Source organism: Aegilops tauschii, chromosome 4, assembly GCF_002575655.3.
Source record: "Aegilops tauschii subsp. strangulata cultivar AL8/78 chromosome 4, Aet v6.0, whole genome shotgun sequence".
Taxonomy (NCBI): Eukaryota; Viridiplantae; Streptophyta; class Magnoliopsida; order Poales; family Poaceae; genus Aegilops; species Aegilops tauschii.
In genome coordinates this window covers 102998405-103070493 of record NC_053038.3, presented here as the reverse complement: position 1 = coordinate 103070493, position 72089 = coordinate 102998405, and positions in this window count along the sequence as shown.

Genomic DNA, 72089 nt, shown 5'->3' with positions numbered 1-72089 from the left:
TGAAATGCTTGGTATGTGTGGGATCCGACAACCTAGTTGTCTATCCTTGGTAGCCTCTCTTATGGGGAAATGTAGTCTAGTGCTTCCACTGAGCCATGGTAGTCTGCTACAGCCCGGTTTACCGGAGTCCTGTTAGCCCAGTTGCTACTGCTCCGGAACAATTAGACTGGCCGACATGTGTCTTTCTTCGATCATGTCTCTGTCCCTTCGGGGAAATGTCACGCGGTGTCTTTCGGAGTCCTGTTAGCCTGCTACAACCCGGATTTCCCGGAGTCATGCTAGCCCAGTTGCTACAGCCCGGAGGTCGCAAAGTGATATGATGTGTTACATGCTAGATCGGTGTGACTTAGGATCGGGGTCCTGACACTTGAACTACGTTGCCGATACCCGCGGAGACTTGATCTTCGACGGATTCGAGCCCACGGCAGCCGCTCCCTGCCACCGCGATGAGCATGACCTAAATCTGTCATCGGACCATACCCAGGAGGTAGCACCTGTAAGTGCTCCGGCCCTAGATCCGGAGCAGATTGCGCCATCCGAGGACGGGAAGCTCAACCCCACCACGGGAGCCGTAGACTTAGCGGCGCTGGAGCCGCACACAGACCCAACCTCAAGCATGACCTATGTCACCGGAACCTCGGATTTGTCTCCGGCCACAGGTTCTGAACCACGTGCGTCCACGTCCATCGAGCCCGATCAGGCGCAGGGCGTCGAATTCAGTGCCGTGGACATCTTCCGGCACTCACCTTTAGGCGATGTGCTGAACTCGTTAAAAACCCTCTCCTTAGTAGGGGACTCACAGCCGAATTATATCTGGTTTGAACCGGGGGTTGATGGCGGGGAATTTCGCTTCCCACCCAGCTCCCACTTCATAGCCACTGTTGAGGACTTAACCGATATGCTCGATTACGGCTCTGAAGACATCGACGGTATGGACGACGATGCAGGAGACGAGCAGGCCCAAAACCCGCCGTTTACCGGACGCTGGTCGGCCACCTCTTCATATGATGTGTATATGGTGGATACACCCAAAGAGAATAACAACGATGACAAAGAAGACCCAGTCGAGGATAAACTTCCTGAGATACAACCAAAGCACCGGCGTCAGTGGCGCCATTCTAAATCACGCCATAGAAAAACAGCAATACCGGCACAGGAGAAAATAATACTCTAGACGATGCTGAAGACAATAAAGACCCTGTTGAGCCGACCTCCGAACTGGATGAATGGGAAGATGTGCGAGTCAGCCCTAACGAACAGACCGTAAACAAAGACTCGGAGGATAGTAATTATCTTCCACTCTCCGAGGATGAGGTGAGCCTCAGCAACGAGGATTTCATCGCGCCTGCGGAACCTCTCGAGCAGGAGCGCTTTAAGCGCCGGCTAATATCCACTGCTAGGAGCCTGAAAAAGAAGCACCAGCAGCTTCAAGCTGATCAAGATCTGCTCAACGATAGATGGACTAATGTCCTGGCAGCCGGGGAATACGGCCTCAAGCGCCCAGCCAAAAGTTATCCGAAGCGCAAATTGCTACCTCAGTTTGATAACGAGGCGCTGGAGCCCGTACCATCATCGCGCAATGCGGCTGACTACCCACCACGTGGCCGGGACAAAGCAGCAACTCAAGCCGAACACTAGCCCGTACTACATCACCGTAAAGGTAGAGATAAAATAGCTCGGGGACATACATATGACCCGCGGCAGGACTTGGACAGTAGAGCAGGTCAGCACAGGTTGATCTATGGATCGCGGGGGTGTGCCCCGACACGCGACAATGGCTACCTAGCCGGACGCAACAATCATAATCACGCCCGGGCCGAGAACCGCAGACGGACTCCATCCGAGCTACGTCTCGACGTGGCCCGATATAGAGACGCCGCACACCCCCTTTGTTTCACTGACGAGGTAATGGAGCACGAATTCCCAGAAGGGTTTAAACCCGTAAACATCGAATCATATGATGGGACAACAGACCCCGTGGTATGGATCGAGGATTTTCTTCTCCATATTCATATGGCCCGCGGTGATGATCTCCATGCCATCAAATACCTTCCACTAAAACTCAAAGGACCAGCTCGGCACTGGTTGAACAGTCTGCCTGAAAACTCCGTTGGAAGCTGGGAGGAATTGGAAGAAGCCTTCCTCGACAACTTCCAAGGCACATATGTCCGACCTCCGTATGCCGACGACATAAGTCACATAATTCAACAGCCCGGAGAGTCAGCCAGGAAATTCTGGACTAGGTTCTTAACAAAAAAGAACCAGATCATCGACTGTCCGGATGCTGAAGCCCTAGTGGCCTTTAAACATAGCATCCGGGAAGAATGGCTCACCCGACACCTCAGCCAAGAAAAGCCGAAGTCCATGGCAGCCCTCACGGCGCTTATGACCCGCCTTTGCACGGGCGAAGATAGCTGGCTAGCCCGTAGCAATAACAATGCAAGCGAACCTGGCACTTTGGAAGCCAGAAATAGCAACAGCAAGCCCCGACGCAACATAAACAAGCGTCGAAGCAATGGTGATAATACCGACGACAAGGCGGTCAACGCTGGATTCAGTGGCTCCAAGTCCGGCCAGCGGAAGAAGCCATTCCAAAGGAACAATTTAGACTCATCCAGCTTGGACCGCATACTCGATCGTCCATGCCAGATACATGGCACCCTCGATAAACCAGCCAATTACACCAACAGAAGTTGCTGGGTTTTTAAACAGGCCGGCAAGATAAATGCCGAGAACAAGGAGAAGGGGTCGCAAAGCGAGGACGATGACGAGGAGCCCCGTCCACCAAACACATGGGGACAGAAGAAGTTTTCCCTCAGGTCAAAACGGTGAACATCATATACGCTACCCATACCCCAAGAGGGAGCGCAAGCGCGCGCTCAGGGACGTCTATGCGATAGAGCTAGTCGCCCCAAAATTTAATCCACGGTCGTCATGCCCTATCACCTTCGATCGCAGGGATCATACGACCAGTATCCGTCATGGTGGTTCAGCCGCACTGGTCCTCGACCCAATAATTGATGGATTCCACCTGACGCGAGTCCTCATTGGCAGCAGCCTCAACCCGCTCTATCAGGATACAGTGCGCAAAATGGGCATCGATCCATCAAGGATCAAGCCCACCAAAACTACCTTTAAAGGAGTCATACCAGGTGTAGAGGCCTGTTGTACGGGCTCAATCACACTGGAAGTTGTCTTCAGGTCCCCGGACAACTTCAGAAGCGAAGAGCTGATCTTCGATATCGTCCCCTTCCGCAGTGGCTATCACACACTTCTTGGACGAACCGCATTCGCTCGATTTAATGCGGTTCCACACTATGCTTATCTCAAGCTCAAGATGCCCGGACCACGCGGGGTCATAACAGTCAATGGAAACACGGAACGCTCCCTCCGTACTGAAGAACACACCGAGGCCCTGGCAGGAGAAGCATAGAGTGGCCTTTTAAGGCAGAATTTTAATTCGGCGGCCAAGCTCCCGGACACTGTCAAACGAGTCCGGACTACTCCGCAGCTTGACAGTCCGGCTTGTCAGGAGTCAGACTAGCAATTCGGCCTCCATCTCAGTCCTGACCAAATGGCGACATACGTATCGCATGTACATAACTACGCACTTAAAATACCATGGGCAGAGACGGAGGCATAACCAGACTGTGGTCCACAATACGGCTTCGACCGTCGCCGGACACACATACTTTCACTTTTTCTTCTTTATCCTTTTCAGGTTCCTTTTCCACAGGCCCCTCGCGGTGGCCTGCTCAGCGGTCCTTTCGAAGACGGATACACCAAGGCGGCAAGTAGCACAACCGCATGGGGGGATCTCTAGATGTCTTTCTCGACGGTCATTCTACATGTTTTCAGGACCCACACGCAAGCTCCCCCCTTGATCTTGGAATATCAAATAGCCCGGGCGCTTATTGCACCATTTGTACAAATACACTTTGACGTATTAATCTAATTATAATGAAAATAGTTCACGGCCCAACTTACGTGGCATTGGCTTACTACTTCATTCTTTCGCTATTTTGTGCACCCGTACACCTTGGTACGTCTTAAATTGGCCAGGGGCTACACTGCGCTCCATACTACGGCAACAAAGTCCGAACACTTTTACAGTACAGTTCGGCGCCCCGAATTTTAGCATTATATGCATTGGCTCCGAATCATGTCTTTGGTCAATAGTTGGGTTGCCCGACTCCTGTGCTTACTACCTTACGTTTTGCTCTATCGGCTAGGGTAGTAAAGGGAGAACTACTGCGATTGTGTCCCGGTTTATCCAGATGAGCACCTCAGTAGAGAAAGCCGAAAACTGACTGTCATGATGCGGCGTGAGCCGGTCAGCTGTTCGGAGGTTACAAATCTTTTGCGATTTTTTCCGCATTATGCGATGGATCGGCCTCAGTCCGATGAGGTGTTTACAACACCCTAGTCCGGATTAAATGCTAACTAGGGGCTGCGCCTACATTTTTATTATCAAACTCCTATGGCTAAGTGAGGGTGATAAAGCCACATAGTCCGATTGCCTGGTTCGTTGCACTAAACACCTCCTTCAAGGACCAAATTTTTGGATCAAGAGTGTTTAGATTCCATCCCAAACACCCCCGTACTACCTACGTGGGGCTGAAGCCGACGACTGGCCAACTCTCAGATTTAACAAAACGGCCGCATAGGAGGTAAAACTTTAAATAAGAACAAGCATTATATTACATAACGACTTCGTTTAATCATACAAGGCAAAGATAACACGAATGTATTCATTCGAAGACAATGTCTTTCACACACTGTGCCGCCACAATGCGGGACCCTTCCAGGACATCTTCAAATTACCGCTCGGGTGTGCGGTGCTCCTTGCCAGCGGGCGGTCCCTCGGTCGCGAGCTTGACGGCGTTCATCTTCGCCCACTGCACCTTGACGCGAGCGAAGGCCATCTGCGCACCCTCGATGTAGACCGACCGTTGATGACGTCAAGCCGTGGGCAGGCATTGACCAGCCGCTTCATGAGCCCGAAGTAGCTGCTGGGTATAGCTTCGGCAGGCCATAGCTGGATTATCAAATCCTTCATGGCTAGTTCGGCCACCCTATGCAGTTCGACCAGCTGTTTTAGCTGATCGCTAAAGGGCACCGGATGTTCTGGCGCAAGGTATTGCGACCAGAACAGCTTCTCCGTTGAGCTCCCCTCTTCGGCTCGGAAGAATTCCGTAGCGTCGGCAACACTGCACGGTAAATCCGCAAACGCTCCTGGAGAACTCCAAATCCGGGTTAGTAAGAGATACCTCTTCTTTGCATATTTGCTCTGCATAATGAAGGCCTTACCCGCCTCGATTTTTCTGGCCTCTTGGATTTCCTGGAGGGCGCCTTGGGCTTCAACCCGGGCATCCTGTGCGCTTTGGCGAGCCTTGGCGAGTTCAATCTCTTGGTCCGCGATATTGTGCTCCAAGGACTAGCATTTCTTGACTGCGTCCTGGAGCTCCAGCTGGACCTCATCAACCCTGGCCTAGTGTTTCTCATGGGCGGCTTGCTCCTTCGCTGCTTTCTCTTGGGCCTCGGCTAACGCCTTCTTGAGGGTCTCCACCTCAGTCGCCGCTCCTACAAATACCATGGCACTATAGTCAACATAAATCATAAATCCTTTCTGATATACAGCAGGTCATTACATACCTTGCTTGTCCTCCAGTCGCTTCTTCACTCGGCCAAGCTCTTCCTCAGCCCGCTCCAGACTCTGCTTCACTCCGGAGACTTCGGCAACATGAGAGATCGCAGCCAGCAGCGACGCCTGTTTATTCACATAGGCATATATGGTTAGTCTCCTGCGAAAACTATTTAATCCTCTGTTCGGCTCTTCTTTCCGAACACCGGACAGAGTCTCAGGGGCTACTGTCTATACTGTGACTTTCTTTTTTAATTGCTTCGCTTACCTCAAAGCCTGTCAGAAGGTGGGTGCAGGCCTTGGTCAGTCCGCTATTAACGGACTGAACACTCTCAATCACCATACCCATGAGGGTGCGGTGTTCTTCCACGATAGAAGCGCCTCGCAGCGCTTCCATTAAAGTATTCGGTGCCTCTGGGTGGACAGAAGTCACTGGTGGGATAGGTGCACCTCCTTCTTTCGAAGGAGGCTGCTTGCTTGATTCCGGAGCCGTATGGGTCTCTAAAATAGTATTCGGCTGGGGGTCGCACTGAATATGACCCCCATCGCCAGTCTCCAGGGGGACTTGCTCCCCCAGGTGTCTGGTAGCCGAAGTTTCGCCCCCCGGCGCCGTCCTAACGGCCCTTTGCGTCTCTCCTTGGACCGTGAAGGTCCTTTGGGACACCGCCTCGGTGTCGTCTGTGGCCTTGGGGAGGTGGCTGTCGGCAGCAAATCGCTGTCCATAGCCTATGGATCCAGCGAACCCCTCGATGAGGATCGCTGGGAGCTGTCGTGGGCCGGACTGCAGCACGTGATTCAACGCATTAGAATTACGAGATAAAGGAGTCGGACATATAAGTGCGTTAGAGCCCTCGAATACTTACGATCCGGTCGGGGGCTTATCCCTGGGGCGCCACTCCGAGCTGCTGTTGGTATCTGGTGTGGTGTCATCCGCAAGGGAGGATCTCCCCCTCTTGGACGCTGCAGCCTCCAGACGCGTGGAGGCCGCCCTTTTCTTCCTCTCCCCCTCGGGGGGGGGGGGGGATGCTTTCTTCCTCCTCCTCCTCGTCGTCGGTGGCGGGTGGGAAATGGGTCCCAGCTCTTCGTATGTCATGTCCGAAGTGCCCTTGTGTCGGAGACCGCCTCTTGTCCCCTTGGCCTTCTTCTTGGCCTTCTTCTCCGGCGCCTGGTAGGGCGCCAGAACTAGCATCTTCATCAGAAGTGGAATTGTTGGGTCTTCGGGCAGTGGAGCCGGACTCTTGACCAGCTCCACCTTCTTTGTCCAGCTCTAAGAAAGTAAGATGGGGAAGTTCATACATTCTCCTCGGGTATTTAAGTAATGGATACACCTTCAAAATACAGAAAAACTCACCAGACTGGCAGGGTGGGTCGGGTTGTACCCACGGTCTTCGGGCTCCTTCGACCATGTCTCGTTGGCCTTGAAGAGCACCTTCCAAAAACCTTCGTGTGTAACGCCGAAGAAGTGTTGCAGGGTCTGGTGCTTGGCCGGATCGAACTCCCACAAATTGCAGGTCTGGCTTTGGCATGGAAGGATCCGGCGAAAGAGCATCACCTGGATCACATTGACGAGCTTGATGTTCTTGTCGACCATGCTCTTGATGCGCGTCTGCAGCGCTGTCAACTCGTCCGACGAGGCCCAGTCTAGGCCCTTCTCTAACCAGGAGGTGAGCCGCATCGAGGCCCCGGACCAGAACTCAGGTGCCGCGGCCCAGGTTGTATCGCGGGGCTTTGTGACATAGAACCACTGCTTCTGCCACCCTTTAACAGTCTCCACGAAAGTACATTTGGGCCATATGACGTTGGGCATCTTGCTCACCATAGCGCCTCCGCACTCTGCGTGTTGTCCGTCCACCACCTTCGGCTTCACATTGAAGATCTTCAGCCACAATCCGAAGTGGGGGGAGATGCGGAGGAAGGCCTCGCACACGACAATAAATGCCGAGATGTTGAGGAAGGTGTTGGGGGCCAGATCGTGGAAATCCACCCCGTAGTAGAACATAAGCCCGCGGACAAATGGGTGGAGGGGAAATCCCAATCAGCGGACGAAGTGGGGGATGAACACTACCCTCTCATGGGGCTTCGGGGTAGGGACAATCTGTCCCTTGGTCGGAAGCCGGTGGGCGACCTCCTTGGCCTAATATCCGGCCTCCCGGAGCTTGATGATGTCCTTCTCCTTGACGGAGGAGACCATCCACTTGCCCAGCGCTCCGGATCCAGACATGATCGGAGTGCTTTCTTGGGGCGGAAGAGATGAGGACTTGGGTGCTGGAGCTCGAGAATGGGTGGGCAGAGAGAGAGAAGGCATGGGTGGAAGGGGGTGAATCCTTATCCCTTTATAAAGGCAGCGAATATCAAGCACCTCCCCACTCGCCTTAAAACTCGCCTGTTTCCCAAGGGCCGCGCAGACGGCGCGGTTGGATTACCACGCCCATATTGATGAGAATCCCGTAATAAGGGGACACGATCTTTGCTTCGACAAGACGTGCCAATGAAACCGCATCTCAAAACATGGAGCAGCAGGCCGAAAAACGGTTCGAAATAATGACAGGGTGGTGACGTGGTGTCACGCTACAAAAAGTTGTCAGTAGATTGGACTCATGAAATATTATACTCTCTGCGGTTGTTTGTGGTACTTGTTTTGCAGAGCCGGACACGTTCTTTGTGTTCGAAGGCTGTTTTGGAGTATTCAGAGGAGGAACCCGCCTTGCAATGCCGAAGACAATCTGCGCGCCGGACACCTCGTCATTGAAGCCTAGTTCAGGGGCTACTGAGGTAGTCCTGGACTAAGGGGTCCTCGGGCGTCCGGCTTGTTGGACATGGGCCGGACTGATGGGCTGTGAAGATACAAGAACGAAGACTCTCACCCGTGTCCGGATGGGACTCTCCTTGGCATGGAAGGCAAGCTTGGCGTACGGATATGAAGATTCCTTTCTCTGTAACCGACTTTGTATAACCCTAGTCCTCTCCGGTGTCTATATAAACCAGAGAGGGTTTAGTCCATAGGAACAATCATAATCATACAGGCCAGACTTCTAGGATTTAGCCATTACGATCTCGTGGTAGATCAACTCATGTAATACTCATATTCATCAAGATCAATCAAGCAGGAAGTAGGGTATTACCTCCATAGAGAGGGCCCGAACCTGGGTAAACATCGTGTCCCCTGTCTCCTATTACCATCGACCTTAGACGCACAGTTCGGGACCCCCTAGCCGAGATCCGCCGGTTTTGACACCGACAATCCCTTCATGTGAAGCCTCAACCTCGATGGCTGGTTGACCTCCAGCACCCTCGCGAATGGCTCTGGAAGGCGAAGACGGCTACGCGGCGGTTCGCGCAGCTGCAAGATAAACTCCAGCGCCGTGTCCCCGACATGGCCGCTTGACGAAGCGGGAGGAGGCAGCGGCGTCGTAGGTGCTCCCCTTCCGTGCCCACTCCTGCCTCGATCATCTCGCCGACCGCGACCCCGTCCAGCGCCTCCATCTTGAGCATCTGGCTCTTCCTTAACCGCCGCGGCTCTCTGGTGAGAGGAAGATCTCATCGCCTCTGCACGGGGGTGACCGCGGCCACGCCCTCTCAGCATGGTCGTGGATGAAGAGCAAGGAGAAGAGAAGACGCGAAAGGATGCCCCTCCTCCTCCTTTCGATTCCCCTTTTATAGCCAAGCAGGAAGGGCTAGGGGCTAGCTCTATACCTTCTCTGAAGGGCCCTTTCGAGTCCGGCTCATTAAATCCATTAGCAACGAGCGAGGTCGTCGACCGCCCTCCCCGCACCAATCAAAGGTGCATGGGTATCTGCCATGGCACACCTTCCCATATCCTGCGCGTCCGCCACCTACCCCACGCCATGCATGCAGCGTACGTGGCGAAAAGGCGGGCGTAGTGGGAAGCGCGAAACAGCGATTACCATCCCGTGAATAAAGGCTATTCACGGGACACTGCGAGCACGACAGAGGAGAAGATTATAGTAGTTATCCCCTGCCACGCGTGCCCGCACACTATCTGGGCCTGGCCCAACGACGCTTCACGCTCGTGTGTGGCCTAGGCCCGAGGGCTCCTGTCGGTGTACTAAAGTTTGGGCCCTTTAACACCCCATACTTTTGCACGGGCAGTCGTAGCCCCACGCGCGGCAAGGCCTGAAGGGGGCGATCAAGGACAGATACAAGACGAAGAGAAGCAGCCAAGCCAGAGACTAGAAGGCAGAGGACGAGCTGGATCCCCGGCAAGATCCTTGCAGGGACGGCTTGCGAGACCCCGGCAAGATTCTTGCCGGGACGACTTACGGAGCACTAACAAAAGCACCCTTATGGTTGAGAGCTCTGACACCATCGACAACGTTAAGGCCCGGACCCAGGGGTGCGCGCGTAGTGGCATGCAGATCTTTGTGAAGGCTAGAAGACGAAGTACCTAGCAAGATCCTTGTCGAGGACGTCTGCGAGGCCCCGGAAAGATCCTTGCCGGGGACATCGGCAAGACTGCGGCAAGGCTCTGCCACCCCGTTACCGCTCCAGCGCAGTGGCCGACCCACCAGCCTGGCAAGCACCTGCGTGGTGGCATGCAGATCTTCATGAAGATCCTGCCACCCCTCCAGCGCAGCAGCTGGCCAGCCAACTTGGCACTGCATGCCTCGTCGGCATGGACGCATGTCAAGACGGAGCAGGGCGGCAACGAACGGGACGGGTTCTCCTCCCGTCCCCGATAAAGTTGAAGGGCACATAAGCAGCACATTAAATGCATTTTGTCCTAAGACGCTGATGATAAACATAGGCACTGTAGCTACTTTACACCTCCTGTGTGCCACTGTGGCAACCCCTTTGACATATAAAAGGAGGCCCATGGCGTACGGGGGAAGGATTCGGACTTTTGAACCTCTAGGCCCAGCTTGCGTGCGGAGCAGCGAGCCGAAGCTCAAGAACACAAAATATACACTCAAGCAGGACTAGGGTTTTATTCTTTTCAGCGGCCCGAACCTGGGTAAAAATCCGTCATGTTGATCATTAGATCTGCTCTTTGCACTACCCCTCTTCCCTGCCAAACCGTAGAAGGGATCCACGTGATCCGTAGGTGTCGTTCTCGCCGACAATAACCCACCAGGGCGCGCCAGGAGGCCCAGGCACGCCCTGTTGGGTTGTGCCCACCTCTGGTGCCCCCTGGACCGCTTCTTTAGTCTATAAATACCCCAATATTCCCAAAACCCTAGGGGAGTCGACGAAATATTGATCCAGCCACCGCAGAGTCTAGAACCACCAGATCCAATCTAGACACTATCTCGGATGGGGTTCACCACCTCCATTGGTGCCTCTCCAATGATGCGTGAGTAGTTCTTTGTAGACCTTAGGGTCCGTAGTTAGTAGCTAGATGGCTTCCTCTCTCTCTCTCTGAATTCTCAATACAGTGGTCTCTTGGAGATCCATATGGTGTAACTCTTTTGCGGTGTGTTTGTTGGGATCGATGAACTTTGAGTTTATGATCAGATCTATATTTTTATATCCATGAAAGTATTTGAGTTTCTTTGATCTCTTTTATGCATGATTACTTATAGCCTCGTATTTCTTCTCCGATATTTGGGTTTTGTTTGGCCAACTTGATCTATTTATCTTGCAATGGGAAGAGGTGCTTTGTAGTGGGTTCGATCTTACGGTGCTTGATCCGAGTGACAGAAAGGGAACCGACACGTATGTATCGTTGATACTAAGGATAAAATGATGGGGTCTATCTCTACATAGATAGATCTTGTCTACATCATGTCATCATTCTTATTGCATTACTCCGTTTCTCCATGAACTTAATACACTAGATGCATGCTGGATAGCGGTCGATGTGTGGAGTAATAGTAGTAGATGCAGGCATGAGTCGGTCTACTAATCTTGGACGTGATGCCTATGTAATGATCATTGCCGGGATATCGTCATGATTATTTGAAGTTTTATCAATTGCCCAACAGTAATTTGTTCACCCACCATTTGCTATTTTTCTCGAGAGAAGCCACTAGTGAAACCTACGGCCCCCGGGTCTCTTCTTTAATATATTTTCCTTCGTGATCTATTTTATTTGCCTTTTTATTTTCAGATCTATTAAACTGAAAATACAAAAATACCTTTCTGGAATTTATTCTTAATTATTTTATTTGGCGTTCGATCTATCAATCTACTACAATTTATCTCACGTCCCTTTGCCTTGAGGCCCCGCTACCCGAAAGGGATTGACAACCCCTTTTACACATCGGGTTGCAAGAAGTTGTTATTTTAGTGCAGGTGCTGTTTACGTTGTGTTCCTTGGTTCTCCTACTGGTTTGATAACCTTGGTCTCATCCGAGGGAAATGCCTACCGCCGTTGTGCTGCATCATCCCTTCCTCTATGGGGAAATACCGACGTAGCTTCAAGCCGCATCATTCTTCATCGCACTTTGGGGGATGGTTATATGATCCAATTATATTGGCATTGTTGAGAGATTGCACTAGCGAAAGTACGGACCCTAGGCCTCATTTTCAAGCATGGCAATACCGTTTGTGCTCACTTTTGTTACTTGCTACCTTGCTGTTTTTTATTGTTCCTATTACAAAAATCAATATCTACTATTATTATTACACTTGTATCACCATCTCTTCGCCGAACTAGTGCACCTATACAATTTACCATTGTATTTGGTGTGTTGGGGACACAAGAATTTTTTTATTATTTGGTTGCAGGGTCGTTTGAGAGAGACCATCTTCATCGTACGCCTCCCACGGATTGATAAACCTTAGGTCATCCACTTGAGAGGAATTTGCTACTATCCTACAAAACTCTGCACTTGGAGGCCCAACACGAGTCTACATGAACACATTTTGTAGTAGACATCAAGCTCTTTTCTGGCGCCATTTCCGGGGAGGTGAGTGCTTGAGGGTATATCTTTAGATCTTGCAATTGAATCTTTTAGTTTCTTGTTTTATCACTAGTTTGGTTTATAAAAGAAAACTACAAAAAAAATTGGAATTGAGGTTGCATCATATTATTCATCTTTATAATGTATTTCATGAAAATGATGGAAAGGAAAATTGTGCTCAATTGATAGATGAAGAATTCAATAGAATGTTTGGTATAAATGATGAGCATGATTGCAATGTTGTTAGTGCGAATGCTTTGAATATCCATGATGTTAATGATATGCAAAGCCATAAGCTTGGAGATGCTATGTTTGATGAAGATGATATTTTAGTCCCCCCAAGATTTGATGTGCAAATTTGTTATAATGATTGCATGCCTCCTATTTATGATGATCATAATGATGAAAGTGGATTTGGAGAGGTCATGACTTTATTTAGTGATGAATCCACCATTTTGGACGAGGCTTCAATTGACTATGATAACAAAGTTGCTATCTATGATGATTATGGTGATGACATGTATGCTATAAAGAATAATGATAACCATGGAACTTGTCATCATGATTTTAATTTTCACTCGCATGATAGTTATTTTGTTGAGTTTGCTCCCACTACTATTGATGAGAATAAATTTGCTTATGTGGAGAGTAACAAATTTCTATGCTTATGCACATGAAAAGAATGATTTATGTGATAGCTATATTGTTGAATTCATTCATGATGCTACTGAAAATTATTATGAGAGAGGAACATTTGCCTCTAGGTATTGCAATAATATCAAGTTTCCTCTCTATGTGTTGAAAATATTGAAGTTATGCTTGTTTTGCCTTCCTACGCTAGTTGTTTATTGCTCCCATAGATTATTTTCTCAAAAAATCCCTATGCATAGGAAGTGGGTTAGGCTTAAATGTGCTTGCCATGTGTTTCATGATGCTCCCATTTTGTTTCAATTCTTTACTTTTATGTGAGCATCATTAAAATCATCATGCCTAGTTAAAAGGCATAAAAGAAATGCGCTTGTTGGGAGACAACCCAACATTTACCCCTACTATTTTTCTTTGTTAACATGATTAAGCTACTACAGTAATCATGTTTTATTGCTTTTGTTTCAATAAAGTGCCAAGTAAAGCCTTTGGGATAGTGTGGATGATAGTTGACTTGATTCTATGAAAAAACGGAAACTTTTGCACTCAGTCCAGGAATTTTAAAATTCATAGAAACGTGATTTTGATCTGAATTTTTACATATGTTTGATATACAAATTCTCTACGTTGTCCTAATGTTTCCGAATTTTTGGAGTAGCATAAGTATGGTTGGAGTACAGATTACTTCAGACTGTTCTGTTTTTGACAGATTCTGTTTTCAATGCATAGTTTGCTTGTTTCCTAGTTTCTATGGCTTATATTGCTCAATATGAATTGCGGGAATGATATGCTACAGTAGGAATTGTGTGGAAACAATTATGAATCTTGTCTTTGGCAGTACCAAAGTGAAATGGTTTCCTCTTTATCATACTAACCTATCTCACGAAGTTCCGTTAAGTTTTGTGTGATTGAAGTTTTTAAGTTTTGGGTGAGATGTCGATATGAGGAGAATAAGGAGTGACAAGACCCTAAGCTTGGGGATGCCCAAGGCACCCCAAGGTAATATTCAAGGAAGATCCAAGCAACTAAGCTTGGGGATGCCCCGGAAGGCATCCCCTCTTTCGTCTCCAACATTATCGGTAACCTTACTTGGAGCTATATTTTCATTCATCACATGTTATGTGTTTTGGTTGGAGAATTATTTTATTATCTTAGTATTTGCTTCCTGTTATTTATAACAATGTTTTGCATCTTTTATTTCAATAAAAAAAGTCAAGTATAGCCTTTGCCATGCTTATTTTGCAAGTCTATATGTGGCTATTTGAAAACAGAAAGTTTATCGTTGTAGCGAAAATTCCCTAGAAAAGTCAGAATGTGATAAAATGTTGAATTTTTTTTGCAAAATAAGCTCTGATAAAGTTTCTACAGTGTGGTAAATTTTCATAATTTTTGGAGTTAAAGAAGTATGGATTCTCTTGCATCCTTACAAACTATTTTGTTTAGACAGATTGCTGTTATGTTTGCATTGTTCGCATATGTTTGCTTGTTTAATGATTCTATTTGAGGATAGGAGTATTAAATATGCAGAGGCATTTAGTATGCAATGTTAAATAATAATTTTAGTGATTTGCTACAGTAGAGAATGATAAGGTGTTGCATTGATTTATACTAACTTATCTCATGAGTTCTTGTTGAGTTTTGTGTGGATGAAGTTTTTAAGATTTAGGGAAACCGTGATACAAAAGGAATTAAGGAGACACAAAAGCTCAAGCTTGGGGATTCCCAAGGCATTCCAAGATAATATTTCAAGAAGTCTCAAGCATCGAAGCTTGGGGATGCCCCGGTAGGCATCCCACCTTTCTTCTTCAACAATTATCGGTTAGTATTGGTTGAAACTAAGTTTTTGCTTCTTCACATGATGTGTGCTATTCTTGGAATGTAATTTTTTTTGCTTGCTATTTTAATAAAATACTTAGATCTGAAAGTTTTTAAATTAGAGAGTCCTCACATAGCTACCTATTTACTTAACTACTCACTTGATCTTCACTTATATCTTTTTGGAGTAGTTTGTCTTTTGCTCTAGTGCTTCACTTATATCTTTTTTCTTCGAGAGTATGCAAATTGCGTACCTTAGCTTTATAGAAGAGAGAAAACAATGTACAAGAGTGTTTCGTGCATAGCCAAGAGTCACAAGCCGACTGAGGCCACGCGAAAACTCCAAGTCCAGCTCCACACACTATGTTAACTCCTCACAAAATGGTTTCAACCCCACGCCCTCCCGCTAACGCCCAAGTGCGAAGCTCGTCTAGGATCTTATTTACAAGATTAGTAACCGACATAGGTGTGGCCACCGAGCGGAAAACCGGATCATTCCTTTGCTTCCATAAGTGCCAACACACTAGCATCACCAAACTATCAAAAGCTTTGTGGTTATCCTTGTCAAGTCATTTTCGGGTATTGCCCCACCATGATTCCAAATTGTCGTTCACCACCGGTTCTAGGGCCGAAGCAGCCCTCGTGCTAGATAAGATCTTGTGCCACACTTGACACGAGTAGAGGCACTGGACCAGTAGATGATCAACATTGTCCTCCTCCTGGCCACAGAGGTAACATGGTGAGGGGCTGTCCTGCAACCCATGCCGAAGCCTCCGATCAGATGTCCATATTCTATGTTGAATAGCGAGCCACATGAAAATCTTGCAAGTGAGAGGTGCCCAGCACTTCTATATCCACCACGCATAGGTCACACTGGTCGTACCCTTGCAGAGCATTTGGTAAGCGGAGGCCGAAGTGTATACTTGCTTGGAGTTCCAGGGCCAAACTGCCTCATCCCGCTCGGTGGGATTAAGCTGTGCAGTAATAGCAATCTCCCAGAGCCTGATCAATTGAACTAGCTCCTCCGTGGACAGCTCGCCTGAGATATCTGTGGTCCAGCGGTGGTTGAGCAGTCCATTGCGACTTATATCTTTTTGAGAATGGTGTGCTTTAATATATTTTGAAGAAATTCTCTCATGCTTCACTTATATTATTTTGAGAGAAGAAAAATTTTAAGCTCATGTTCTTCACTTAAATTTGTTTGAGCTTGTCAAAAGCAACATATGAAACTAGTTCCAAAGTGCTAGATATTCAAGAGGGATGCAATAAAAACTTTCATGAAGATCATTGGACAAAATAAACTTGATTCTTTTTAATAGTTTTGCGATATGATGATAGTGATATGTGAGTCATGTTGGTGAGTCATTATGCTTTAGTAAGAATATTGGTGTTAAGGTTTGTGATTCCGTATGCAAGCACGAAAGTCAATAGTTATGTAATGAAATTACATCCTACTTATGGTGCATTATTCGGTGTTAGTTATGCTTAATGCTCGCTTATGTAATTTTCTGTTTCTTGGTTGGTTGCTTCTCAATCTTTTTGCTAGCCCCCACTTGTACTAAGTAGAAATACTACTTGTGCATCCAAAATCCTTAAACCCAATTTTGCCCTATGAGTCCACCACACCTACCTATATGTTGTATTTCCGTGCCGTTCTAAACAAATTTTATGTGCCATCTCTAATTTTCAAAATAATTTCCTTTTTGTGTGCTCGTACCAGTCATGAAACGGTAGAAGGTGGCTAATATTTTTCCATGCTAGATATGTTATTCTCAAGATGAGTGTTTACTCACTTGTCATTGCCCGAGAGTATGACAAAGGTAATAGGGATGCCGAGTCCCGAAATGAAAAATGAATTTAGTTTATGTTGTCAAATAATAAATTCCTTGGAAAGTGTTGGTATGGACGGCATCCGTGGATTCAGTTAGTCGTGGAATGTGAAAGTATGGTGGAAAAAGGAATAAACTTTATTTTTTGTTTGGGAACCGCCTATGATATATCTAGCATGGAAAGTATTGGGAACTACTCGATCATTTTCGTTGACAGGAAAGGCATGCCACCCAAAATGTTTTATCTCTATATTTTTTCGTTTTGAGCTCTGGCACCTCTATAAATCCATACTTCCCTCTGTGAAGGGCCTTTGTTTTTACTTTATGCAATTTTTATTTTATTTGAGTCTCCATCTTCTCTTATAAAGCACCAACTAAGGGGCACCATGATCGTACTTTAGCATTGGATGTAGCTAATATGCGAGTGTGTTTTATGAATGGATCAATGATTGAGCACGATGGGCTAGGGATAACTTGCTTTAGCGTTGATATTTGAAAGACATAGTTGCTTGTTGATATGCTTGAGTATTGAAATCTTCATGTCAAAACTAGACTATTGCTTTGAACCATATAAAAGTCCATATGTCCATGCTACAAAGGAAAAGAATGTGATGAACATGATAGGCAGCATTCCACATCAAAAATTCTGTTTTTATCATCTAGCTACTCGAGGACGAGCATGAATTAAGCTTGGGGATGCTGATATGTCTCGAATGTATCTATAATTTTTTATTGTTCCATGATGTTATATTATCATTTTTGGATGTTTTACAATCATTTTATAGCAATTTTATATCATTTTTGGGACTAACCTATTGACATAGTGCCCAGTGCCAGTTGCTGTTTTTGCTTGTTTTTTAGTTCGTAGAAAATCAATACCAAACGGAGTCCAAATGCAACGAAACTTTTTGGTGATTTGTTTGGACCAGAAGACATCCAGTGGGCCAAACAAGTACCAGAGGGGTGCCCCTAGGGGGGCACAACCCACCTGGGCGCGCCCTGGTGGGTTGTGCCCACCTCGGTGGCCTCCCGCACCGACTCTTCGCCCTATATGTTCCCAAAAATTCCAAAACTCCCGAAGATAATCCTAGATCGGAGGTTCCACTGTCGCAAGCCTCTGTAGCCACGAAAAACCGATCAGGAGCATGTTCCGGCACCCTGCCGGAGGGGGAGATCATCATCGAAGCCCATCTTCATCATCCCCATGGTCTCCATGATGAGGAGGGAGTAGTCCACCCTCAGGGCTGAGGGTTTGTACCAGTAGCTATGTGTTTAATCACTCTCTCTCTCTCGTGTTCTTGAGATGGCATGATCTTGATGTATCACATGCTTTGTTAATATAGTTGGATCATATGGTGTTTCTCCCTCTCTATCTTGTTGTGATGAATTGAGTTTTCCCTTTGAGATTTCGTTTTATCGGATTGAATACTTTTATGGATTTGAGAGCACTTGATATATGTTTTGCATATGAATACTTGTGGTGACAATGGGGTATTAATTGATTCACTTGAGATATGTTTTGGCACTTGCTTCCTCTTGAGCTTGCGTTGGTTTTTCCCTTGAAGAGGAAAGGGTGATGCAGCAAAGTAGAGTAAGTATTTCCCTCAGTTTTGAGAACCAAGGTATCAATCCAGTAGGAGACAACGCACAAGCCACCGAATACCTGCACAAACAAACACCAACTTGTACCAAACACGATAAAGGGGTTGTCAATCCCTTCACGGTTATTTGCAAAGTGAGATCTGATATAGATGGATAAACGGTAAAGTAATATTTTTGGTATTTTTGGTTTATGGAACGGAAGTAAAAGATCGCAAAGAAAGTAAATAGGAAACTAAAATTGTAGATCGGAAACTTATATGATGGAAAGTAGACCCGGGGGCCATAGGTTTCACTAGAGGCTTCTCTCAAGATAGAAAATATTACGGTGGGTGGACAAATTACTGCCGAGCAATTGATAGAAAAGCACAATGTTATGACGATATCTAAGGCCATGATCATGAATATAGGCATCACGACCGTATCAAGTAGACCGACTCCTGCCTGCATCTACTACTATTACTCCACACATCGACCGACTCCTGCCTGCATCTACTACTATTACTCCACACATCGACCGACTCCTGCCTGCATCTACTACTATTACTCCACACATCGACCGACTCCTGCCTGCATCTACTACTATTACTCCACACATCGACCGACTCCTGCTTGCATCTATAGTATTAAGTTCATAAGAACAGAGTAACGCATTAAGTAAGATGACATGATGTAGTGGGATAAACTCAAGCAATATGATGAAAACTACATCTTGTTATCCTCGATGGCAACAATACAATACGTGTCGGTTCCCCTTCTGTCACTAGGATCGAGCACCGCAAGATTGAACCCAAAGCTAAGCACTTCTCCTGTTGCAAGAAAAACCAATCTATTTGGCCAAACCAAAACGATAGTTCGAAGAGGCTTGCAAAGATATCAAATCATGCATATAAGAATCCAGAGGAGATTCAAATAATATTCATAGATAAGCTGATCATAAATCCACAATCAATTGGATCTCGGCAAACACACCGCAAAAAAGTATTACACCGAATAGATCTCCAAGAACATCGAGGAGAACATGGTATTGAGAATCAAAGAGAGAGAAGAAGCCATCTAGCTACTAGCTATGGACCCGTAGGTCTGTGGTAAACTACTCATGCTTCATTGGAGAGGCAATGTTGTTGATGTAGAAGCCCTCCGTGATCGAATCCCCCTCCGGCAGGACGCCGGAAAAGGCCCCTAGATGGGATCTCATGGGTACAGAAGGTTGCGGTGGTGGAAAAGTGGTTTCGTGGCTCCCCTAGAAGGTTTTGGGATATTTGAGAATATATAGGTAGAAGAAATAGGTCGGTGGAGTCACGAGGGGCCCACGAGGGAGGGGGCGCGCCCTACCCCTCTGGGCGCGCTTCCCGACCTTGTGGCCGCCTCGTGGCTTTCCTGACATGCACTCCAAGCCCTCTGGATGTCTTCTAGTCTAAGAAAAATTATCGCGAAAGTTTCATTCTGTTTGGACTCCGTTTGGTATTCCTTTTTGGCGAACTAGTGTTAGCTCTTTGTGAATCTTGTTTTATTCTTTTTGGGTGTCCCTCAGGATAAAGTGGTTCCTGAGTCATTTTACCTCCTCTAGTTTCAACTCTAACAACAAAGTCATGCATGTTATGATTCATTTCATCAAGTAATTCTCTTTGTGATTTAGCAACTTGTTCTAACTGAGTTTGAACCATAGAAGCATGTTTTCCAACACCTCTAACATCATTTGAGATTCTAAATAACAAGTCACTCAAGCAAGCAATCATATCAGAATTATATTTCAATTGTTCCATAACATTTGCATTGAAGTGATCTTGTTTCCTTATATAGTTTTCAAACTCATAAAGGCATTGACTAGGATGCATATTGTGAGGATTATCATTATCATTGCACTTCATAAGAGAATTTACCGCTACCACCTTAGGTAGTGGTGGTGTATTAATCCCATGTATTTCTTCAATAGGAGGTAAATTTTTAGCATCCTCAGCTTTAATACCTTTTTCCGTCATAGATTTCTTTGCCTCTTGCATATCTTTAGGATTGAGATATAATATACCCCTCTTCTTCGGAGTGGGTTTAGGCGGTGGTTCAGGAATAGTCCAATTATCATAGTTTTTCAATATGTTATTCAATAATTCTTCAGCTTGAGCAATAGTTCTTTCCGTGAAAACACAACTAGCACAACTATCTAGGAAGTCCCTAGAAGCATCGGTTAGTCCATTATAGAAGATATCAAGTATTTCATTTTTCTTAAGAGGATGATTAGGCAAAGCATTAAGTAATTTGCAAAGCCTCCCCCAAGCTTGTGGGAGACTCTCTTCTTTGGTTTGCACAAAGTTAAATATTTCCTATAAGGGAGCTTGTTTCTTATGAGCAGGGAAATATTTTTGAGAGAAGTAATAAACCATATCCTGGGGACTACGCACACAACCAGGAGCAAGAGTATTGTACCTAGCTTTAGCATCACCCTTTAATGTGAAAGGAAATAATTTGAGAATAAAGTAGTAGCGAGTTTTCTCATCATCAGTAAAAAGGGTGGCTATATCATTCAACTTAGTAAGATGTGCCACAACAGTTTCAGTTTCATAACCATGGAAAGGATCAGATTCAACCAAAGTAATCAACTCTGGGTCGACAAAGAATTCATAATCCTTATCATCAATAAAGATAGGTGAGGTAGCAAACTTAGGATCACATTTCATTCTGGCATTCAGAGATTTTTCTTTATACTTTTGTAGTAATTTCTCTAGATCATCTCTATCATTGCAAGCAAAAATATCTCTAATTGTTTCTTCACTCATAACATAACCTTCCGGTACCTTAGGCAATTCATATCTAGGAAGGCTAGTTCTAGCAGGTGTTTCAAGAGTTTTAGTTTCAAGCTCATCAGCAGATTCAACAACATCATGTTGTATTACTCTAGCAATTTGTTTATCAAGAAAATCACCAAGTGGCACATCATCATTAGCAAGCAAGGTACTAGCATCATCATAAGCATCATTCATAGTAGAAGTAGCATCATCAATAACTTGCAACATATCAGAATTGATAGCATGTGGTGGTGTTGCAAGTTTACTCATAACAGAAGGTGAATCTAAAGCAGAACTGGATGGCAGTTTCTTACCTCCCCTCGTAGTTGAGGGAAATATCTTAGTCTTTGGATCCTTCAGATTCTTCATAGTGATAATATGATAATAATCCCAAGTGACTCAACAAATATAGCTATGCTCCCCGCCAACGGCGCCAGAAAAAGGTCTTGATAACCCACAAGTATAGGGGATTGCAACAGTTTTCGAGGGTAAAGTATTTAACCCAAATTTATAGATTCGACACAAGGGGAGCCAAAGAATATTTGAAGGTGTTAGCAGCTGAGTTGTCAATTCAACCACACCTGGAGATTAATTATCTGCAGCAAAGTGATCAGTAGCAAAGTAGTTTGATAGTTTTGATAGTAGTGACAGCAGCAATGGTAACAGTAGCAGTGATAGCAGTAATTTGTAGCAAGTGTAACAGAGGTGATAGCAATAGTAACGCAGCAAGATCAATAAGGATAAGTTCGTAGGCATTGGATCGGTGACTTGTTGGATGCTATTCATCATGTGACAGTTACAACCAAAGGCGATACGACACTAGCTCCAGTTCATCGATATAATGTAGGCATGTATTCCGTAAATAGTCATACATGCTTTATTAAAAGAACTTGCATGACATATTTTGTCCTACCCTCCCATGGCAGCGGGGTCCATATTGGAAACTAAGGGATATTAAGGCCTCCTTTTAATAGAGAACCGGAACAAAGCATTAACACATAGTGGATACATGAACTCCTCAAACTACAGTCATCACTGAGAGTGGGCCCGGTTGTTGTCACTCCGGGGTTGTTGGATCATAACCATAATAGGTGACTATAACTTGCAAGATCGGATCTAAAACATGGATATAAAGATGAATATGTAGACGGTTCAGATCTGAAATCATGGCACCTAGGCCCAAAGTGACAAGCATTAAGCATAGCAAAGTCATAGCAACATCAATCTAAGAACATAGTGGATACTAGGGATCAAGCCCTAACAAAACTAACTCGATTACATCATGAATCTCATCCAACTCCTCACCGACCAGTGAGCCTATGAAGGAATTACTCACTCCCGGTGGGGAGCATCATGGAATTGGCGATGGAGAAGGGTTGGTGATGACGAAGAACGAAGATCCCCCTCTCTGGAGCCCCAAACGGACTCCAGATCTGCCCTCCCGAGGAAGAACAGGGCTTGGCAGCGGCTCCGTCTCGTGGATCACGATAATTCTTTCTCCTTGATTTTTTCTGGAATAATGTGATTTTATAGTATCAGGGGGGTCATCAGCGGGGCCACCAAGTGGGTACAACCCACTTGGGCGCGCCAGGAGAGGGGGGCGCGCCCTGGTGGGTTGTGCCCAACCACCGGCCCCTCTATGGTGGGTCTTGGCTCCAGAAATTCTTATTATTGATATAAAAAATCCTCGTGAAGTTTCGTTCCATTCCGAGAACTTTTATTTCTGCACAAAAACAACACCATGGTAGTTCTGCTGAAAACAATGTCAGTCTGGGGTTAGTTTCATTCAAATCATGCAAATTAGAGTCCAAAACAAGAGGAAAAGCGTGAGAAAAAGTAGATACGTTGGAGACGTATCAGTAAACCTAACCATAGCGTGAAACATATGGATCCAAATCAGCCCCTTACGAAGCAACACATAAACTAGGGTTTAAGCTTCTGTCACTCTAGCAACCCATCATCTACTTATTACTTCCCAATGCCTTCCCCTAGGCCCAAATAATGGTGAAGTTTCATGTAGTCGATGTTCACATAACACCACTAGAGGAGAGACAACATACATCTCATCAAAATATCGAACGAATACCAAATTCACATGATTACTTATAACAAGACTTGTCCCATGTCCTCAGGAACAAACGTAACTACTCACAAAGTATATTCATAATCATAATCAGAGGAGTATTAATTATCATTACTGATCTGAAAATATAATCTTCCACCGGATAAACCAACTAGCATCAACTACAAGGAGTAATCAACACTACTAGCAACCCACAGGTACCAATCTGAGGTTTTGGGACCAAGATCGAATAAAAGAGATGTACTAGGGTATGAGAGGAGATGGTGCTGGTGAAGATGTTGATGGATATTGACCCCCTCTCGATGAGAGGATCGATGGTGATGACGATGGCGACGATTTCCCCCTCCCGGAGGGATGTTTCCCCGGCAGGACAGCTCCGCCGGAGCCCTAGATTGGTTCTGCCTAGGTTCCGCCTCGAGACGGCGGCGCTTCATCCCGAAAGCTTCTTCTTGATTTTTTCCAGGGTAAAAAACACCATATAGCCAAAGATGGGCATCGGAGGCCTGCTAGGGGGCCCACAAGGTTAGGGGGCGCCCAGGGGGTAGGGCGCGCCCTCCACCCTTGTGGCTGGCTGGTGGCCCCCCTTTGGTACTTTCTTCGCCTAATATTTTTTATATATTCCAAAAACATGCTACGTGAAGTTTCAGGACTTTTGGAGTTGTACAGAACAAGTCTCTAATATTTGCTCCTTTTCCAGTCCAGAATTCCAGCTGCCGGCATTCTCCCTCTTCATGTAAACCTTGTAAAATAAGAGAGAATAGGCATAAGTATTGTGATATAATGTGTAATAACAACCTATAATGCAATAAATATCAATATAAAAGCATGATGCAAAATGGACGTATCAACTCCCCCAAGATTAGACCTCGCTTGTCCTCAAGCGAAAGCCGATATCGATAAATATGTCCACATGTTTAGAGATAGAGGTGTCGATAAATAAAATACGGACATGAGGGCATCATGATCATCTTTAGAACAAAAACATATAATGTCATATAATTTCTTATGCTAAGTAACAATTCATTCACAAGATCAAGTATGAATCAAAGACGTCACTGAAGACTAACAAACTATGATCTCAGTCATTGGAGCAATTGCAATTTATCATAACATCGAAAAGAGTCAATATAAGAGCTTTTCAGCAAGTCCACATACTCAACTATCATATAATCTTTCACAATTGCTAACACTCACGTGATACTTATGGGTTCAAAGTTACAATCGGACACAGAGAAAGATAGGGGCTTATAGTTTCGCCTCCCAACCTTTTACCTCAAGGATAATGTCAACAATAATACTTTATGAAAACCTACATCCGAGGGGATACATATATCCGGATCTCTCCAACACATAGAGCTTGCCAAAGGAAAAAGTATAAAAAGGAAAGGTGATGATCACCATGACTCTTGTATAAGGGTAGAAGATAAAAGTAAAAGATAGGCCCTTCGCCGAGGGAAGCAGAGGTTGTCATGCGCTTTTATGGTTGGATGCACAAAATCTTAATGCAAAAGAATGTCACTTTATACTGCCGCTTGTGATAAGGACCTTTATTATGCAGTCTGTCACTTTTATTTCTTCCATATCACAAGTTCGTATAAAGCTTATTTTCTTCACACTAATAGATCATACATATTTAGAGAGCAATTTTTATTGCTTGCACTGATGACAACTTACTTGAAGGATCTTACTCAATCCATAGGTAGGTATGGTGGACTCTCATGGCAAAACTGGGTTTAGGGATGTTTGGAAGCACAAGTAGTATCTCTACTTGGTGCAAAGAATTTGGCTAGCATGAGAGGGAAAGGCAAGCTCAACATGTTGGATGATCCAAAATAATATAACTTCTATTCAGATATAAGAAAACATAACTCATTATGTTGTCTTCCTTGTCCAACATCAACCTTTTAGCATGTCATATTTTAATGAGTGCTCACAATTACAAAAGATGTCCAAGATAGGATATTTATATGTGAGGCCTCTCTTTCTTTATTACTTCCTATTAATTGCAACAATGACCAAAACTATGTCTATCAACTCTTAACAACTTTTATTCATCATACTCTTTATATGTGTAGTCATTACTCTCCATAAGATCAATATATGATCTTTTTATTTCTTTTTATTTATTTAATTCCCTCAAGATCATAGCAAGAAAGCAAAGCACTCAACTCAAAACTACTCTTTATTATAGATATCTCAAGGACTCGATTACATAGAGGGAACATAAAGCAAAACTCAAAGCTAGATCATTCTAAAACTTTATTCTACTAGATCAAGATATAACCAAAAGGATCGAACTAAGAAAAGCGATAAAGATAAAGATGTGATGGTGATACGATACCGGGGCACTCCCCCAAGCTTGGCAGTTCCCAAGGGGAGTGCCCATACCCATGTATTTAGATCTCTTTCTTCGGAGGTGGTGATGATGGAGTTGTTGATGAAGTAGGCTTGTCATCCATCTTCCAAGGCACAGGCTCACCATCATAGAAAGATGAACGAGTCTCCGGGATCCTCAAATCTGCAGCCAAACTCATCCTCTTAAATCTGTATTCATACTCACAATTTTGGTTTTGCAGGTCATAGATCTGGGCTTGGAGGTGCTCTATTTTCTCGTGAAGCTTGAAGATGGTCTCCTCAATGTTCTTGGCATCCAGCTTGTGATTGTTGGTGAACTCCGCGATCATCATGTTATTGGCGTTAAGTCCTTGCTCCATCATCCCTTGACACTTGAAAACTTGTTGCTCCATTGCTCCAAGTCTTGTCTCCACGCTTTCGGTCTTGTTCGGCCCCTCAACATCGCGGATGTGCATCACTCCCTCACGCATCTCAATGGTTTGAGGGTGTTGCAGCACCTCCGCGAGGTAAGGGTTGGTGACCTTCTCAAAAAACTTGTCCTTGGGGGCGCTTGGAGACGTCATGATGATCTAGATCTGTCAGAAAAATAGCTCGAAACAAAAATAGTAGATATTTGCGTGGTACGGTGGTCAAAACCTTCGGGAGATTATATAATGAATTCTTACCGACCATAAGAAGTATTCTGCAAGAAAACGGAGTCCGGAGGGCACACGAGGTGGCCACAAGGTCGGGGGCGCGCCCAGGGGGTAGGGTGCGCCCTCCACCCTTATGGTGGCACCGTGTCTCTTTCGGACTACTTTTAATTTTCCTAATTTTTAAATATTCCAAAACAGAGAAAATTTATCACTGGAAACGTTTTGGAGTCGGTTTACTAACCGTACCACATACCTATTCCCTTTTTGAGTCTGAAACGTTCTGGAAAGTGTCTCTTATGTACTCCTCCGAGGTTACTGTATCAATTATATTGGTCTCGACATTTATGGGAGTACCTAAGATATAATGTTTGAGTCTTTGACCGTTTACCACCTTCGGATTTTTGCCTTCGGCATTGTTAATTTTTATGACCCCAGAACGATAGACCTCCTCGATGATATAAGGGCCTTCCCATTTAGAGAGAAGTTTTCCTGCAAAAAATCTTAAACGAGAGTTGTATAGCAAAACATAATCACCTACATTAAACTCACGCTTTTGTATCCTTTTGTCATGCCATCTTTTAACTTTTTCTTTAAACAACTTGGCATTCTCATAGGCTTGGGTTCTCCATTCATCAAGAGAGCTAATGTCAAATAGCCTCTTCTCACCGGCAAGTTTGAAATCGTAATTGAGCTCTTTAATAGCCCAATATGCCTTATGTTCTACCTCAAGAGGTAAGTGACATGCTTTTCCATAAACCATTTTATATGGAGACATACCCATAGGGTTCTTATAAGCAGTTCTATAAGCCCACAAAGCATCATCAAGTTTCTTAGACCAATTCTTTCTAGATCTATTAACAGTCTTTTGTAAAATTAATTTAATCTCTCTATTTCTCAATTCTACTTGACCACTAGACTGAGGATGATATGGGGATGCAATTCTATGATTAACATCATATTTAGCAAGCATTTTATGGACAGCACCATGAATCAAATGTGAACCACCATCAGTCATTAAATATCTAGGGACTCCTAACCTCGAAAAAATAACTTCTTTGAGCATCTTAATGGAAGTGTTATGATCATCACTACTAGTTGGAATAGCTTCTACCCACTTAGTAACATAATCAACAGCAACTAAAATATGTGTATACCCATTAGAGGAAGGAAAAGGTCCCATATAATTGAAGCCCCAAGCATCAAATGGTTCAATAACAAGTGAATAGTTCATAGGCATTTCCTGACGTCTACTAATATTACCAATTCTTTGACATTGATCACAGGACAAGACAAACTTACAGGCATCTTTAAAGAGAGTGGGCCAATAGAAACTGGATTGCAATACCTTATCTGCAGTTCTATCTCCAGCATGGTGTCCTCCATAAGACTCGGAGTGGCACTTGCGTAGGATCTGTTCATGTTCATGCTCAGGTACACAACGTCTAATAACACCATCTACTCCTTCTTTATAAAGGTGTGGGTCATCCGAGAAGTAATGTCTTAAATCATAGAAAAACTTTTTCATTTGCTGGTATGTGAAACTAGGTGGTATAAATTTAGCAACAATATAATTAGCATAATCAGCATACCAAGGAGTATTATGAGAAGCATTTATGACATTTAATTGTTCATCAGGAAAGCTATCATCAATACGCAGTGGGTCATCAAGAACATTCTCTAACCTAGACAAGTTATCTACAACGGGGTTCTCAGCTCCCTTTTCTATCAATAATATGAAAATCAAATTCTTGTAGCAAGAGAACCCATCTAATAAGTCTAGGTTTGGCATCTTTATTTTCCATAAGATATTTAATAGCAGCATGGTCAGTGTGAATAGTTACCTTGGAATCAGCAATATAAGGTCTGAACTTATCACATGCAAATACAACTGCTAAAAATTCCTTTTCAGTGGTAGCATAATTTCTCTGGGCACTATCTAGAGTTTTACTAGCATATTGAATAACATTTAATTTCTTATCAACTCTTTGTCCTAGAACAGCACCAACATCATAATCACTAGCATCACACATAATTTCAAAGGGTAAATTCCAATCAGGTGGCTGAACAATAGTTGCAGTTATCAGGGCTTTCTTAAGTATTTCAAATGCTTCTACACAATCATCATCAAAACAAAAGGAACATCTTTTTGTAAGAGATTAGTGAGCGGCCTAGAAATTTTAGAGGAGTCCTTAATAAACCTCCTATAGAAACCGGCATGACTAAGGAAACTTCTTATACCTTTGATATCTTTAAGACACAACATCTTTTCAATAGCATCTACTTTAGCTTTATCAACTTCAATACCTCTTTCAGAAATTTTATGCCCCAAGACAATACCTTCATTAACCATAAAGTGGCACTTCTCCCAATTCAACACTAGATTAGTTTCTTCACATCTCTACAAAGCTCGATCAAGGTTGCTTAAGCAATCATCAAAAGAAGTTCCGTAAACGGAGAAATCATCCATAAAAACCTCAACAATATTTTCACAAAATCAAAGAATATAGCAGTCATACATCTTTGAAAGGTAGCAGGTGCATTACATAAACCAAAAGGCATATGTCTATAAGCAAAGGTACCGAAAGGGCAAGTAAAAGTGGTTTTCCCTTGATCATCTTTTGACACAGGTATTAGAGAGAAACCAGAATAACCATCTAGAAAGCAAAAATGTGTATGTTTGGATAATATTTCTAGCATTTGATCAATAAAAGGTAGAGGGTAATGATCTTTTCTAGTGGCTTTATTTAATTTTTGGAAATCAATTACCATCCTATAACCTGTAACAATTCTTTGAGGAAACAATTCATTCTTATCATTAGGAACAATAGTAATACCTCCCTTCTTAGGGACACAATGAACAGGACTTACCCATTGACTATCCGCAATAGGATAAATTATACCTGCCTCCAGAAGCTTTAGTATTTCATTTCTTACCACTTCTTTCATCTTAGGATTTAACCGTCGTTGATGATCAACAACTGGTTTAGCATCTTTCTGCAATTTAATTTTGTGTTGACATAAAGTGGGACTAATTCCCTTAAGATCATCAAGAGTATATCCAATAGCGGCACGGTGCTTCTTCAGAGTTTTCAATAATTTATTTTCTTCATGCTCTGAAAGGTTAGCACTAATAATAACAGGATATATCTTCTTTTCATCTAGATAAGCATATTTCAGAGTATCAGGTAGTGGTTTAAGCTCAAACACGGGATCACCCTTAGGTGGAGGAGGAACTCCAAGGATTTCAACAGGCAAATTGTGTTTCAAAATAGGTCCCTGATTAAAGAATACTTCATCTATTTGCCTTGTTTTATTCATAAACATATCATTCTCATGGTCTAGCAAATATTATTCTAAAGGATCAACAGGAGGCACGGCAATAGAAGCAAGACCAATAATTTCATCTTTACTAGGCAATTCTTTATCATGGAGTTGTCTATGAAATTTAGATAAATTAAAATCACGAGACATATCCCCTAAACCAACAGTAACAATATCTTTCTCGCAGTCTATCTTAGCATTAACAGTATTCAAGAAGGGTCTACCAAATATAATGGGACAAAAATTATCTTGTGGGGAACCAAGAACAAGAAAATCAGTAGGATATTTAATTTTCCCACACAAGACATCAACATCTCTAACAATCCCAATTGGTGATATAGTATCTCTATTAGCAAGCTTAATAGTAACATCAATATCTTCTATCTCAGCAGGTGCAATATCATTCATAATTTCTTTATATAATGTGTATAGAAGTGCACTCACACTAGCACCCACATCACATAAGCCATGATAACAATGATCTCCTATTTTAACAAAAACAACAGGCATGCCAAAAACAGGTCTATGTTTACCTTTACTATCGGGTTTAGCAATCCTAGCAGCTTCATCACAGAAATAAATAACATGCCCATCAATATTATCAACCAAGAGATCTTTAACCATAGCAATACTAGGTTCAAATTTAATTTGTTCAGAAGGTTTGGGTGCTCTAATATTGCTTTTGTTAACCACAGTTGAAGCTTTAGCACGATCCTTTATTCTAACAGGGAAAGGTGGTTTCTCAATATAAGCAGTCGGAACAATAGGATCAACATTATAAGTAATAGTTTCTTCTTCAACTTTATTAGGTTCAACTACTTTAACTTCAATGGGAGGATGATATTTAAACCACTTCTCCTTAGGGATATCAACATGAGTAGCAAAAGATTCACAAAAGGAAGCTACTATCACAGAGTCAAGTCTACATTTAGTGCTAAAATCACAAAAAGCATCACTATCCATAAAAGATTTAACACAATCGAACTTAAGGTTTATACCTCACTCCTTACCTTCGTCGAGATCCCAATCTTCATAGTTGCGTCTAATTCTTTCCAATAAGTCCCATTTGAATTCAATATCCTTCTTCATATAGGAACCAGTACAAGAAGTATCGAGCATGGATCGATCATTATGGGAAAGCCGAGCATAAAAATTTTGAAAATAATTTCTCTTGAGAGCTCATTGTCGGTGTCAAAACTGGCAGATCTTGGGTAGGGGGTCCCGAACTGTGCATCTGAGGATGTAATAGGAGGCAGGGGACACGATGTCTACCCAGGTCCGGGCCCTCTTGATGGAGGTAATACCCTACTTCCTGCTTGATTGACTTTGATGAATACATGGGTTACAAGAGTTGATCTACCACGAGATCGTAATGGCTAAACCCTAGATGTCTAGCATGTATGATTATGGTTGCCTCTACAGACTAACCCTCCGGTTTATATAGACACGGGAGGGGCTAGGGTTGTACAGAGTCGGTTTACAGAGAAAGGAATCTTCATATCCGCACGCCAAGCTTGCCTTCCATGCCAAGGAGAGTCCCATCCGGACACGCGGGAAAGTCTTCTGTCTTGTATCTTCACGGCCCACTAGTCTGGCCCATGTTACATAGCCCGGACGCCCGAGGACCCCGTAATCCTGGACTCCCTCAGTAGCCCCTGAACCAGTCTTCAATGACGATGTGTCCGGCGCGCATATAGTCTTTAGCATTGCAAGGCGGGTTCCTCCCCCGAATACTTCAAAGTAGTTGACTTCCAGTACTATACGGCTCTGTACAATAGTCATACCTCTGAATCACAAGGGCAAAAATACAGATAAGCTTTGTCCTCTGGAGATTTTACTAGTGAGACGTAATGTCCAGTCACTTTATCATTTTGAACCATTTTTCGGCCTCCCGTTTCGCGCTTTCAGACGTAACCACCGAGGACACGTCTTGTCAAAGCAGAGATCGTGCCCCCTTATTACGGGATTCTCATCAATACGGGTTTGGGAAACCCAACCGTGCCGTTTCGCACGACCCCTTGGAAATAGGCGAGCTTTAAGGCTCGTGGGGGACGCCTGATATTCACTGCCTTTATAAGGAGATAAGATTCCCCCTTTTCACCCCATGCCTTCTCCTTCCTCAGCCCATCCATCCTCAAGTCCCAGCACCCAAGCTTCAATCCTCTCAGGTCCTAGAAAGTACTCCAGCCATGTCCAGATCCGGAGCGCAGGGCAAGTGGATGGCTTCCTCCGTCACGGAGAAAAACATCAAGGAATTCTGGGAAGCGGGGTACCTGGCCAAGGAGATCGCACACCGGCTCCCGGCCAAAAATCAGATCATCCCCACACCAAAGCCCGGCGAGAGGGTAGTGTTTATCCCTCATTTCCTCCGCGGACTAGGGTTTCCCATTCATCCTTTCGTCTATGGCTTCATGTTTTACTGCGGTCTAGATTTCCATGATCTAGCCCCCAAATTCTTTCCTCAACATTTCGGCATTTATCATCGTATGCGAGGCATTCCTCCGCGTTTCCCCCCACTTCGGCCTATGGCTCAAGGTCTTCAACGTGAAGCCAAAAGTGGTTGACGGCCAGCATGCGGATTGCGGCGGCGCTATGGTGAGGAAACTTCCCAATGTCACTTGGCCCAAGGGCACCTTCGTGGAGACCCTGAAGGGATGGCAGAAGGAGTGGTTCTATGTCACAGAGCCCCATGACTCCACATGGGCCGCTCCTACGGAGTTCAAGTCCGGACCCCCAATGCGGCTGGCATCCTGGCTCAACAAGGGCCTGGACTGGGCGTCGCCTGACGAGGTGATGATGCTGCAGAAGCGCATCAAGAGCATGGTGGATAAAAATAACAGCCTCGCCAGCGTGATCCAGGTGATGCTCTTCCACCGAATTCTCCCCTATCAGGCGCGTCAAGAGTTCATGTGGGAGTTCAACCTGGCCGGTCCCCGGACACTGCAGCGGTTCTTCGGCACGAAGAACGAAGACATGTGGAAGATACTCTTCAAGACCTAGAAGTCATGCCCGGAGACAACCGAAGACCTCGGCTATGACAGCACCCACGCTGCGACCCCCGTAAGTTCTTTGATAACCTTACTTTGCGAGTCCAAGGAGCACACTAAATTCTCCATTTTCTTTCGCAGGGTTGGACGAACAAAGCGGAACGGATTCACTGTCCGGCTCCACTGCCCGAAGACTCAGCTATTCCTCTATTGACGAGTATGCTGGTCCCGGTGTTGTACTAGGCGCCAGAAAAGAAGGCCAAGAAGAAGAGCAAGGAGGCCAAGAGTGGCCTCCGTCGTAAGGGTGCCCCAGACGTGACGTCTGAGGACACCGGAACCCTCTCCTCCCCTGACGAAGAGGAAGAGGAGGAGGAGGAGGAGGAGGAGAGCAACTCCCCCCTAAGGGGGAGAAGAAGAAAAGGGCCGCCTCCGCTGATCTAGAGGCGGAGCTGTCCAAGAAAGGGAAAACCTCCCTTGCGGATGACTCCGAGTCAGACGCCGACGATTGGCACCCCAGGCCGAAGCTCCTGGCCGGATCGTAAGTACTCAAAGGTATATATATGTCTCGCTTTTCTGGCTTATAGTTGTAATGCATTTAAATTGTATGCTGCAGTCCGGTTAAGGTCCTCCCCCAGCGATCCTCCTCTTCCGGGAATTCGCTGGGTCCGAACATGATGGATAGCAAGTCGCCTCCACCAGCTTCCTCCCCCACTGCAGCGGATAACACCAAGGTGTCATCCCAAAGGACCCTTCCGGAACAGGGAGAGGTGCCGGAGGCTGCCGAGAACATGGGGGAACCGACCCCCATGGAGACTGGAGACGGGGCCATGTCCAGTTTGGCCCCCAACCAAATGTCGTTCCAGAAACCCACACGGTTCCGGAGACAGAGGATCAACCCTCTTTACCAGAAGGGGGCGCGCCTACAACACCAGCGTCCTCTGTCACTGCGGAGGCGTCGGACACTCTGGTGAGAGCGCTTCAGAGCACCATCATTGTGGAAGAACATCGTATCCTTATGGGTACGGCGATTGAAAAGGTTCAGTCCGCGAAAAGCGGACTGAGCAAAGCCTACACTAGCCTTTTAAGAGGCTTTGAGGTATGTGCTTTACAGTGTCTTTTAGCTGTATAAAAAGAATGCCTGTGTATTGCTAGTAGCCTCTGAGACTCTGTTCGGTGTTCGGAAAGAAAAACCGAACATAGGATCTAAGAACTCATGCAGGAGGTTAACATACATATCTGTTTGAACAAACAGGCTGCAAAATAGGCGTTAGTTGCCCATGCCGTCGAAGCGTTCGAGCTAAGGCGAAAGTTAGAAGAAAAACAAGGTATGTGATACCGAAAACACGTCTGAAATGATGTCAGCTCTTATGTGTTATCTGAATGAGTTTCATGATTATGTTTGTAGCTGACACGTCTGAGGTCGAGGCCCTCAAGAGTGCGCTGGACGAGGCCAAGAAGGAGGCGGAGGAGGAGCGAGCCTCCCGCCTTAAACATGAATCACGAGTGGAAGAAGTCCAGCAAGAGCTCAAGGATGCCATAGGCAAATGCGAGTCCTTGGAGCGCAAGAGTTCGGAGCAAAATTCCGAACTTGCTAAGGCACTCCAAAGTGCACAAGAAGCCCGGGCTGAAGCCCAAAGCGCTGCCCGGGAGATCCAAGAGGCAGAGCAAATTGTGGCGGGTAAGGCCTTTAGCATGCAGAGCAAATTTGTGAAGAAAAGGTATATCTTTCTAACCCGGATTTGGAGTTCTCCAGGAGTGTTTGCGGACCTGCCCCGGAGTGTTGCTGATGCCGCGGAGTTCTTCCGGACCGAAGAGGGGAGCTCAATAGAGCAGCTGTTCTGGTCGCAGTACCTTGCACCAGAGTATCCCGTGCCCCTCCGCGATAAGCTGAAGCAATGGACCGAACTACATAGGATGGCTGAATTGGCCATGAGGGATTTGATAACCCATCTTTGGCCCGCCGAACCTATGCCCAGTAGCTACTTCGGCCTTGTGAAGCGGCTGATCAGCGCCTGCCCTCGGCTTGATGCCGTGAAGCGGTCGGTCTGCATTGAAGGTGCGCGGATGGCCTTCGCTCTTGTCAAGGTGCAGTGGGCGAAGATGGACACTGTCAAGCTTGCAACCGAGGGACATCCCACTGGCAAAGAGCACCACACTCCGGAGTGGTATTTCGATGATGTCCTGAAAGGATCCCGCATTGTGGAGGGCCAGTGTTCGAAGGATATCATTTTTGAATAAATGTGTCTATGATGTCCAATCCTGTATTATGAAACAAGGCTTTATGTATGATGTGTTGAATGTTTTACTTTAAAATATCTCCTCCTGTGCGGCTGTATTACGATATCTGAGAGTTGGCCAGTCGTCGGCTTCAGTCCCCACGTAGGTAGTACGGGGGTGTTCGGTATAACACTTAAACACACTTGACCCAACGTATTGGTCCGTGAAGGAGGTCTTAGTGCGGTGAACCAGGCAATCAGACTATTTGGCTTTATCGCCCTCACTTAGCCATAGGAGTTTTACAATAGGAGTGTGGGTGCAACCCCTAGTATTGTTCAATTATCAAACTTGGGTGTTGTAAATGCCCGGCCGGGTGAAGGCCGGCCTATCGCATAATGCGGAAAAAATCACAGGAGATTTATACTTAGTCACCGAATAGCTGACCAGCTCTCGCCGCATCATGACAATCCGGTTTTGGCTTTCTCTGCTGAGGTGTTTGTCCGAATGAACCAGGAACACAATCGCAGTAGTTCTCCCTTTACTACCTTAGCCAATTAAGCGGAACGTAAGGTAGTAACCACCGGAGCCGGCCGGGCAACCCAACTATTGACCAAAGACATGATTTGGAGCCAATGCATATAATGCTATATTCAGGACGCCGCGAATTGCACTGTGAAAGTGTTCAGACTTCGCTTTAGTATTTAAAAGATGTACGCGGCTTAATAGAGCCCCTGGCGATTTAGGTCATACCAAGGCGTACATGACAATCGGAAAAAAACGGGAAAACACATGTTAAGAGATAAGCCAGCGCCATGTAGGTTTGGGCTAAAAATTGTTTCCATTATAGTCTGATTGATACGTCAAAACGTATTGGTACAGATAGTGCAATAAGCAACAAGGCTATTTTACATGCCGAACACAAGGGGAAGCTATGCATGTGCCCTGAAAGTGGACGAGGTGATTTTTAAAGATCCTTTAGGTGCTCTGGCACACGACTATGCTGCTTTTCTCCTTGGTATATTGTCCTTCGAGAGGACCATCGACCGGTGTTTTCGTAATAGGCTACGGAAAGAGGCCTTGGTACCGTCGAAAGGGTGATGTGGGTTGTAAGCAACTTGGGAAAAGAAAAAAATAGAAAAAATGTGAGTGTCTCGATAGGGTCTGGCCGTATTGTAGACATTGTCCCTATTATGCCTCCATCCTTTCCCATGGTATTTTTAGTGCGTAATTATGTACGCGTGATACATATGCCACAGTTTGGTAGGAGCTGAGATGGAGGCTGAATTTTTTAGTCGAGCTCCTCACGAGCTAGACTGTCGTACAGTCGGGTAGTCCGGACTCGTTTGACAGTGTCCGAGGACTTGGCCGCCGATGCCATAGTTGGCTTGATGAGGCCATCCTGTACTTCCGCTGCCAAGGCTGCGGTGTGCTCCTCAATGCGGAGGGAGCGTTCCATGTTTCCATTCACTGTTATAACACCGCGTGGTCCAGGCATCTTGAGTTTGAGATAGGCATAGTGCGGGGCTGCATTGAAGCGAGCGAATGCGGTTCGTCCGACAGTGCATGGTAGCCACTGCAGAAGGGGATGATGTCGAAGATCAAGTCTTCACTGCGGAAGTTGTCCGGCGAACCGAAGACCACTTCCAATGTGATTGAGCCCATGCAGCGGGCCTCTACACCGGGTATCACTCCCTTAAAGGTAGTTTTAGTGGGATTGATTCTTGACGGATCAATACTCATCTTGCGGACTGTGTCCTGATAGAGCAGGTTAAGGCTGCTGCCGCCATCCATGAGGACTCACGTAAGGTGGAATCCATCGATAATTGGATCGAGGACTATTGCGGTCAAACCTCCGTGACGGATACTGGTCGGATGGTCCCTGCGATCGAAGGTGATCGGACAGGCCAACCATGGGTTGAATTTTGGGGCGACTGGCTCTATTGCGTAGACGTCCCTTAATGCACGCTTGTGCTCCCTCTTGGGGATACGGGTGATGTATATCATATTCACCGTTTTGACTTCGGGGGGAAATTTCTTCTGTCCCCCTGTTTTTGGTGCGCGAGGTTCCTCGTCGTCATTCGTTGCGGATGCTATGTTTGAAGGCCGCTAGGGCTTCGGCGTCCGGACAGTCGACAATTTGGTTCTTTTTAATTAGGAACCTGGTCCAGAATTTTCTGGCCGACTCTCCGGGCTGTTGGACTATATGACTGAGGTCATCGGTATCCGGAGGCCGGATATAAGTGCCTTGGAAGTTGTCTCTAAAGGCATCTTCCAAGTCTTCCCAGCTTCCAATAGAGTTTTCTGGGAGGCTGTTTAACCAGTGCCGAGCTGGCCCGTTAAGTTTTAGGGGAAGGTATTTGATGGTGTGGGGATCATCACGGCGAGCCATGTGAATGTGGAGAAGAAAATCTTCAATCCATATCGCGGGATCTGTTGTGCCGTCATATGATTCAATGTTCACGGGTTTAAACCCTTCAGGGAACTGGTGCTCCATTACCTCATCGGTGAAGCATAGGGGGTGTGTGGCGGCTCTGTATCGGGCCATGTCGTGACGCAGTTCGGATGAAGTCCGTATGCGGTTTTTGGCCCGGGCGTGGTTATGCTTGTCGCGCCAGGCTTGATAGCCGTCCTCTCGCGTCGGTGCACGCCCCCGCGATCCGTAGCTTGATCTGGTCTGACCTGTTCTATTTTCCGGGTCCTGTTGTAGGTCATATTTGTATTCCCTAGCAGTTTTTTCTCTGCTTTTATGACGAGGTGGTGCGGGCTGGTGTTCGGCTTGAGTTGTCGTTCTGTCCCGGCCACGTGGTGGTCGATCGGGTCCGTCAGCCGCATTACGCACGGGTGGTATGGGCTCCAACGCCTCATCGTCGAATTGGGGTAGCGGTTTACGCTTCGGGTAACTCTTTTTTGGGCGTTCGAGGCCGTATTCTTCGGCTGCCAGGACATTAGTCCATCTATCATTGAGCAGATCTTGGTCAGCTTGAAGCTTCTGTTGTTTCTTTTTTAGGCTTCTAGTCGTGGCTATTTGCCGGCGCTTAAAGCGCTCTTGTTCTAGGGGTTCCTCTGGCATGATAAAATCTTCGTCGCCAAGGCTTACGTCATCCTCGGAGAGTGGCAAATAGTTGCAGTCCTCCGAGTCTTTGTTCCCTACTTGCTCATCAGGGTCAACTTGCCCATCCTCCCGATCATCCTGTTCGGATGTTGGTTCGATGTGGTTCTTGGTCTTCGGCGTTTTCCGGAGTATCATTGTCTCCGGTGCCGGTATTGCTGTCTTTTTGGCGACGCGATTTAGAGCGGCGCCGCTGACGTCGACGTTGAGGTGGTATCTCCGGAGGTTTATCCTCGACTGGATCCTTCCCGTCATCGTCATTGCCTTCTTTAGGTGTGTCCACCATGTATACGTCATATGAGGAAGTGGCCGTCCAGCGTCTGGTGAACGGTAGGTTTTGGGCCTGCTCCTCTTCGGCATCGTTGTCCATACCGTCGATGTCTTCAGAGGCGTAATCGAGCATGTCGGTACGATCCTCGACAGTGGCTATGAAGTGGGTGGTGGGCGGGTAGCAAAATTCCCTATTTTCAGCCCCTAATCTGGCCTGGGCACAATTTGGAAGTGGTTCCTCTGTGCTTACGAGGATCGCATTAAGTCCAGGGCCTCGTTTAAGAGCGGGGTTTGGACGGGGTCGAAAGTTTTTGGGCCGAGCTCGCATGACGCGGACCTCTAGGGTTCGGAGTTAGTGTCCGGAGAGGAGTCCGACTTTGTAAAGATTGCTGGAGACACTATTCTCTCTGGTTTTCTGGGGTTGAGCTCTAAGGCCGAAAAGAGTCCGGTAGGCTCTAGACTCCCGTCTTCGGACCCGATGACATGCTCCAGATCTAAGGCCAGAGCGGTGGTTGGAGCCGCGAACCCTTGGAAGATCAAGTCTCCTCGGATATCAGCAACATAGTTCAGATTTCCAAAACTGATCTCATGACCAGGGGCGTAGCTGTCGATCTGCTCTAGGTGGCCAACCGAATTGGCACGCAGTGCGAAACCGCCGAATACAAAGATCTGGCCGGGGAGAAAAATCTCCTTCGCGGTAGCATTGTTGTAGATGATTGATGGAGCCATCGAGCCTTTCGATGACGCCACAGTGGAACTCTCAATGAAAGCACCAATGTCGGTGTCAAAACCGGCAGATCTCGGGTAGGGGGTCCCGAACTGTGCGTCTAAGGATCAAGGGGAACAGGAGGTAGGGGACACGATGTTTACCCAAGTTCAGGCCCTCTTGATGGAGGTAATACCCTACTTCCTGCTTGATTGACTTTGATGAATACAGGGGTTACAAGAGTTGATCTACCACGAGATCGTAATGGCTAAACCCTAGATGTCTAGCCTGTATGATTATGATTGCCTCTACGGACTAACCCTCTGGTTTATATAGACACAGGAGGGGGCTAGGGTTGTACAGAGTCGGTTTACAGAGAAAGGAATCTTCATATCCACATGCCAAGCTTGCCTTCCACGCCAAGGAGAGTCCCATCCGGACATGGGGGAAAGTCTTTCGTCTTGTATCTTCATGGCCCACCAGTCCGGCCCACGTTACATAGCCCGGACGCCCGAGGACCCTGTAATCCTGGACTCCTTCACTCATGATTGGGGCATGAATATAACATTGACTTAAGCCTCCCCCAAGCTTGAGCGATACTTTCTCCTTCACAAGGCCAAACATTACAAATATAATTCCGATCACGATCAACCAGATGCATAGGATAAAACTTCCGATGAAATTCCAATTTCAATCGGTTGTAGTTCCATGATCCAATATCATCCAATAGCCTATACCATGTCAATGCCTTTCCCTTCAAAGATAAAGGGAAGACTTTCTTATTGACAACATCCTCGGGCATACCTGCAAGCTTAAATAATCCATAAACTTCATCCACATAGATTAGGTGCATATCAGGATGTAATGTTCCATCTCCTGTATAAGGATTAGCTAGCAGTTTCTCTATCATCCCCGAAGTAATTTCATAATAAATATTTTCAGTAGGTGCAGTAGGTTGAGGAGTAGCTAATTGTGGTTCCGTTCGAGGTGAAGATACCCCAAACAAATCCCTCAAAGGATTATTTTCCATAGTAACAAGTGACATTAAATTTCAGCACACTATATAAATGTTTCCTTACCAAAGGCGCTTCGCTCCCCGGGAACGGCGCCATAAAAGAGTCTTGATGACCCACAAGTACAAGGGATCTATCGTAGTCCTTTCGATAAGTAAGAGTGTCAAACCCAACAAGGAGCAGAAGGAAATGACAAGTGGTTTTCAGCAAGGTATTCTCTGCAAGCACTGAAATTATCTTTAACAGATAGTTTTGTGATAAGGTAAATCGTAATGGGTAACAAGTAAATAAAGTAAACAAGGTGCAGCAAGGTGGCCCCATCCTTTTTGTTGCAACGGAGAAGCCTGGAAAAACTCTTATATAAAGCAAAGCGCTCCCGAGGACACATGGGAATTGTTGTCAAGCTAGTTTTCATCATGCTCATATGATTCACGTTCATTACTTTGATAATTTGATATGTGGGTGGACCGGTGCTTGGGTGCTGCCCTTCCTTGGACAAGCCTCCCACTTATGATTAACCCCTCTCGCAAGCATCCACAACTATGAAAGAAGAATTAAGGTAAACCTAACCATAGCATGAAACATATGGATCCAAATCAGCCCCTTACAAAGCAACACATAAACTAGGGTTTAAGCTTCTGTCACTCTAGAAACCCATCATCTACTTATTGCTTCCCAATTCCTTCCCCTAGGCCCAAATAATGGTGAAGTGTCACTACTCCAGGATGCTGCTAACGCAACACTACGATCAGAGACCCTTTGACGAAACTGTGTGTGATGCATTAATCGCAAACGGTGATGTAAAAAAACCGTCAAAAAAGGTGCAAAACGTTTGCGATGGATGATACATCAAACAGGGTTCAGATTTTAGTTGCGTGTGCGATGAAGGGCATACGGTTGATCTGTACGAACTGTTTGCGATGAGACAGAACAATAGAAACGGGCAGCCAGATCAAGGTGTGTGTGATATACGGCATACAGTTCACTCTTATGAACCGTTTGCGATGATTGAGGTGACACAAACGATTCCGCGTAACAATATGTGTGTGATACCCGGCAAACAGGTCGGTAATCAGAATTGTGTGCGATCATTATAGACAGCCCATACAGTCTTTTTTGTGAATTGTGTGCTCGTCAGGGCACACAGTTCAACAAAACCAACTTGTTGGCGATAATGTAGAAGATCTCTGTCGAATACATATTACTAACCGTCTGCAATGAGATTGATAGGATAAACAGAGATATATACGGTCTGCTTTATTTAGTCCTTATTCTTCTTATTGTTGTCGTTGGATGGCCCCACGACATCGTCTTGGCGAGGACGCTTCTTGCCGCTGACCGTTGGCTTTTCATCGCCGCCGCCGTCGTCATCGCCGTTGCTTTCGTCGTCCTCCTCCTCGTTCGACCATTCCTCCTCATCATCATCGTCGTCCTCTTCTTCGTCCTCCGATGGCTCCTCGTCCGTCTGGTTGTCGTCTGACGACTCCGGAGGCGGCGTCCCTTCCATGAACCGGATATAATCAAGGTCTAGGCTAGATGCCGGACTCATGGAAGACGAGCGGGATGATTCCGATGTTGACCTATCATCGGGTGCCAGACTGCTGGCCGAACTGTCGTCCTCGCTGTCGCTCGACATGGCTGCAGAGTGTGTGCCAGTGTGTAACGTGGCCTGCTGGGGATGATGAAGATGGTGGACACTTACGCGGGGTATGCAGAGAAGAGGAACTGCCAATTGAAGCGGGGGTTAACGTATTATCTAACCGCTGATATAATCAACCGCAATTATTTGTACCCAGTCGCTCCAAATTCCCGGGGTTGTGCAGGACTCCTATTGGCTATTTGGTTGGTTTCCTTTTTCAGGACAAAAACAAGGAATGAGTTTTGGAATTATGCACCGGTACCGGTACGAACGGAGTAGGACAATTGGCAAGCAATACATTGATCTCTTCTTATTGATAAAGCCAGTGATAATCAAACTAGAAAGGAAAAGGAAAAAGACAAAGAAAAATATCTGCACGAATCTTCGCGTAACATCAATGGCATAGGACCTAGATGTGCATTACTTAGAGCACATCTAGATGTGCTTTAGCAATACTGTCAAACAAAACCCCTAATCATCATTGCAAACAGCGAATAGAACATGGCTAATGCGACAACCACAACTACACATGCTAGTTCCTTGTCTCTTTCTTTCATCTGTTGCCTGTGATTGATTCTTTCTTGCTTCATCGTACTGATTGTACATTCCAGATCAGCCAGTTTCTTCTTCAACTTTACGTTATCTTCTGCGAGCTTGGTGATAACACTCCGAGCCCTGCAATGCCATTCTTCATCCAGTCAGTTAACAAAGGCACAAGCCTCATATCCCTGCCAATGTTAAATAGTATTCTGGATGAGCAGTGGCATTAACTGAAGTAAAATGATGAACTTAACTAGCACTAACCTCTAAGGGGAAACTGAGAAACCGCCTGCCAATGTCAAATCCCTCCGTGCATACACGTCGAGCGGGAGTGTGCCCATGCACACAACTCAGCTTTTGGTACTTCTCAGTTGCGCAAAACTCGGAGTCGAACTCGTGTTGCAGGAGTCTGGAGTCATGCTCCGGATCCGGTGGCGGACCACTTTCCTGGGGGGGGGTCATTCAGGACGGAAACAGCAAGGAGCTATACTTTGGACATGCTAAAATAGATCGAGATAGATTGGAACCCGACAGGACGATTCGGATCTGTAGTACACCTGCCTTCTGATGACCTTAGATAAGTGCTCGGTGGCGACTGTCGTCGTGGCGGCGATACAAGCAGGAGCAGCCGCACCGAAACCATCAGCACCACTCGTCCGCATTCCGCCAATGTCAGCGTCACGCGAGGGAATTTGGAGGCTATGTAGGGATTTGGGGGAAATGGGGAAACTATGGAGATAAGCTAACGGTCGGGAACTACTTATGGCACTATATGTTGTATACGGCACACTGTTTATACATATGGTTTGTGTGTTATATTACAACGTCACACACGATTTCCGCACCAAACCGTGTGAGAAGACAACGTAGGTTAGACACGGTTGCCGTTACATAACCGTATGTGATGTACTACCCTGTCCATATAATTGAGTTATGGTGAGATACCGTGTAAACGGCCGCTCTGCGGATATCATAAAACAAACAGCCGCTCTGCGTATAGAGATGGCAGCGGCGGCCTAGGCAGCGGCTACCGGAGAAGAGGTCAATCCTCGGTCGGTGGGCGGTGGCGGCGTCATAGGGGGTCAATCCTTGGTCTGGGGCGGGAGATAGGAGGAGCTCAACCATCGAGGTGGGCGGCGGCGTGATTCGAGCACATCCATCGCGGTCGATGGCGGGATAGTGGAGGTCGAACTTCAGGCGGCAGCCGCACTAATAATGAAGATCATCACACTTTTATTTACTTACAACTAAAAAATTACAACTCGATACTAGAACAAAATATGACTCTATGTGAATGCCTCCGGCGGTGTACCAGGATGTGTGATGAATAAAGAGCAACATGTATAAAAAATGATGAATGGTGGCTTTGCCGCAAATACGATGTCAACTACATGATCATGCGAAGCAATATGACAATGATGAGGCATGTCAAATAAACAGAACGGTGGAAAGTTGCATGGCAATATATCTCGAATGGCTATGGAAATGCCATAATAGGTAGGTATGGTGGCTGTTTTGAGGAAGGAGTAAGGTGGGTGTATGGTACCGGCGAAAGTTGCATGGTACAAGAGAGGCTAGCAATGGCGGAAAGGTGGAAGTGCGTATAATCCATGGACTCAACATTAGTCATAAAGAACTCACATACTTATTGCAAAAATCTATTAGTCATCGAAACAAAGTACTACGCACATGCTCCTAGGGGGATAGATTGGTAGGAAAATACCATCGCTCGTCCCCGACCGCCACTGATAAGGAAGACAATCAAAATATATCTCATGCTCCAACTTCGTTACATAACGGTTCACCATACGTGCATGCTACGGGACCCACAAACCTTAACACAAGTATTTCTCAAATTCACAATTACTCACTAGCATGACTCTAATATCACCATCTTCATATCTCGAAACAGTCATAAGGAATCAAACTTCTCATAGTATTCAATGCACTTTATATGAAAGTTTTTATTATATCCCTCTTGGATGCCTACCATATTAGGACTAATTTTATAAACCAAAGCAAATTACCATGCTGTTTTAAGGACTCTCAAAATAATATAAGTGAAGTACGAGAGTTCATCTATTTCTATAAAATAAAACCACCGTCGTACTCTAAAAGATATAAGTGAAGCACTAGAGCAAAATTGCCTAGCTCAAAAGATATAAGTGAAGCACATAGAGTATTCTAATAAATCACGATTCATGCGTGTCTGTCTCAAAATGTGTGTACAGCAAGGATGATTGTGGAAAACTAAAAAGCAAAGAATCAAATCATACAAGACGCTCCAAGCAAAACAGATATCATGTGGCGAATAAAAATATAGCCTCAAGTAAAGTTATCGATAGACGAAGACGAAAGAGGGGATGCCTTCCGGGGCATCCCCAAGCATAGGCTCTTGGTATCCTTGAATATTACCTTGGGGTGCCTTGGGCATCCCCAAGCTTAGGCTCTTGCCACTCCTTATTCCATAGTCCATCAAATCCTTACGCAAAACTTGAAAACTCACAACACAAAACTCAACAGAAAATCTCATAAGCTCTGTTAGTATAAGAAAATAAATCACCACTTTTGGTACTGTTGTGAACTCATTATTTATTTATATTGGTGTAATATCTACTGTATTCCAACTTTACCATGGTTCATACCCCCCGATACTAGCCATAGATGCATCAAAATAAGCAAACAACACGCGAAAAACAGAATCTGTCAAAAACATAACAGTCTGTAGTAATATAGATAGTTCGCATACTTCTATAAATCCAAAAATCCTGAAATATTAGTACAACCTAAGCAATTTTTATATCAATCTAGTGTAATAAATTCAGAATTTTTCGACGCTCCTGTGATTTTTTAAAATTCTGGGACTGGGCGCAAAAGTTTCTATTTTTTCAGCAAGATCAAATCAACTATTACCGTAAGCTATCCCAAAGGTCTTACTTGGCACAAACACTAATTAAAACACAAAACCACATCTAACCAGAGGCTAGATGAAATATTTAATGCAAAACAGAACCTAAAAAGCAAAATCAAAAATAAAATTGGGTTGCCTCCCAAGAAGCGCTATTGTTTAACGCCCTTAGCTAGGCATAAATCACGAATAGATCTAGGTATTATCATCTTTGGCTTTTATCTTTTAATGGAATTATGCTTGAATCCGGGAGGTTCCTTGCATTTCCCTTCATATTCGGAAATTTTTAGATCTAGAGCATCCAACCGCTTATTGCAAAGAGTGATCAACATCTTCATGCGGTGAAGGTTTCCGCTAACATTTTTGAGAGGTTCAAGAGACTTTTGCAAAAAAATTGTTACTTTGCATAGTTTCTCAAAAACTTGGGTCCCTTATTGAGTATGATGTAGTCCTTTTTGTGGGAATAGTATTCCTACTATTCCCTCTATAATCTCATACGCAATGCTGCGATCAATTCAATTTCAATAAAATTCCTTTTGCAGCGAAATCCAAGAGTTGCCTATGGGACATGTTTAGGCCAACATAAAAATTACGAAATAAAATCTTGAAATCTCCCTCTATAGTGCAATTACGATAGAACTCTATCATCCTATACCAAGCATCTTTTAAATTTTCTCCTTGTCTTTGTTTGAAGTGAAGAACTTCAAAGTCAGGAGACAAACGAAGAGAAAAAGGACTAGCCTTAGGAGCTAAACGGGCGTTTAAACACACGAGCACACAAAAAGCAAGCGAAGAAGGCGAACAGAAGAGGGGCAAAGAAAAGGCGAATCTTTTCGAAAATCATTTTAGATGTGGGGGAGAGGAAAAAGAGAGGCGGATGGAAAGTAATGTAATGGAGGGATGAGAGTTTATGATGGGTACTTGGTATGTCTTGGCTTGGCGTAGATCTCCCTGGAAACGGCGCCACAAATTCTTCATGCTACCTCTTGAGCTTGCGTTGGTTTTTCCCTTGAAGAGGAAAGGGTGATGCAGCAAAGTAGAGTAAGTATTTCCCTCAGTTTTGAGAACCAAGGTATCAATCCAGTAGGAGACAACGCACAAGCCACTGAATACCTGCACAAACAAACACCAACTTGCACCCAACGCGATAAAGGGGTTGTCAATCCCTTCACGGTTATTTGCAAAGTGAGATCTGATATAGATAAATAAATGGTAAAGTAATATTTTTGGTATTTTTGGTTTATGGAACGGAAAGTAAAAGATTGCAAAGAAAGTAAATAGGAAACTAAAATTGTAGAACGGAAACTTATATGTTGGAAAGTAGACCCGGGGGCCATAGGTTTCACTAGAGGCTTTTCTCAAGATAGAAAATATTACAGTGGGTGCACAAATTACTGCCGAGCAATTGATAGAAAAACGCAAAGTTATGACGATATCTAAGGCAATCATCATGAATATAGGCATCACGTCTGTATCAAGTAGACCAACTCCTGCCTGCATCTACTATTATTACTCCACACATCGACCGACTCCTGCCTGCATCTAGAGTATTAAGTTCATAAGAACAGAGTAACACATTAAGTTAGATGACATGATGTAGCGCGATAAACTCAAGCAATGTGATAAAAAAACCATATTGTTATCCTCGATGGCAACAATACAATATGTGTCGGTTCCCCTTCTGTCACTAGGATCGAGCACCGCAAGATTGAACCCAAAAATAAGCACTTCTCCCATTGCAAGAAAAACCAATCTAGTTGGCCAAACCAAATCGATAGTTCGAAGAGACTTGCAAAGATATCAAATCATGCATATAAGAATCCAAAGGAGATTCAAATAATATTCATAGATAAGCTGGTCATAAATCCACAATTTATCGGATCTCGGCAAACACATCGCAAAAAGTATTACATCGAATAGATCTCCAAGAACATCGAGGAGAACATGGTATTGAGAATCAAAGAGAGAGAGAAGAAGCCATCTAGCTACTAGCTATGGACCCGTAGGTCTGTGGTAAACTACTCACGCTTCATCGAAGAGGCAATGGTGTTGATGTAGAAGCCCTCCGTGATCGAATCCCCCTCCGGCAGGACGCCGGAAATTGCCCCTAGATGGGATCTCACGGGTACGGAAGGTTGCGGCGGTGGAAAAGTGGTTTCGTGGCTCCCCTGGAAGGTTTTGGGATATTTGAGAATATATAGGCGGAAAAAATAGGTCGATGGTGTCACGAGGGGCCCACAAGGATGGGGGCGCGCCCTACCCCCCTGGGCGCGCCTCCTGACCTTGTGGCTACCTCGTGGCTTTCCTGACGTGCACTCCAAACCCTCTGGATGTCTTCTGGTCCAAGAAAAATCATCGCGAAAGTCTCATTCCGTTTGGACTCCGTTTGGTATTCCTTTTCTGCGAAACTCTAAAACAAGGAAAAAAACAGGAACTGGCACTGGGCTCTAGGTTAATAGGTTAGTCCCAAAAATCATATAAAATTGCATATTAATGCATATAAAACATCCAAAACAGATAATATAATAGCATGGAACAATAAAAAATTATAGATACGTTGGAAACGTATCAGCACTCAACTCGCGGATTCCCAAGGTGACATTGGGGTAATCTATGCATAGGGGTTGATGCACGTTCTCGTCTTTTGTTTCTCTAGAAATCTTGGGGCACTCTTTGAGGTACTTTGTGTTGGATTGAGTATTATGAATCTGAATTTGCTTTTTTGTTATTTTAGTACAAACTCTTGGTAGATTGATCGGAAAGAATAACTTAGTGTTATTTTAGTACGAACTCTTGATAGATCGATCGGAAAGAATAACTTGGTGTTATTTTAGTACGAACTCTTGGATAGATCGATCGGAAAGAATAGCTACACACAATTTCTTATTATGTTCTCCGCTAGATAAGAACTTTGGAGTGATTCTTCATCGCACTTTGAGGGATGGTTATATGATCCAATTATATTAGCATTGTTGAGAGATTGCACTAGTGAAAGTACGGACCCTAGGCCTCATTTTCAAGCATTGCAATACCATTTGTGCTCACTTTTGTTACTTGCTACCTTGTTATTTTTTATTTTTCCTGTTACAAAAATCAATATCTACTATCATTACTACACTTGTATCACCATCTCTTCGCTGAACTAGTGCACCTATACAATTTACCATTGTATTTTGTGTGTTGGGGACACAAGAGACTTTTTATTATTTGGTTGCAGGGTCATTTGAGAGAGACCATATTCACCCTACGCCTCCCACGGATTGATAAACCTTAGGTCATCCACTTGAGGGAAATTTGCTACTGTCCTACAAAACTCTGCGCTTGGAGGCCCAACACGAGTCTACAAGAACAAGTTGTGTAGTATACATCAGTATGGCAGTTGATTTGTCACCATTTGCAATGATATTTCAGTAGGTGTGAATTTATTAAAATCATGTCTTCTATATAAACAGAAAGGCGTAACACTAACATTGGCTCCTAAATCGCATAAAGTACTTTTGGCATAGTTTCTTTTAATGGAGCATGGTATAGTAGGTATTCCCGGATCTCCTAGTTTCTTAGGTACTCCATCCTTAAAAGAATAATTGGCAAGCATGGTGGAGATTTCAGCTTCAGGTAATTTTCTTTTATTAGTGACAATATCTTTCATGTATTTAGCATATGGGGCCATCTTTAAAATATCAGTCAAACAAGTGCGTAAAAGACTGGCCTAAGCATTTCAGCAAAGCGTTCAAATTCTTATTCAACTTTGTTCTTAGATGGTTTAGTTGGGAAAGGCATGGGTTTCTGAACCCATGGTTCACTTTCTTTACCATGTTTTCTAGCAATGAAATCCCTTTTATCATAACGTTTATTTTTAGGAGGCGGGTTATCAAGATCAACAACAGGTTCTATTTCATTATCAAGTTCTTTATCATTGTCTGGTTGAGCATCTACATGAACATCATCATTATCACTAGGTGAATGTTCATTACCAGATTCTGTCTCAGCATCAAAAATAGAAACATCATTACTATTCTCAGGAGGTTTTTCTACTTCAAGTTCACTAGGAGCATGCAAAGTCCTATCATTTTTTCCTTTTCTTTTTCTTCTTAGATGGACTAGGTGCATCTATATTAATTCTTTGAGAATCTTGTTCAATTCTTTTAGGGTGACCTTCAGGATAAAGTGGCTCCTGATTCATTTTACTTCCCCTAGTCATAACTATAACAACATGATCATTCATGTTATTATTCATCTCATTTAGCAAATCCTTTTATGACTTAGCTACTTGGTCTAACTGGGTTTGAACCATGGAAGCATGCTTTCCTAGATCCTTAACATCATTAGCAATTCTAAACATCAAGTTACTCAAATGATCTATCATAAAGGCATTACGTTTCAATTGCTTCATAACATACGCATGATAACCCACAAGTATAGGGGATGGCAATAGTTCGCGAGGGTAGAGTATTCAACCCAATTTTTTTGATTCGACACAAGGGGAGCCAAAGAATATTTGCAAATATTAGCAGTTGAGTTGTCAATTCAACCACACCTGGAGAACTAAATATCTGCAGCAGAGTGATCGGTAGCACAGTAGTACGGTAATTTGATAGTAGTAGTAACTGTAACAGTAATAGTAGCAGTTTTATAGTGATCGTAACAGTAGCAACAACAATAAAGATCAATATGTGAAAAGCTCATAGGCATTGGATCGATGATGGATGATTATGTTGGATGACATTCATCATGTAACAGTTATAACCTAGGGCGACACAGAACTAGCTCCAATTCATCGATGTAATGTAGGCATGTATTCCGTATATAGTCATACATGCTTGCGATAAGAACTTGCATGACATCTTTTGTCCTAACCTCCCGTGGTAGAGGGGTCCATATGGAAACTAAGGGATATTAAGGCCTCCATTTAATAGAGAACCAGAACAAAGCATTAACACATGGTGAATACATGAACTCCTCAAACTACGGTAATAACCAGAAAGAATCCCAATTATTGTCACCTTGGGGTATGCGGATCATAACACGTAATAGATGCGTATAACTTACAAGATCGGATCAAGAACACAAATATATTCATGAAAACATAAAGGGTTCAGATCTGAAATCATGGCACTCGGACCCTAGTGACAAGCATTAAGCATAGAAAAGTCATAGCAACGTCAATCTCAAAACATAGTGGATACTAGGGATCAAGCTCTAACAAAACTAACTCGGTTACATGAAAAATCTCATCCGACCCATCACCGTCCAGCAAGACTACGAAGAAATTACTCACTCCCGACGGTGAGCATCGTGAAATTGGCGATGGAGGATGGTTGGTCATGATGACGGCGTCAAATCCCCCTCTCCGGATTCCAGAACGGACTCCAGATCAGTCCTCCTGATGAAGATCAGGAGGTGGCGGCGGCTCCGTATCGTAAAACCTGATGATTCCTCCTCTCTGGCTTTTTCTGGACGGATAGGTGGAGTTGGAGATATGGTTGCAGGGGTTGCCAGGGCCCCACAAGCCTACCAGGCATGCACTTGGGGTTGACGTGCCCCCTGGGCTTGTGGCATCCCTCTAGTATTTCTCTTCACCAGTATTTTTTATATATTCTAAAATAATTCTCCGTAAATTTTCAGCTCCATCCAAGAACTTCTATTTCTGCACAAAAATAACACCATGGAAATTCGGCTGAAAATAGCGTCAGTCCAGGTTAGTTCCATTCAAATCATGCAAATTAGAGTCCAAAACAAGAGCAAAAGAGTTTGGAAAAGTAGATACATTTGGGACGTATCAACTCCCCCAAGTTTAACTCATTGCTTGTCCTCAAGCAATTCAGTTGACAAACTGAAAGTGATAAAGAAAAAAATTTACAAACTCTTTTTGTTCTTGTTGTTGTATATATGCTTAACTAATGTTAAAGTTTTAGTAAAGATTATAAACTAACCATGTTCATGATAACATTTAGGTCTCACATTGACTCATATGAATGACATAACCAACTAGCGAGCAATAATAAGATATCTCGGATGCCAACAATTTTCAAAACAATCAAGATACAATATGATAACATGGTATCTCACTAGCCCTTTTCGAGACCGCAAAATATAAATGCAGAGCACCTCTGAAGTTCAAGCAGTGACTAAACATTGTAATTCATGGTACAAAAGATCCAGTCATGTCACACTCAACACTAACTATACTCAATGCATAAGAATGACAATAGTGCTCTCCAACTCATGCTTAAATGAGAGGGTGATGACTCAATAATAAAAGACAATAACAGACATCCATCGATCATGATTTTTTGGCAATGCGATGAAAACAAGGCAAAATACACGCTTTCCAAGTGGGATATTATCGATAGACTAAAGGACCAGGGTGGGCTAGGGATTGAGAACTTAGAGGGCAAGAATAAATGCTTGCTCAGCAAATGCCTGTACAAGATTTCTGTTGGGACCTAAGGAATGTGGGTGCAAATTTGCGGAATAAGTACCTACATTCGAAGGTGTGTAGGTTACTGTCAGACCCAATGACTCTCTTTTCTGGAAGGGGCTAATTAGAACGAGAGTTCCCTTCTACCATAGAACCAAATTTATCATTGGGAACGGTAACATGACTAGATTCATGGAAAATACTTGGTTAGGGGAGTAGCCACTAGCCACACAAAATATCCTTCTCTATATAATATTTTGCAACACAAGATGCTTATGTTTCTACAATATTACAACTCTTGGAAATATTCACTAGAGGAAAAATATTGTATTATTATATTTCCATTTCATAATTAAGTGTTTATGTTTCTTGCTATAACTGATATGATCCTGTAATATGCGATTCAGTGGAAAACTCATATGCATGTGTGGAATGATAAATAGTAAAGAATAGGTTCCCACTCTTGCCTCTATGACTGGCTCAAGTGTTGTTGGTGATCATGTTTTCCGGATCTCAAGATATTGTTAAGTATAACGATAGTCATGAAACAACATTGAGACTAGGACGGTAGAAGAACAATCATATTGAATCAACCCAATCTTGTTTGTTATACTTTGAGATAATATCATCTGAAATCAATTGTTATAACATACACTGTTAGCATGTGTTTCAGTTCCTCGGACCATGAGAGTATCATAGTCACTTCCTACCATATGATGGACTTTGGGGTTGCTCAAATGTCATCTTTAACTAGGTGATCATCATGACAACTTATAGGTTCATCGGAAAGTTTGGTAAGGCACTAGATAGATCGAGAGTGGGATTTCTTCTTCGATGATGGAGAGATATTCTTAGGGGCCTCTCGGTGTGATGGCATACATCATCATCTGGCTAGACACGGGTGAGTATGTCTCGGGGATACCGGGACACTACAACGAGAAAGAAGAACGAAATCGGCAATGAGAGTGATGGTATAGTGAGCATGTGCATGACTCAGGAGGACATCGACACTCCGCGGGTCTTGTAAAGTATCGCGAAGCAAAGGGAACATGACATGATAACCAAAGGTTCACATGATACCGACACTCTGCGGGTTTTTTGTCCTTGAGTTTTCTTCTATGATGAACATACACCCTACAAATCACCATGTTAAAATTTGGCACTTTTCCAGGCTTATTTACCATATTGAGGCGATCATGTGCATTTTCTAGGCATTAATACACATAATTCAAATTCAAACAATTGGTGCATGAAAAAGTGCACAAAAATAGTCTAGAAAACCATGCTCGTGGTATTTAGTAAATTCTCATGCCTCTTACAAGGAATGGGCAGAGATTTCAAGGATATGTTCGGCAAGAGTCAACCACAAACATGTCGTTTATTGGTTTTTCAACTATAGAAAAATGAAAGACATCACGCCTGGCATGGTGCCATGGTATGGCCTCACCATGCCCTGGTATAAATGTGAGAAGGCTTGGCTTATGTCGTCATGCACGCTCTTCATAAATCGAAACGTCACAGAGGAAGTTTCGTGGTCTCAAGTGGGAAATCACCAAGATTAAAGGGGAATACAAATTTCCGATGTCCTTTGTCCTTGAGTTTTTTTCTACGGTCAACATACACCCTACAAAACACCGTGTTCAAATTGGCACTTTTCCGGGATCATTTTCCATATTTAGGCAATTATGTGCATTTTCTAGGCATTAATGCACATAATTCAAATTCAAACAATCGGTGCATTAAAAGTGCACAAAACAGTCTGGAAAACCATGCTTGTGGTATTCGTAAATTCTCGTGCCTTTTACAAGAAATGGGCAGAGATTTCAAGGATATGTCTGGCAAGAGTCAACCGCAAACGTGTCGTTTATTGGTTTTTCAACTATAGAAAAAGGAAAGACATGCTTGACACTGGCATGGTGCCATGGTATGGCCTCACCATCCCTGGTAAAAATTTGAGAAGGCTTGGCTTATGTTGTCATGCACGCTCTTCATAAATCGAACCATTACCGAGGAAGTTTGGTGGTTTTGAGAGGGAAATCACCAAGGTTGAATGGGAATCCAAATTTCCTCGTCCTTTGTCCTTGAGTTTTTTTATGATCAACATACACCCTACAAACCACCGTGTTCACATTTGGCACTTTTTCGGGCTCATTTATCATACTTAGGCGATTATGTGCATTTTCTAGACATTTAGCGCAAATACATCAAATCCCAGCTACAGTTGCATGGGTGTGATGAGAGGGACGTGGATTGTCATTCGATCGTGGTGCATCCTATGGTGCACATGCGCGATCTGCGTAGCTGAGGTTCTGGCCAATCAGAATGCAACACATAATAGGGTGAGCGTACACAGTTTCCAGAGGCGACGGAGATGAACCGTGTGAGATAATAAATGACCAAGATTGTAGGGGAAGCCAAATTTCCTTCGTCGTTTGTCCTTGAGCTCTAAAAAACCACCACATTGTACGGTTGCCCGGCCACTCCGCCCGAGAGCTCTCTCCAAGCGTCATTCATGTCACCGCTCGTAAGGAAGCAATGGCATCCCGCCGTGTTGAGTTCCTCACCGCCCGCGACCACAGACTAAATGGTAAGGATGTGATGGCATCCTACCGCGCCGAGTTCATTGCCGCCTGTGGCAGCAAATCTACGTGGGCGGACTTTGAAGCTGCCAAGGCCGAATGGGCGGTGGAGAAAGAGGCGGCCAAAGCCGCACAGAATGAGCGAAAAAGGAAGAAGGCATTCAAGAAAAGAGAGTCCTGCTGCCGCAAGAAAGAAGAGGCGGCACACCCTGCTGAGGAGAGCTCGGCGGAGATCCAAGCACGACGGGCTACCACCGACAAGGCCGGGAAGGAGAACAAAGGCGTCTGGCCAGCATGCCCCGATGCCTCCACCTGCCAAGACCACGGCGGTAACTACCACAACACTGATGAGAGCTATGCACAGATCCAAGCATGGTGTGCTGCCGCCGACAAGGCCGAGAAGCAGATCGATTACGTCTGGCCAGGATGTGAGAAGTAGTTAGTGCGTGTGTCGCCCGTAAGTTTTTTAATTAATTACAAGCATCTACCAGTACTACTTACTAGTTTTAGAGAAAATTACTAGTATCTAGGAATTTAAGTTGGTATTATCTGTTTTTAACGTATAATGTCGATAAGTGCATCCTTTTAGGGCTTTGAGCGTTGCTTAGCATGTGTTCACTAAAGTTTTGTTCATCCCGATACTGCCTACTCCTTCTTTCTACTGCTTGCATTAGATTAGTGTAGCTGTTATTGCTTTTCGGATGATCCTATTCTGCTGCATATATAGCTTGTCTTTGCTACTAGCGTTGATACCTTTACCTGCAATCCTAATGCTTAGTATTGGATGCTAGATTTCCATCAGTGGCCCTACATACTTGTCCGTCTGCCATGCTATACTATCGGGTCGTGATCACTTCGGGAGGTGATCGAGAGTATATACTATATACTGTTACGTTACTTATGTTACTGTTCGGATGTGGGGGTTGAAGGGACAGGTGGTTCTACCCAGGTAGTGGTGGGCCTGGGTTCCCGACGGCTCCTGGTTGTTACTTTGTCGTGGAGCAACAGGGCGGGTTGAGACCACCTAGGAGAGAGGTGGGCCTGGTCCCTAGTCGGCCTCCGCGGTTACTTCAAAATAACACACTTAATGAGATTGGATATTTGATCTGAGTTCGTCGTTGGCCATATACGCACTAACCGCAGCATGGGACAAGATATGGGCAACCGACGTTGTAGTATCAGCCGAAGCTTTCCAAACGTCAGCGACTGAGTGGCGCGCGCCCAGGTGGTCCGCGTAAAGCACCTGCCTTGGTAATGGAGGTTGCCAGGACTGGTCCTAGCCGCCCTCGCAACGTGCAGGAGTGCAATGGGCGATGGGCCCAAGACCCCTGCGGGCTTCGGATTTAGACCGACGTGCTAACCTCTTTGTTGACCCTAGGTAGGGCTGTCACGTGTTGATCTTCTGAGGCCGGGCATGACCCAGGAAAGTGTGTCCGGACAGAGGGATCGAGCGTGTTGGGGAATGTGGTGCATCCCTGCAGGAAAGATGATCTATTTGAATAGTTGTGTCCACGGTAACAGGACGACTTGGAGTTGTACTCCAACGTCTTACAACTAACACTGAATACTTAATAAAACACACCCCCTCAAGTGCCAGATACAACCGGGTGATCGCTCTCTCACAGGGTGTCGTGGAGAGGATCATCGAGTAGGTTTATACTATACGGTGATACTTGTTATTTCCAGCTACTCTCTTGTACTGCTTCAAGACGGAGGCTGCCAGAAGCGTAGTCTTCGATAGGACTAGCTTCTCCCCCTCTTATTCTGGCATTCTGCAGTTTAGTCCACATATACTACCCTCTTTGTTGATACCGATGCATATGTAGTATAAATCTGATGTCAGTCTTGCGAGTACTTTGGATGAGTACTCACGGTTGCTTTGCTTCCCTCTTTTGCCCTATACCCAGTTGCTACGATCAGTTTGTGGATCCCAGGAGCCAGATGCCACCGCCGCCAACGACTACTACTGCACCGGGGGTGCCTACTACTACGTGCAGACTGCCAACGACCAGGAGTAGTTTGCGAGGATCCCAGGCAGGAGGCCTACGCCTCTTCAATCTGTATCTATGTTTGTGCTAGCCATCTTATGGCACCTTGCTTAACTTTGTGTCTGTACTCAGATATTGTTGCTTCCACTGACTCGTTTATGATCGAGCATTTATATTCGAGCCCTCGAGGACCCTGGCTTTGTAATATGAAGCTTGTATGACTTAATTTATGTTTAGAGTTGTGTTGTGATATCTTCCCGTGAGTCCTTGATCTTAATCGTACACGTTTGTGTGTATGATTAGTGTACAATTGAATCGGGGGCGTCACATATTATTAACGTATAATATCGATAAGTGCATCCTTTTAGGGCTTTGAGCATTGCTTAGCATGTGCTCACTGAAGTTTTGTAGCCGTACCCCGACCATGAATCCTCCCAAAAGGTCCACCGACAACCACCCGAGGCCACCAGAGATGAGCTGCTCGTAGCTGGTTTTTAGTACCACCTTGCCGGGCGAGTTGGCCGCACACCAGCTTAAATAGCCGCGCCGGCGAATGGCAGCAAGCTTCTCTTTTGTTGCATATGATCAATTCTTACTGTGTGAGCGAGGCAAGTTGACACTTGATTGCATTTCATAAACCAATGATTGTTCATCGAGTGTCACCTTTGCTTCGTTCATGTACGTTGAATAACATTTCTACAATGAAAGAGATTTTTAAATTTGCAGGTGCAGCTGTAGATGCTGATAGATATAAGAATTATTAGAAGATCACAAAACACATGGTTTCTATGGCGTACCATGTGCGTTTCTTTGTGTTAATGATTAAGTCGGTTACATGTGCGATGTTTTCTAATAATCCAAGCGTACCATCACGACCGCCATTGACCGATTTGATCAACTACACGTGTAGATTCTTTTGGAGATGGGATCCACCAATTTCTGTTTTCTTGCACGCGAGTATTTTGCGCGCTTCGTCTGTGTTATGTGTTTCCCTCGCCCAAGTTTCGGGTTTCGCGGCGAAATTTTCATTACGCGCGCGATTTCAGAATTTATTCCTCCCACCACATCCCCACCCATCACATTTCCGCAGTATCTCCCCACCCTCCCCCGGGTAGCTCAATCCGCCGCCTGCAACCATAGCTTGAACCACATCTACGTTCCGCCCGAGCCTCGTCGATCCAGTCAGGTAACCCACCAATATCTATCATGGTCACGGCCTGATCGCTTAAATGGCGCCTACGAAACATCCTCATGCCTCCAAATCCCCACAACCCCTACTCCAGAGCATCGCCGCGTAGGCCCAACCACATATCACATGTGTTGGAAATATGCCCTAGAGGCAATAATAAAATGGTTATTATTATATTTCGTTGTTCATGATAATTGTCTATTGTTCATGCTATAATTGTATTAACTGGAAACCGTAATACATGTGTGAATACATAGACCACAACATGTCCCTAGTGAGCCTCTAGTTGACTAGCTCGTTGATCAATAGATGGTCATGGTTTCCTGACCATGGACATTGGATGTCATTGATAACGGGATCACATCATTAGGAGAATGATGTGATGGACAAGACCCAATCCTAAGCATAGCACAAGATCGTGTAGTTTGTTCGCTAGAGCTTTTCTAATGTCAAGTATCATTTCCTTAGACCATGAGATTGTGTAACTCCCGGATGCCGTAGGAATGCTTTGGGTGTATCAAACGTCACAACGTAACTGGGTGACTATAAAGGTGCACTACAGGTAGCTCCGAAAGTCTCTGTTGAGTTGGCACGAATCGAGACTGGGATTTGTCACTCCATATGACGAAGAGGTATCTCTGGGCCCACTCGGTAATGCATCGTCATAATGAGCTCAGTGTGACTAAGGAGTTAGTCATAGATCATGTGTTACGGAACGAGTAAAGAGACTTGCCGGTAACAAGATTGAACAAGGTATAGGGATGCCGACGATCGAATCTCGGGCAAGTAACATACCGATAGACAAAGGGAATTGAATACGGGATTGATTGAATCCCCGACAATGTGGTTCATCCGATGAGATCATCGTGGAACATGTGGGAGCCAACATGGGTATCCAGATCCCGCTGTTGGTTATTGGCCGGAGAAATGTCTCGGTCATGTCTGCATGGTTCCCGAACCCGTAGGGTCTACGCACTTAAGGTTCAGTGACGCTAGAGTTGTTATGGGAAATAGTATGTGGTTACCGAAGGTTGTTCGGAGTCCCGGATGAGATCCCGGACGTCACGAGGAACTCCGGAATGGTCCGGAGGTGAAGATCGATATATTGGACGAAGGGCATTGGAGTCCAGAATTGTTCCGGGGGTACCGGGTGACGACCAGCGTGTCCGAAAGGGGTTTTGGAGGCCCCGACAAGCGTTGGGGGGGGGGGGCTTATGGGCCAAGGGGAGGGGGCACATCAGCCCACTAAGGGGCTGAGCGCCCCTCCCACCCCATCTCACATAACCTGGAGAGGTGGAGGCGCCTCCCCTAGGGCAGCCACCCCTCCCGGCTTGGGGGGCAAGTTTCCTAGGGGTGGGGGCGCCCAAACCCATCTAGGGTTTCCCCTGTGACCGCCGCCCCTCCCCTAGCAAAACCCTAGGGTGCCTCCTCCTCCTCTCCCCCCTATATATAGTGAGGGAGAGAGAGGTCAGCCGCACCCCCTTCCCTGGCGCAGCCCCTCCCTCCTCCAACTCTTCCTCTTCCTCCTCCTCCGTAGTGCTTGGCGAAGCCCTGCAGGAATACCACAAGCTCCACCACCACGCCGTCGTGCTGCCGGAGCTCTCCCTCAACTTCTCCTCTCCCCTTGCTGGATCAAGAAGGAGGAGACGTCCCCAGGCTGTACGTGTGTTGAACGTGGAGGCGCCGTCCATTCGGCGCTAGATCGGATCTTCCGCGATTTGAATCGCCGCGAGTACGACTCCATCAACCGCATTCTTGTAACGCTTCCGCTTAGCGATCTTCAAGGGTATGAAGATGCTCTCCCTTCTCTCTCTCATTGCTAGCATCTCCTAGATTGATCTTGGTGACACGTAGGAAAATTTTGAATTATTGCTACGTTCCTCAACAGTGGCATCATGAGCTAGGTCTATGCGTAGATTCTATGCACGAGTAGAACACAAGTAGTTGTGGGCGTTGGTTTGTTCAATTTGCTTACCGTTACTAGTCCTATCTTGGTTCGGCGGTATTGTGGGATGAAGCGGCCCAGACCGACCTTACACGTACACTTACGTGAGACAGGTTCCACCGACTGACATGCACTTGTTGCATAAGGTGGCTAGCGGGTGTCTGTCTCTCCCACTTTAGTCGGATCGGATTCGATGAAAAGGGTCCTTATGAAGGGTAAATATCAATTGGCATATCACTGTTGTGGCTTTTGCGTAGGTAAGAAACGTTCTTGCTAGAAACCCATAGCAGCCACGTAAAACATGCAACAACAATTAGAGGACGTCTAACTTGTTTTTGCAGGGTATGCTATGTGATGTGATATGGCCAAAAGGATGTGATGAATGATATATGTGATGTATGAGATTGATCAAGTTCTTGTAATAGGAATCGCGACTTGCATGTCGATGAGTATGATAACCGGCAGGAGCCATAGGAGTTGTCTTAATTTATTGTATGACCTGCGTGTCAATGAAAACGCCATGTAATTACTTTACTTTATTGCTAACCGTTAGCCATAGTAGTAGAAGTATAGTTGGCGAGACAACTTCATGAAGACACGATGATGGAGGGAGATCATGATGATGGAGATCATGTTGTCATGCCGGTGACGAAGCTGATCATGCCGCGCCTCAAAGATGGAGATCAAAGGCGCAAGATGATATTGGCCATATCATGTCACTTTATGATTTGCATGTGATGTTTGTCATGTTTACATCTTATTTTCTTAGAACGACGGTAGCATAAAAGATGATCCCTCACTAAAATTTCAAGAAAGTGTTCCCCCTAACTGTGCACCGTTGCGAAAGTACGTTGTTTCGAAGCACCACGTGATGATCGGGTGTGATAGACTCTAACGTTCGCATACAACGGGTGTAAGCCAGATTTACACATGCAAAACACTTAGGTTGACTTGATGAGCCTAGCATGTACAGACATGGCCTCGGAACACGAGAGACCGAAAGGCCGAACATGAGTCATATAGTAGATACAATCAACATGAAGATGTTCACCGATGATGACTAGGCCGTCTCACGTGATGATCGGACACGGCCTAGTTGACTCGGATCATGTATCACTTAGATGACTAGAGGGATGTCTATCTAAGTGGGAGTTCATTAAATAATCAGATGAACTTAATTATCATGAACATAGTCAAAAGGTCTTTGCAAATTATGTCGTAGCTTACGCTTTAGTTCTACTATTTAAGATATGTTCCTAGAGAAAATTTAGTTGAAAGTTGATAGTAGCAATTATGCGGACTGGGTCCGTAAACTGAGGATTATCCTCATTGCTGCGCAGAAGGCTTATGTCCTTAATGCACCGCTCAGTGTGCTGAACCTCGAGCGTCGCCTGTGGATGTTGCGAACATCTGACATACACGTTTTGATGACTACGTGATAGTTCAGTGCATAATTCTAACGGTTTAGAATTGAGGCGCCAAAGACGTTTTTGAAACGTCATAGAACATATGAGATGTTCCAAAGACTGAAATTGGGATTTCAGACTGGTGCCCACGTCAAGAGGTATGAGACCTCTGACAAGTTTCTTAAGCCTGCAAACTAAGGGAGAAAAGCTCAATCGTTGAGCATGTGCTCAGATTGTCTGAGTACTACAATCGCTTGAATCGAGTGGGAGTTAATCTTCCAGATGAGATAGTGATGGTTCTCCAAAGTCACTGCCACCAAGCTACTAGAGCTTCGTGATGAACTATAACATATCAGGGATAGATATGATGATCCTTGAGCTATTCGCGACATTTGACACCACGAAAGTAGAAATCAAGTAGGAGCATCAATTGTTGATGGTTAGTAAAACCACTAGTTTCAAGAAGGGCAAGGGCAAGAAGGGATACTTCACGAAACGGCAAATCAGTTGCTGCTCTAGTGAAGAAACCCAAGGTTGAACCCAAACCCGAGACTAAGTGCTTCTGTAATGAGGGGAACGGTCACTGAAGCAGAACTACCCTAGATACTTGGTAGATGAGAAGGCTGGCAAGGTCGACAGAATTATATTGGATATACATTATATTAATGTGTACTTTACTAGTACTCCTAGTAGCACCAGGGTATTAGATACCGGTTCGGTTGCTAAGTGTTAGTAACTCAAAATAAAAGCTGCGGAATAAATGGAGACTAGCTAAAGGTGAGATGACGATATGTGTTGGAAGTGTTTCCAAGGTTGATGTGATCAAGCATCGCATGCTCCCTCTACTATCGGGATTGGTGTTAAACCTAAACAATTGTTATTTTGTGTTTGCGTTGAGCATAGACATGATTGGATTATGTTTATCGCAGTACGGTTATTCATTTAAGGAGACTAATGGTTACTCTGTTTATTTGAATAATACCTTCAATGGTCTTGCACCTAAAATGAATGGTTTATTAAATCTCGATCGTAGTGATACACATGTTCATGCCAAAAGATATAAGATAGTAATGATAGTACCACATACTTGTGGCACTGCCATTTGAGTCATATTGGTATAAAACGCATGAAGAAGCTCCATGTTGATGGATCTTTGGACTCACTCATTTTTGAAAAAAATGAGACATGCGGACCATGTCTATTGGTATACGCGCTTGAAGAAACTCCATGCAGATGGATCGTTTGGACTCACTTGATTTTGAATCACTTGAGACATGCAAATCATACCACATGGGCAAGATGACTGAAAGGCCTCTTTTTCAGTGAGATGGAACAAGAAAGCAACTTGTTGGAAGTAATACATTTTGATGTGTGCAGTCCAATGAGTGCTGAGGCATGCAGTGGATATCGTTATGTTTTTACTTCATAGATGATTTGAGTAGATGCTGAGTATATTTACTTGATGAAACACAAGTCTGAATTATTGAAAGGTCAAGTAATTTCAGAGTGAAGTTGAAGATCGTCGTGACAAGAGGATAAAATGTCTATGATATGATCATAGAGATGAATATCTGAGTTACGTGTTTGGTACACAATTAAGACATTGTGGAAATTGTTTCACAACTAATACCGCCTGGAACACCATAGTGTGATGGTGTGTCTGAACATCATAGCTGCACCCTGTTGGATGTGGTGCATACCATGATGTCTCTTATCAAATTACCACTATCGTTTATGGGTTTGGCATTAGAGACAACCACATTCACTTTAAATAGGGCACCACGTAATTCCGTTGAGATGACAGCGTATGAACTATGGTTTAGAGAAACCTAAGCTGTCGTTTCTTAAAAGTTTGGGGCTGCGACGCTTATGTGAAAAGTTTTAGCCTGATAAGCTCGAGCCCAAAGTGGATAAATGCATCTTCATAGGATACCCAAAACAGTTGGGTATACCTCCTATTTCAGATCCGGAAGCAAAAGTGATTGTTTCTAGAAACGAGTCCTTTCTCGAGGAAAAGTTTCTCTCAAAAGAATTGAGTGGGAGGATGGTGGAGACTTGATGAGGTTATTGAACCATCACTTCAACTAGTGTGTAGCAGGGCACAGGAAGTTGTTCCTATGGCGCCTACACCAATTGAAGTGGAAGCTGATGATAGTGATCATGAAAATTTGGATCAAGTCACTACCAAACCTCGCAGGTCGACAAGGATGCGTACTACTTCAGAGTGGTACGGTAATCCTGTCTTGGAAGTCATGTTGCTAGACAACAATGAACCTACGAGCTATGGAGAAGCGATGGTGGGCCCGGATTCCGACAAATGGCTCAAGGCCATAAAATCCGAGAGAGGATCCATGTATGAAACCAAAGTGTAGACTTTGGAAGAACTACTTGATGGTCGTAAGGCTGTTGGGTAAAGATGGATTTTAAAAGGAAGATGGACAATGATGGTAAGTATCACCATTAAGAAAGCTCGACTTGTCGTTAAGATGTTTTCCGACAAGTTCAAGGAGTTGACTGCGATGAGACTTTCTCACTCATAGCGATGCTAAGAGTCTGTTGGAATTATATTAGCAGTTGCTGCATTATTTATGAAATCTTGCAGATAGGATGTCAAAACATTGTTTCCTCGACGATTTTTTGAGGAAAGGTTTTATGTGATACAACCAGAAGGTTTTGTCAATCCCGAAAGATGCTAACAAGTATGCAAAGCTCCAGCAATCCTTCTAAGGACTGGAGTAAGCATCTCGGAGTTGGAATGTACGCTTTGATGAGATGATCAAGATTTTGGGTTTATACAAAGTTTATGAGAAACTTGAATTTCCAAAGAAGTGAGTGGGAGCACTATAGAATTTCTGATGAGTATATGTTGTTAACATATTGTAGATCAGAAATGATGTAGAATTTCTGGAAAGCATATAGGGTTATTTGAAAAGTGTTTTTCAATGGAAAACCTGGATTAAGCTACTTGAACATTGAGCATCAAGATCTATAAGGATAGATCAAAAACGCTTAATAGTACTTTCAAATGAATACATACCGTGACAAGATTTTCAAGGAGTTCAAAATAGATTGGCAAAGAAGGAGTTCTTTGCTGTGTTATAAGGTGTGAGTATTGAGTAAGACTCAAGAGCTGACCACGGCAGAAGAGAGAGAAAGGACGAAGGTCGTCCCCTATGCTTTAGACGTAGGCTCTACAGTATGCTATGTTGTGTACCGCACATGAAGTGTGCCTTGCCATGAGTCAGTCAAGGGGTAGAAGAGTGATCCAGGAATGGATCACAGGACATCGGTCAAAGTTATCCTTAGTAACTAGTGGACTAAGGGATTTTCTCGATTATGGAGGTGGTAAAAGAGTTCGTCGTAAAGGGTTACGTTGATGCAAACTTTGATACTAATCTGGATGACTATGAGTAGTAAACCAGATTCATATAGTAGAACAGTTATTTGGAATAGCTCCAAATAGTGTGTGGTAGCTGCATCTACAAGATGACATAGAGATTTGTAAAGCACACACGGATCTGAAAGGTTCAGACCCGTTGACTAATAACCTCTCTCACAAGCGAGATATGATCAAACACCATGGGTGTTGGATTCATTACAATCACATAGTGATGTTAACTAGATTATTGACTCTAGTGCAAGTGGGAGACTGTTGGAAATATGCCCTAGAGGCAATAATAAAATGGTTATTATTATATTTCATTGTTCATGATAATTGTCTATTGTTCATGCTATAATTGTATTAACTGGAAACCGTAATACATGTGTGAATACATAGACCACAACATGTCCCTAGTGAGCCTCTAGTTGACTAGCTCGTTGATCAATAGATGGTCATGGTTTCCTGACCATGGACATTGGATGTCATTGATAACGGGATCACATCATTAGGAGAATGATGTGATGGACAAGACCCAATCCTAAGCATAGCACAAGATCGTGTAGTTCGTTTGCTCAGAGCTTTTCTAATGTCAAGTATCGTTTCCTTAGACCATGAGATTGTGCAACTCCCGGATACCGTAGGAATGCTTTGGGTGTACCAAACGTCACAACGTAACTGGGTGGCTATAAAGGTGCATTATAGGTATCTCCGAAAGTGTCTGTTGGGTTGGCACGAATCGAGACTGGGATTTGTCACTCCATATGATGGAGAGGTATCTCTGGGCCCACTCGGTAATGCATCATCATAATGAGCTCAGTGTGACTAAGGAGTTAGTCACAGATCGTGCGTTATGGAATGAGTAAAGAGACTTGCCGGTAACGAGATTGAACAAGGTATAGGGATGCCGACCATCGAATCTCGGGCAAGTAACATACCGATAGACAAAGGGAATTGAATACGGGATTGATTGAATCCCCGACAATGTGGTTCGTCTGATGGGATCATCGTGGAACATGTGGGAGCTAACATGGGTATCCAGATCCCGCTGTTGGTTATTGGCCGGAGAAATGTCTCGGTCATGCCTGCATGGTTCCCGAACCCGTAGGGTCTACACACTTAAGGTTCGGTGACGCTAGAGTTGTTATTGGAAATAGTATGTGGTTACCGAAGGTTGTTCGGAGTCCCATATGAGATCCCGGATGTCACGAGGAACTCCGTAATGGTCCGGAGGTGAAGATCGATATATTGGACGAAGGGTATTGGAGTCCGGAATTGTTCCGGGGGTACCGGGTGACGACCAGCGTGTCCGAAAGGGGTTTCGGAGGCCCCGACAAGCGTTGGGGGGCCTTATGGGCCAAGGGGAGGGGGCACATCAGCCCACTAAGGGGCTGAGCGCCCCTCCCACCCCATCTCACGTAACCTGGAGATGTGGAGGCGCCTCCCCTAGGGCAGCCACCCCTCCCGGCTTGGGGGGCAAGTTTCCTAGGGGTGGGGGCGCCCAAACCCATCTAGGGTTTCCCTGTGGCCGCCGCCCCTCCCCTAGGGAAACCCTAGGGTGCCTCCTCCTCCCCCTTCCCCCTATATATAGTGAGGGAGAGAGAGGGCAGCCGCACCCCCATCCCTGGCGCAGCCCCTCCCTCCTCCATCACTTCCTCCTCCTCCGTAGTGCTGTGCGAAGCCCTGCAGGAATACCACAAGCTCCACCACCACGCCGTCGTGCTGCCGGAGCTCTCCCTCAACTTCTCCTCTCCCCTTGCTGGATCAAGAAGGAGGAGACGTCCCCGGGCTGTACGTGTGTTGAACGCGGAGGCGCCGTCCGTTCGGCGCTAGATCGGATCTTCCGCGATTTGAATCGCCGCGAGTATGACTCCATCAACCGCGTTCTTGTAACGCTTCCGCTTAGCGATCTTCAAGGGTATGAAGATGCTCTCCCTTCTCTCTCTCGTTGCTAGCATCTCCTAGATTGATCTTGGTGACACGTAGGAAAATTTTGAATTATTGCTGCGTTCCCCAACAACAAGGAGGGTGAGGAGCTGATAGCGGTCGATGGCACGATGGTCGTTGTGCGTGTCGACCCGGAGGAACACCTCGCCTCCACCGCCACCGACTTGGGGCGGGCTCTGGCCTAGATGAAGTGCCCCAGCAACTACCCCTCAGGATTTATCAAGTATGAACTTACCAGTTCAATTTTACCAATACCAATTGCAATGGCTATGTTTTTTACGATTGATGTATTAAGCATGTTGTAGTAATCCCGCCTAACCTGTCTTAGCTATTTTCCCTACCTTTTTATAGACAACTGGGCCATTCTCTGCTCTAGCAGCACTTGCCTTGCGATTTTTAACTCGGTCAATTACATTTTTATCAGTACAAGTTTCAATGGCTATACTAGGTTGTGTGTAGTTAAATGTGCCTTGTTTATTTTAGTATTGCACACCGTGTGATGTTCATGTATAAATTGTCCAGCTCAATTTCACCAATATCAGCTACAAACTTACAATACATGACTTAGGATACTGTTAAGCCTGTTGCAATTAACAATTCTATCCATTTTTTAATCTGTCCCTTTGCTACCGTGCTACTCTCCGCAATGAAGATATCACTAGAGATGTTGTCGTTTTATTTCCATTTGCTATTTTTGGTGGATCCTAACCTTGTTGTAATTAACACGCCTTTCTATGTACTTACGCACGGCCATAATGAGTGATGTTGTTGTTTGCCATCGAGTTTAGCTGCATCCCATGTCCTATAGTATTTTACATCATTTGTGCAATTGCAGTTTAGCTTGTAACAATTAATTGCTTCTTGTAGGTACACATGTCAGCGGCACTGATCCACGCTTCGACCCGGATGAACACCTCACCTCTGCCGCCACCGACTTGGGGCGAGCTCTGGCCTAGATGAAGTGCCCCAGCAACTACCCCTCAGGATTTACCAAGTATGAACTGACCAGTTCAATTTTACAAATACCAGTTGCAATGGCTATGTTTTGTACGGTTGATGTATTAAGCATGTTGTAGTAAACATGCCTAACTCATCTTAGCTATTTTCCCTACCTTTTTATAGATAACTGGTCATTCTCTGCTCTAGCAGCATTTCCCTTGCGATGTTTAACTCTATCAATTTGAATCTTATCAGTACCAGTTTCAGTAGCTATACTAGGTTGTCTGTAGTTAAACGTTCCTTGTTTATTTCATTACTGCACACTGTATGATGTTCAAGTATGAACTGTTCAGCTCAATTTCACTAATACCAGCTGCAAGCTTACAATAGTTGACTTAGGTTGCTGTTAAGCCTATTGTAGTAAATAGTTCTATCCATTTTTTAATCCATCCCTTTGCTACCGTGCTACTCTTTCGCAATGAAGATATCACACAAGATGTTGTCATTTTATTACCATTTGCTATTTTTGGTGGATGTTAACCCTGTGTAGTTAACATTGCCTTTCCATGTACTTACAGAGGGCCACAATGGGCGATGTTGTTGTTTGCCGTCCAGGTTAGCTGCATCCCATGTCATATACTCCTTCTGTTCCTAAATATAAGTCTTTTTAGAGATTCCAATATAGACTACTACAGAGAAAATGAGTGGATCTACATTCTAATCTAAACTATGTCTATATACACCCGTATGTAATTCATATTGAAATCTCTAAAAATACTTGTGTTTACGAACGGATGGAGTAGTATTTTACATCATTTGTGCAATTGCAATTTAGCTTCTATCATTTACTAGTTGCATGTAGGTACATATATCAGTAGTACTGATCCACGCTTTGACCCCTTTTGCATATGGGGCAATGAGATATTTATGAACAAGCATCAAATGAGGAAACTAAAAAAGATTATTAGACGAAAGAGACAGGTGATGGGAATTGAACTCTTTATTTACACTTTTTCCAAGACAACAATGAACTTTAGGATGGCAAGTAATGTGTTGCCTTTCCCCTTGCCCATAATGAGTTACTCCATTAGACATGAATATCTGGAAGTTTTCTCTTTTCAGTGGTTTCCAAAGCAATTTACTAATGATTACCTTGCAAACTACATGACCGGAGTGGAGGCAACTAAGGTTAAAATGTATAATTCATACTACCATGATAATTGTCTAGAAGTCTTCCTAAAGGCGGTGAAGGATGGGAGGGCGATAGTCACAAGGGGTTGGACAAAAGTTGTGTGCACCTTTGGCATGCAGGAGGGCGCATTATGGCCATTCCGCTTCTTCAACACCATCGGCAGCTAAAATGATTTACAGTTCTCTCTTCACCTTTACCGCCTCTAAATATCGTGGTTCATCATAGTTAATTGCTGCCTAGTCCTGTAATTACTGAACATATTGTATTGATAATTTTATTTATGGATTGGTTGTTGAACCATTGTGCTGAGAATTTGAATTCCATGTTTCAAAATTCAAAATTTCCAATTTGAATAATAAATTACAAGGAAAATAAAATAAAATATGAGAGAATAAAATAATGTACACACGGTTAGAAAGAAAATAACGTGTGCGATGAAAAAATATAGAGCAGACGGTTCTTTGACGGGAAACGTCTGCGATGCTCAATGAACGAACACATGGTTTCACCTCATATGGGTGTGGGTTTTCCAGCAGTACCAGACACGGTTCTGTTTATATGTGTGTGCGATTCATGGTAATACGGCAAACGTTTCAAATCTATATGCGTGTGTAATATTGGAGAAAAAGAAGACGGTGCATATATGGAGCCTGTGTGTGGTAGGAATACCTATCACACACAGTTATGAAATGAACACGTTGATGATAGTAGAGGCATCACACATATTTTACATTTTTTAACTATGTGCAACGACGCACGCACCTATCGCAAACACATCAGTAGATTAAATGTTTCTGATATCCACCTTTTTCACACGAGTATAGCTCTGTAATCGTTTCGGATGTCTCTCAGATCAGAACATAACGTCGAGGCCTAACGTGTGGGACAGGCCACGACTTCTCATACGTTTATTCTATGGAAATCGTCAGTAGCCGCTCACCTACCCCCGACGGTTTCTATGTCGTGTGTGAAGGACCCCCTATCGCACACACATGCAAGGCGACGGTTTAAAACTCTGCCGCGGAAAGGGGGTAAGAACCGTTTGTATAGCACTTAACGATACCAGTGAAGACTATCTGCTACTACCACACATTGGGTTCCGGCAATGCGGCCCCTCTCGCTTATTAATTGCCTTGATCTTTCTCCAGGAGTTGCAACTAGTTTCTGGTGTTTGTATGTTATGCTATTTATCTACCAAGTGGCACCGATACAGGTGGGCTTGAGACAGACTAGGCACCGTGGCCCGGTGTACCAAGTGGCGCCCAGATGGTGGACTTGGGAACCCTTCACACATCATTTAGGGACGTGATGGATACTTCGATCGGACTTCCCTTGCGGGTTCAGCCTTAGATAGGCGATAAACCTAGACTGGAGTCTTGCATGGTTAGTCAGGTTGTGGCCGACACCCTCACCAGGCTTCCGCTTGAAGGTTGCCGAGATACATGACATGTATATGGTGGTAATTGGTGAGAGTGTGTGTGAAGAAGTACACCCCTGCAGGGTTAACTGAATTATTCAAATAGTCGCGTCCTCGGATATGGACTACTTGGAGACTTATATGGTTCATAAATCACTCGAAATGGATACCCTAAAATGCGCAAGATAAGTGTGAGTGCTCTGGATGGCCTTCTTGTAGGGATCGAGACAGGAGAGGATCCATAGTGGTGTATTGATATGGTGAATATGTGGACTCTGTGTGCTTTCTCACCTCAAAGAAGTTACTCGTAGTCATAGTACAGGATAGCCTGAGTCAAAGCTAGCTTACTGCAGTTAAACTCCATACCCCCTTGTTGATACTGATACATAAGTAGGTAATTCTGATATAAGTCTTGCTAAGTACCTTTGTACTCTTGGTTGCTTAATTATGTTTTTCCAGAGGAGACGTTATTATCACTAGTGGTTTCAATGACGAGTTCAGTGTTGATCGAGTAGCTTGGGAATCCCAGACAGAGGTCTGGTTCCTATGGAGGGTCTTGTAGATAGTCAGACTTCTCAGTCTTTTTCTTTTATAGTTGTCTGTACAGAGACATTTTTATTCTTCCATTGCTTGTATGACTTTGTATGTTGGGTCATGAGACCCATGTTTGTAATATCGTGCTATTTGTGGCTCTTTCGAGCCTTATCAATACTTTGAGTCGTAGAGTTATGTTGTGATGTCATGTTGTATCTACACATATCGTGCATATTGTGTGTATGTTTTAAAATGCATTGCTATGTGTGGGATTTGACAACTAGTTATCTGCCTTTGGTGGCCTTTCCTACAGGTAAATGCCTCCTAGTGCTTCCACTGAGCCTTGGTAGTTCGCTACTTCTCTGGAACACATGGATTGACCGACATGTATCTTTCTTTGCTCATTTGTCTGTCCCTACAGGGAGATGTCACGCGGTGTTTACTAAAGTCCTTGTGGCTCTTCTACGACTTGGGTACACTCGCTGCTAATCGACATGTGCATTGCTGGGTTATGTATGCTTGTCCCTGTATGTTCGTGACACCTTGGTTTATGACTAGTCATGTCGACCCAGATTCTCTGTCATATGGATGCTAGCAGCATAGTCATATACGTGAGCCAAAATACGTAAACGGTCTCGGCCAAGGTAAAGGCGGCAGCAGTGGGTTACCGTGCATGAGGCCGCAAAGTGATATGATGTGTCGCCGAGAACTGTTCCGCTGGAGGGCTCGCCGTCCCGTATTTTTTTGCAAGAGCCCTCAAACGACTTTTACAGGCCGGCCGTTTGCGGGATCTGCTAGAGATGCTCTTACACAATAAAGTCTCCTTCACCGCACGCAAAGTATCGAAAACTTTAGTATTTAACACATAGGTACAAATTACCATGGTTCGCTAGAGGGTTCTTTTAACACAGTACAGACGCGTGCACTCATATATACGCGCATACACTCATCCCTATCAATACACACATACACTCTACTCCTATGAGCACCTCCACGAGACTGAGTCGGCATACCATCTTGAGATTGACAAAGTCATCGAAGGCGCCTCGTAGTCGACGGGAACGTCTCTGCTAGAGGGTTTTCTGCTCGGCCAAGTCATCGTGCCATGCCCTAGAGTAGTCTATGAAAGAACAAAAGCACTCACCAATATGAAAGTACGCATGTACATCTGACACCATGAACAACTTCGAGATATTGAGCCAACACAATATTTTGCATTGAACCTAGGATTTAAACCTTGATTCAACCACAAATCTCTACTCCTAAAATGGGAGTTGGTAGCCTGGTATGGTTTATTTTCGTCCAATTTTTTTTCTATCTCAGCACCCACCACCCCTCCCACTGGTTTTTTTGTTCCGATTCAAAACCAAATCCTATTGAAGGGAGCGATCTTGTTTCGTGCTTGCTTTGGCAGGTGTTGATTTAATTCAATCATGTAAATAATAGGTAATTAAGAATTTACAAATCGCATCATATATGTGACGTCACTTTTCTAAAATATGGACATAATATTTTTTTCACGATAACATTTCAAAACAAAATAAGATATTACTCAACAACAAATCATTAATCCCGCACACTATGCCATTTATTATTATTATTATCATCATTATCTCTACTATTAATTGACAATCATAACTTTCCTAATACAACAAAAATAACATATATTTTTCTTATTAGTGTACGCATCCGTGCGCCCCTGCGGAGGGATGCCATGCGCGACTGATACGTCTCCAACGTATCTATTTTTCCTAACGCTTTTCCTCTTGTTTTGGACTCTAATTTGCATGATTTGAATGAAAGTAACCCCGGACTTATGCTGTTTTCAGCAGAACTACCATGGTGTTGTTTTTGCGCAGAAATAAAGTTCTCGGAATGGAACGAAACTTTGCGAGGAATTTTTATATCAATAAAGAGAGTTTCTGGAGCCAAGATCCAACAAAGGGGGGCACCTGGGTGGGCACAACCCACCAGGGCGCACCCCCCTCCTGGCGCGCCCAGGTGGGTTGTCCCCACCTGGTGGCCCCGCAGACCCTGAAACTGACGCTATAAAATCCTATTTTTCCAGAAAAAATCTAGGAGAAAGAATTATCGCGATCCACGAAACGGAGCTGCCGTCACCTCCTATTCTTCATCGGGAGGCCAGATCTAGAGTCCGTTTGGGGCTCCGGAGAGGGGGATCTTCGTTCTTC